The sequence below is a fragment of the Aristolochia californica genome, unplaced genomic scaffold, assembly GCF_029961685.1.
Source record: "Aristolochia californica isolate CCGP_79_NKW_82.1479 unplaced genomic scaffold, dmAriCali1.0.hap1 SCAF_15, whole genome shotgun sequence".
Classification (NCBI taxonomy): domain Eukaryota; kingdom Viridiplantae; phylum Streptophyta; class Magnoliopsida; order Piperales; family Aristolochiaceae; genus Aristolochia; species Aristolochia californica.
Window position 1 is genome coordinate 25,854,401 of NW_027181826.1, and position 71,533 is coordinate 25,925,933.

General features: G+C 37.6%; 2 protein-coding genes and 1 pseudogene across 3 annotated transcripts; 1 reads left to right on the top strand and 2 right to left on the bottom strand.

Annotated features, from left to right (window-relative positions):
- Positions 1–5,302: 5,302 nt before the first annotated feature.
- LOC137951317 (cytochrome P450 CYP82D47-like) lies at positions 5,303–6,946 on the top strand (annotated as a pseudogene).
- Positions 6,947–9,546: 2,600 nt separating this feature from the next.
- On the bottom strand, positions 9,547–26,833 carry LOC137951936 (DEAD-box ATP-dependent RNA helicase 10-like). 2 transcript variants are annotated; one of them, XM_068798933.1, is made up of 16 exons: positions 26,699–26,833; positions 26,439–26,509; positions 22,580–22,775; positions 22,340–22,463; positions 22,182–22,251; positions 14,793–14,855; positions 14,535–14,609; positions 12,964–13,083; positions 12,483–12,524; positions 12,311–12,385; positions 12,073–12,219; positions 10,696–10,833; positions 10,353–10,464; positions 10,166–10,254; positions 9,927–10,075; positions 9,547–9,841 (listed from the first exon to the last, which is right to left on the bottom strand). In XM_068798933.1, the coding sequence occupies exons 3-15, from the start codon at positions 22,710–22,712 to the stop codon at positions 9,956–9,958; spliced, it is 1,308 nt and encodes a 435-aa protein (XP_068655034.1). In that variant the 5' UTR covers positions 22,713–22,775; positions 26,439–26,509; positions 26,699–26,833; the 3' UTR covers positions 9,547–9,841; positions 9,927–9,955. The 2 variants fall into 2 exon arrangements, with proteins under 2 accessions (XP_068655034.1, XP_068655032.1); XM_068798931.1 differs by having other exon boundaries at positions 9,547–10,075.
- A 14,667-nt stretch (positions 26,834–41,500) lies between these two features.
- Positions 41,501–42,748, bottom strand: LOC137951599 (F-box protein GID2-like). The gene is made up of 2 exons (XM_068798370.1): positions 42,055–42,748; positions 41,501–41,920 (listed from the first exon to the last, which is right to left on the bottom strand). The coding sequence occupies exon 1, from the start codon at positions 42,645–42,647 to the stop codon at positions 42,081–42,083; it is 567 nt and encodes a 188-aa protein (XP_068654471.1). The 5' UTR covers positions 42,648–42,748; the 3' UTR covers positions 41,501–41,920; positions 42,055–42,080.
- Positions 42,749–71,533: the final 28,785 nt, after the last annotated feature.

Sequence of the window (71,533 nt, forward strand, 5' to 3'; positions counted from 1 at the left end):
AGAATTACATGCAGTAACTCGTTGTGTGGTTGCATCCCAACCAAACACACTAGTGTTGATACAGCTCGGTACCGTTTGATATGTTTTCTTCCATGCTCTTGTTCGATTCTTCACCTGCTCAACAGTTTTTTTCATGACTGTGTCTTCATTGAACTTATTTACACAGTCCATGTATACGTCATGCTTCCACACCCCGTTAGGCAACTTGTTCCCTAGATTGACCTACTCAACCAAGAGATCGAGCATTTTGCTATCATCGAATGTCCAAATATCATATGTTCGACCACTTGGTTGTCTTCTTGCAGCCATGTATAATCTAAATTCGAGACGGTCCTCACGGAAAAAAAACTTTATCACACAACCTTTACTCGTCACGGAAACACAAACCATAAAAAAAATACCATGTGGTGGATATATATAATACCCGAATCTTCTCACCACATGGGAAAAACATTCCATAGCACTTCGAAAATTCTCAACAACATTCTCACACATTTCAAAATTAATTAAATTAATTTCGCTAATGCATATGCACTAAACAATGAAAACACACACACATCAAGTCCAAATTCACTGAAGACCCCTGGTAGAACCCCATATAACTTCGCAGTCACTATGAACTGTACCTCGTCAGTGATGGGGGTCGGGTTTCAGTGGTTAATGAACGCCCGTGTAGGCGACTCAACCTTGTTTCAATTGGACTAAAAACCCCTAAACACTAATTCCAGAACTTAATACCTTAAAAGCCCAAAACCCTAAACCCTAATTCCTAACCGTAAACCTAAAAACCCTAGAGCTTAAAAACACAAAACCCCCAAAACCTTAAAAATCCTAATCCTTAAAATACCCTAAACCCTTAACCTAAACCCTAAACCCTAAACCCGAAACACAAACCATAAAAAAACCTAAACCATCAAACCCTAAACCCTATCACCTACTAAACTCTAAACCCTAAACACTAATTCCAGGACTTAATACATTAAAAGCCCTAAACCCTAGACCCTACAACCTAATTCCAAACCCTAAACCCAAAAAACCTTATAGCTTAATCCCCCTAAACCTTAAAAACCCTAATCCCTAAAATACCCTAAATCCTTAACCATAAACCCTAAACCCTAATTACTGGACCCTTAAATACCGAGCAGCAAACCCTAAAAATAATCCATACACGAATTAAGAATTTAGACTATAAACCGTAACCCTAAATCCCAAAATAATGCACAAATAACCCCCAATTACGCACTAAAAATAAATTTAAATCAAATAAAACACTAATTTAATGAAAAAAATTAGGCTTTAGGCATACCTTCTGAAATTTGGGGAAATTCGAAGCTGAAGGGTAAAATCGATGCCTAATCGAAGTAGATATTAAGCAATCGATGCCCAAATGTCCAAAATCGAAATGGAAATGGGGAAATCGAACGAAATCGGAAGGTATTTTCGAGGGAAAGGAGACTAGCCAGAGAGAGAAGGGAGTGGGAGGTCGAAAGGGAGAAGAGAGGGAGAAGACAGAGAAGAAAGGGAGGTCTGGAGGGAATAGAGAGAGAGAAGCGAGAGAGAGCGAGTCCGAGAGAAGCGAGGGAGTCACAGAGACGAGAGAGGGGTGCGAGAGAGAGGGCGAGGCCGAGAGAAGACTGAGAGATGAGGCCAGAGACGTGAGGGAATTGAGACGGTGGCCGGAGACGATGGACGAGATTGATTTTGGCAGCAACAACGTCGGGGGCGTAGGGAGACGAGAGAGGGAGTGCGGGAGAGAGGAAGAAAAAATGACAAATGACGACGCGCGATGGGGGGGTGCGAGGAGAGAGAGGGGAAAATGCAAGCGTCGCCCGTCCTTCAATTCAAAGAAGATCAAAAAGGGCCTTCATCCACATGATCGAAATTAAACCGTGGAGATGAAGGACCCCTTCATCTCCTGCATCGAGATGAAGCTTCATCTGCGCTCCACTGACGACTTCAAGTGTTGAAGGGCGTTATGTGGTTGAAGATCATCTCGTCCTTCAAGTTGACGACTTCATCTGCACTGGAAAACAGTTTCCAGTGTTAGTGCCCCAACATGAGAAAAACCTAAAAAGTAAGAGAATCCCTAAACCTTTACAATACACTTAATTACAACATAATCCTTAAACCCCAAATTAAGTAAAACAACCATTATTACTACACGAATAAGTTATTTAATGTATAATTAAATATATTAATATATTTATTAATTGAATTAGATATTTTATCGTGCATTAATATGGTAATTACATGAGCCAATGAAATACGTACATGATTAATTACAAATAATAAATAAATAACGTTATAAATAACAAAAACGAAAGTAATACGTTGAGTTATTGATTTATTAATAACATATGATATACTTTAACCTAAAAATGAATAATTTAAGAAAAAAATTGATCTAATCATAACTTTAACACACTATATATTTGTACATAATATATTTTATGTATTATTAATTAATAATATATTATCACAAAATTTAAAACCATAGGTTTAATTAACTATAGCAATTGGATAATTATGCCAAAATAATTTATCAAATATTTATTTTAACAATATTTTAATTATGACTATTAAACCACTATTTTAATATAGTAATTATAAAATAAATATAATTATTTTACAAATAAAATTTATAAATTAATGATTTTTATAACGATAGTTTAATTTTTCCTAACTTAGGAAAAATTAAACCATCATCGTCTTCCTCAGCGGTGAGCCAGTAGGCAACGGCGACGGCGGCGGGCAACACCGACAGAGACAGCACTCCGATGGTATGTTGAGAGGGAGAAGAGAGAGAGGCCGAGAAGCTCTGCAACAGATGCTCGACCTCCCTTTGCTCTGGGACGGAGGTCGAGAGGGAGAGGAGAGGGGGGATGGCTGTTAAACCGAAGCCGATGGCTAAAATCAAAGCCGAATGGGGAAATCGATGCCGAATTGAAGTAGAAATTAAAAAATCGAAGCCCAAATGTCAAAATCGAGCGGGAGGTTCAGAGGGAGAGCGAGTTCGAGATGGAGAGAAGGACGCTGAAAGGACGTTCACAGCGAGATGGACGCCGTAGAGAGGGAGACCGGAGAGGGATGGTGGAGATGAGAGAGGGAGCAGAGAACGAGAAAGGGCTGCGGGAATGAAATGGAGGGTGTGCAACAGAGAGAGCCCCGCGATAGTGTCATGTACATGATTCTCGAAATCGGGTGGAAAACACTTTCCGCCGTTTACTCTTGGGACATGAACTCATGAGTCATGGATGATCATGTACATGACATGAAGTTTGGCGCTCCCTAACGACTTTGGAACATGAACCGAGTAATGCGCATGAAGATCATGTCCTGAATCATGTTGACTAACCCCCTCTAAAATCTCCTAATTACATTCCAACTCTAACTTTTTAAGATAAGTCTATCATGAAAAGATAATACAATCTTCTAGAGGTCTAATATAAGTTGAACTATAACTTTTCTTCAATAACTAGAACATAAGAGAGGAGGCTAGCTCATGGTCTTATCTTTGCGGGTCCCATATGACCTTCCAGCTCATATTGATAAGATTACTAACTTGTGGTATCTTTGTGGGTCCCACTTGATCTTCAAGTCTTCTATCTCATTTCAGCTTGTGCTTCTTATCTCTTAACTCGTGCTAGCTTGGGTGAGGACTCTTCTTGGCATCCCATGTCCTCATAGTGGGTCCCACATTGTAACAGTATTGAAAAATAAATTTTTTGAAAACTAAAATATTTTTATATAATATTTTAAAATTATAAATATTTAAAATAGATAATAAAAAATCTTAATTACATTAAAAAATTATTTTTTAAATAATTAATATACACGTACCAATAAATAAGATTTTTATCTTGTGGTAATTACACGTATCGATAAATTAGATTTAAAAAACTAAAAAATAATTCAAATATTTTAATTTTTTAAAAAAAATATCTTAAATCTATAAAGAAAGGTGTTAAATAAATAAAATATAATTATTTAATTATTTAATATACATATTTTATATTTTATTACAATAAATAGAAGGTAATAAAACATGTACCTACAAATAAGATTTTAAAAGACTAAAATAATTTTTTTATAATACTTTTAAAATTTGAAAATACATTAAATGTGTTAACACCTTTCATTATAAGATTTTCATTATAGGTGTTAATGAGATTTCAAGATATTTTTAATAATTAATATACAAATTTTATTTCTTATTTTAATAAACAGAAGGTTATGAAATGAGTTCTAGCAAATATGATTTTTGAAAACTCAAATAAATTTTAAAATATGAAAATGTCTTAAATCGATAATGAAAAGATAATAAAAAATTTATTTAATATACTAATTTTAAATTTTATTATTTTAAATAAAAGGTTCGATATTGAAAACTAAAATAGATTTTTATAATAAAATTTTAATTAATTAATATACTATTTTTGTTTTATTATTGTAAATAGAAGGTAACAAAATATAAGATTTTTGAAGACTAAAAATATTTTTTATAATTAATTTTTTTATTAAATCAATAAAGGAAGTTTTTAATTACATTTTTTAAAACTAATTATTATTAAAATTGATAATTTATTACAATAAATAGAAAGTAATTAAACACGTAATGATAAATTAGATTTTTAAAAACTAAAATAATTTTTCAATTAGTTTTTGTTAAAAAAATATCGTATATCGATAATGAAAGGTATTAAATTGGTAAGAATATATTTTTTAATTAATTAATATATAAATTTTATATTTTGTAATTTAAAAAAAAAGGTTATAAAACATGTATAGACAAATAAGATTTTTTAAAACTAAAATAATTATGTAAAAAATATTGTATTAAATTAAAAAAATCTTAAATCAATTATGTAAGGTATTAATTATATTAAAAAATTAAACAATTAATTAAAATTTTGATGACGTTTCATGATGAGGGTGATGACGGCCCGATTTGATAATGTGGGAGGTGATATGACTGCTTGTTTGACTGTAAACGTTCACCAAAGTTAACAAACAAAGAAAAAATTAATGGAAGAAAAAGTTGGGGAATAAAGTCCAAGGTTTGACATCAATTCATGCAATTGCACCACATAATCGAGCAAGCCCTGATTGAAGAAAAAGCCAGGGGGTACGTGGTGAAGCAAGATCCACAAGATCAGAGGGGGTACCTGGAGAGAGGGTTGCGTGGGCAGAGGGGTACCGCCGCCCATGTGTGTCCCTGGGTTGCGAAGGGTTACTCTACAGGCACTCAAGCTTCTTGAATTACAGGACACTCGGCTGCACCATCCATTCATCGAGGTTAGCCATGGAAGTAGGAATGCCTTTGCTACAGCAAGCAGCGGTAGGGCTCTTGGTCGTTTTATTGGCTTTTGGTCTATGGAAATCTTTGTCCAGAGATGGGAGGACGGGAAGCAATTCCACACCACCGGAAGTCCCCGGACGGTGGCCAATAATAGGTCACCTCCTTAAGCTAATTGACGACCGGCAGCCTCTGGATCGAACGCTGGGAGACCTCGCTGACAAGTACGGTCCCCTGATCACAATCTGGATTGGTGTCTATCGATCTGTGGTGGTAAGCAGTTCCGAAATGGCGAAGGAGTGCTTGACTACCAATGATAGAGTTCTTGCAAGTCGCCCACTGACTGCTGCTGGCAAGTATTTGGGTTACAACTATGCCATCTTTGGGTTTTCACCCTATGGCACCTTCTGGCGTGAGATCCGTAAAATAGCCACACTTGAGCTTCTCTCACCCCGTCAGCTGGAGCTACTTAATCACGTTCGCGCCGCGGAGGTCGATTTGTCCATGAAAGATCTGTATAAACAGTGGAGGATAGGAAACCAAAAAGCTGCAATCAGAGTTGATATGAAAGAGTGGTTTGGAGACTTGGCCTTCAACATCGTGGTGATGTCAGTGGTGGGAAAGAGATATTTGGGCACGAACGTAACCGAAGATGAGAGCGAGGCGAGGAAGTTCCAGCAAGCGCTCGGCGATTTATTTCTCCAAGGTGGGAATCCTATTCCATCTGATGCGGTTCCTATACTTGAGTGGTTTGATATAGGGGGTCATATACGTGCCATGAGGAAGACTTTGAAAGAGTTGGACTCCTTAGCTTCCATCTGGTTGGAGGAACATCAACTCCGGAGGCTCTCCAACAACAATGGACCTGATCAAGATTTTCTTGACGTGATGTTGACTATAATGGAGAAATCTCACTTCCCCGAGTACGATCCTGATACAGTCATAAAGGCTACTTGTTTGGTAATTTCCGCTTCCTCAAATCCAAGAAATTCCATTTTCAGAAACTTGTGAATTCCTCGAGCATAAATTCCTTTCCATTTCTTCCATTTGCAGACAATGATTTTAGCTGGGACAGACACAACTTCCATTTCCCTCACTTGGGCTCTCTCCCTGCTATTGACTAATCGTCATGTTTTAAAGAAAGCGCAAGAGGAGTTGGATGCCCAAATTGGAAAACAGAGAAACGTTCATGAATCGGATATCACTAACCTGCCTTAGCTGTACCCTGCAGGTCCATTAACAGCACCACATCTGGCTATGGAAGACTGTTCTGTTGGTGGGTACACAATTCCAGCAGGCACCCGCGTATTTGTGAATTTGTGGAAGATACAGAGAGACCCACGAATCTGGACGGACCCCCTCAAGTTCCTGCCGGAGAGATTTCTCTCTGTAAACGCAGACGTAGATGTGAGAGGAAGCCATTTTGAACTCATCCCATTTTCGGCAGGTCGACGAAAGTGACCAGGAACCTCTTTTGCGCTCAAGGTTCTGCACTTGACACTTGCTCGTCTCCTTCATGAGTTTGACGTGGAGACGCCATTCGATGAACCAGTCGATATGACCGAGACCCCCGGACTAACAAGTCCAAAAGCTGCTCCTCTTCGACTTCTTTTGAGTCCGCGTCTTCCGGCTAATCTTCATATGCAGTGACGATCATAAATAACTTTCCTATTACTAAAGAAACTATGAGAAAAAAATAAACCAAAAACCACTAAAATGTATTTCTAGTATGAACACAAACACTATTACTGAATTTCCTGGTGTCTCCACTGACAGCATAAACACAAGAAAATCAGTTAAAAAGTAATTTTTTTCAAACAAAAAAAAAAAAAATCTCCAATGAGATAATAGATCTAAGGCTAAATGGAGTGTCTTGTCATTTTGTTCTCCTAGGCCATACAAATGGTCCCTTACTCATCTCCCTAAGTGTGAAGCTTATCATCTTCCTTTTATTACTCTTTTATAAACTAAACAAGCAATTTTAGTATAGCTAGAAGTGGGTTGTGCTACCTTTTATAATTTGCACCATTTATATTTTTATTTGCATGGACCATAATTTGTGTCTTTATGTGCAATAACTACTTAAAATAAAAAAGTAATTATGTTTTTATTAAATGTAGCATCGAATTTTGTGGGAAAACGCTACATGGAGGAAGAGTTTAAAGAGGAAAATGATTTAAAAAAAAATCTCATACTTGACCAAATTGTTGAAGAGCATATGTGGAATAGTCTTACATGACTCTTATAATAAGAAATCTTACACGACTCTCGTAGTAAGAAGTCTCACAGAGTTAGATTTAATATGGTTGAGTCTAAGAAGAGTCTCATGGAAGGAGGTCTCATAGAAGAGTCTCAATTAAATGAATTTAATTATCTTAGTATTCTATTTATGTTCAGTTGTTCAATTATTCTAGAACTTTTAGTGTTTAACTTGGGTGTAACTAGGGTAAGGGTAATTTAATTATAATTTAATTGTACTTGTGTCCTTTATTATAAATAAAAGCTTTATGTACTCAAATTACATCAAATTAGTGAAGTTTCTCTTTTTTCTAGAAATTCAACACAAATTAAAATGTTTAGGACATCAACATAGCTGTTGAGAGTTGAAGAGAACATATGGACGAGTCTCACATGACTCTCACAGTAAGAAGTCTCATAGAGCCATAACTAAAAAGCTTCATAGAAAGAGGTATCACATAAGAGTCTCAGCTAAAGGTATTTTAGTTATGTTAGTCTTCTATTTATGTTCAATTATTCAATTATTCTAAGACTTATCTTTTAGGCAATGATTGGAACACAAAAAGAAGAGAGAAAAGAATAGAGAGAAGATAAAGAGAAAGAGAAAAGAAAAGAGATTTCTTTTCTCTTGTTTATGCCCATGAAAAATGAGAGAGAAAATGAAAGAGAAATATAGTTTCTATTGTTTGGATACAAATGAAAAATAAAAAAGAAAAGAAAATAAGCAATATTTTAAAATTTTGATGATTAATATTTTCTTACAAGTTTTTATTTCTTTTCTTTTCTTCCCAAATTCCTTCATTTTATGAGATAAAATTTATTAATTGAGGAAGTGATTCTCTTATTTTCATTTCTCTCAATGATTCTCTACTGCCAAACAACATAAATTAACTTTTCCCATGTTTTTTTTTTCTTTATGTTGGTTCCAAACAAGTCCTTAATGTGTAACTTTGGGTATAACTAGAATAAAGATAGTTTAATTTTAATAAAATTTCACTTGTTTTCTCTATTATCAATAGAGGCACATTGTACTCCAATTGCAAACTGATAATGAAAATTTTCTCTTTTCCAAAAATTCAACATGTATCAAAACGGGTTATGTAAGTCGATTCAGTCAACCCACAGAGATAAAACGATCATTTTTTTTATCTATCATCTCTAGTAGTTTATTGTGGTGGACGCCACCAAATTATTGAATATCAAAAAGAATTAATTAGTTTGAATGTATCTCTCATATCAGACACGAACTTAAGGAACTGGATCCAAATATTTAACACAAATTATCCCAATCAAAGTTACTGAAGAACTCCAGAAAACAATAATGGACCTGCTCATATGCCAGAAGTAAAAGTGGTGAAAGCAACTAAAACACAAACAGAAATAAAGAAAAAATCTATAAAACTACTGCCACCTCCAATGGTCTAGAAAAGGAAACGTTGAATACATGAAATATGTACGACTTTCATAATAACACCATGCCTTATAACCAATATATGATGCTATGTTTGGACAAGTGGTTCTGTTTTATCAGATGATCCAACCTACACATGGGCATTAGATAGAATTAAAGAGTTAACAACAAACAAAAATTGAATAGCTATATCCGAAAATACATAAAAGGTATTGAGAAGGCTTTTGTGGAGCTTCGATGACGCTGATGGCAATGAGAATTAAACCCTGATTTTGGTAGATTAGTCGCCGTATCAATTCACTTGAAGGTTCAGGTACGATCTTGAAGTCTTCTTTTTGTCCACATCTCTACTAACTACATCAGACTTTAACTCCAGACATTTTCCAAGGATTCTTTCAGCTCTTCTAACTTAATATAGCCACTCCTATTCTGGTCCAAGTACAAGAACGCTCTGAGCAGGGGGTCACCACCGCCCATCTTTCTCAAATGAAATGATATCGTGACAGGTCATGCCCATGGGTATCACAGCCAAGTCGCCTAATCAACTGACCTCAAGAACTGAATTTCATACAAGTCCATGTCATTGAGACCCTGAATTCCATACTCCAAAAAAAACATCTACATTTCCAGGAAACCACTCTGCGCAATATACTACTGAACATTGCAAAGAGATCATGTACAAGCAAACCCATTCCAGGAAGCCACTCTGCACACTAGACTGCAGAGTATTTCAAAGAGATGATGTCCTAGCTGCTAATCTAAGCATATACTTCTGTTATAAATTACTTTCAAGGGCCTTTTGGCTCCACCATAAATCAAAAAACTCATAATTCTCAATTCCAACGACTATCCCCAACCCACAAATGAAAAACAGTCCTGTTATGAGCCGGAAGCTTCTGCATGAACCAATGAACATTTCAAATAGCACTACATTCGTCTTTGTATTTTAATTAAAAAAAAAAAAAACTCTCAATGACGCACCTCAAAGCAGAATCACTTTCCAAAGAACACTACCTGTTCTTTGAGTTTTTAAATGTCTTTCTTGACTTCCGTGTCAGCAGTTCTTCGATTTCCTTCTCTCCATCATCTTCTCCTCTTCTTCTCTTAAAATCAAAGCCTTCCTTCATTTTCTACACGTTTACGAAGACAATCTATTTAATATCCACATCAATAAAATCGAAATGTTTCAAAAGAGTTTTTTAACAAAGTAGTGATCATACCACAAGAGCCTTTCTTTTGGCTTCATTGACACTTTCCAACATAAAAAGAACTTCCTCTTCCTCGCATGGAAATTCGGGAAGTTTCTTCTCTGCAACCATTAATTAAACAAAACAAAAAAGATGAATTAGATCATTCGCAATTGTATTCATATACATGCACGTTCAACGGTTCAAGAGAGTTTTATACCAATCAGTCTCTCTATTAGTATGTACCACTCCACCTCATATTGGTTCACCAACGAAATGGCCACCCCAGAACGTCCAGCACGTGCAGTCCTACCCACCCGATGAATATAATCCTGCATCAAAATTTTAAAAAATACAATAAAACATTTTGGAATATCGAGTATGAGCATCCATGCTTCATTTTTTGTCAGTTTCTATAATGATAACTCAATTTGAAAACATCTACAAGAACCATGGAAAGATTCCCAGGTATCCAAGGCATCATTAGACTATTATGAAGCAATGCCGTATGTTTTCAACAAAAAAAAAAAAAAAAGGTAAAAAGTTGCCTCCGCCAAACTAACCTTAGAATTGCTAGGTATGTCATAATTGATGACCATATCCACAGAAGGAATATCTAACCCTCTGCTAGCTACATCAGTGCAGATAAGAATATTGCACTCTCCAGCTTTGAACTTGTTTAAGGCACCTAGTCTCTTTGCCTGTTACAGGAACCAAACGAAGTAAATAGAACATATCAAAATTTATTTATCAACTAAGGCACCATTCTTAGCAGTTAAGACTAACTACCCCAGTAACCGAACAACCAGGTGAAGCACAAGTGAAAAAAAAATAAAAATCTTGGAGATGGTTCAGATAGACCCAATAATGCCCACTTAGAAGGGGTTTCTTCTTGTCAATGTTACTTTGAGAGGAACGATACCCGGCAACCATCCCATATGTGTGGGACATACCTTTCTTCTGTTAAAAGGCTGGCTAGGTATTATTGATTATTAACTTTTCCTTTCTTAATAAAATCATGCACATAGTTGTCAACTTAAAGAAAATCTGTATGTTCATGTTTTCGACGAGATGGTTAAGGAAGCAAAAAGAAAACCCTCAACCCATAAGTAACTGTAGCTAGGCCTCTCCCTTGATATAATTGACAGTATTCGCAAGAACACCACCACGTCAAAAGTATCCCACTAGTCAAAGTAGGTAGAAGTTTAAATACCCAATACTACTCTACGAATCACAAAGTTGTTGACCCCGGGTGAAGCCTATATTTATGATGATGTGGGCATACCATCTCAATTCAGATGCTAGAAAACACTAGTTTAGCACCAAATGACTGCTACATATTTATATGCCACCTCTTCCAGTTCCGCATTAGTTCTGAAAAAAATTCCAGTGTTTTCTTCGCTTACATCAGAAGACAAGATTTTAATATCCATTTTCTACTTTTGGAGCTATACTTTTCTTATGAAACTATGTAGATGTAGCCTGGATCTGAAGCGTCAGCCAAGTCAAAACCAGATTTGGTCATACTCATTGAGCTCGCAAGTTTTATCCTGGTCCTCGAACCAGGATCAAACAGAAGACGGATTGAATCAAACTCCCCTGATGGGACCTAATTCTCACATAGTTTTTCTTTTCCATATATAATATTCAAAAATAGAAATCATTTACTATTTTTTTTTTAACTGCTTCAACATATAATAATATACTAATTTCAATCTCAAGAGTTCAATGTTAGATTATGGTGCTAAAAGTACTATTTGAAAAGTATAACAGTTCTCCATCCACTAAAGATTATCTTAATGTACAATGCAAAAGCACAAAATTGAAATCCAACTCATATCCACTGTAATCAGAAACCTCAACCTCTGTAAGTAAAAAAAATGCAAACAGCAGAAACAAGAGTCTACTTTATTAGTTATGGAGTATCAAACAATCAATACCTGAGTCATTTGACCACTTATTGGAATGGCATTCAATCCAAGCTGCCGCAGTAATAGTGACAGTAACCTTGTTGCCTCACAGGTACGGGTAAAGACCATTGATGTACTCCCAGACATCTCGCTAAGAATATATACAAGATAGCAATCCTGGGTATGCAGATATGGAAAGAAGACATAAACACCAAAGTGAAAACTAACGAGGAAAAACTTTTTTATAGTACAAAGGAAGGAAATTAACCTTATATTTTGCTGGGACCAACTTAAACTGCTGCTTAAGTGTATCAACAGTTGAATATTTTGTGGATGCCTCAAGCTGTAAGTATCAAAGAAAGTTGAAAATTATGGCCCCTACTCAAAGATATGTTACATTCTGTAAATGAAGAAGAACAAAAGATTGGTTTTAGATCTACCTTCACAGGGCTCTTGAGGCATGCACGTTGAAGCTTGCTTACCTGCAATATCACAACAACCACTTAGGCAGCTTCTTTCCCAAAATTATTTCTAAAGCAAAAGACCCCTCCTATGCTTCAAAGAATAAGTAAAATGAACCTTCCACTATATATATTTAATCTGATAGTAGGATCTTATTTCATTTTGAGCAGAAGTTATCTATAGTGTCATGATCAGATCAGTTACTCCACAGTAGTGACAGTATGCTAAGGTCAACTAATCCCAATCATCCTTTTTGGGTGCGGATATACTTTAATAATTGATGAGGATCGTCATGTATTCTCGAACTTTTACAAAAAAAAATTACTGCACATTTAGAATTGTCCTGCTAACTTTCATGGCCATAGCAGCAGCTCAAACACTAGGATTTAATATAAACTTGTGCTTTTTTACATTGAAATTAAAATCCTACAGTCAGCACCTCAGACAGAATTTATGTACCTTTTTGGTCATAGTAGCAGAGAATAAGTATGTTTTCCGCTCCCGGGGAATAACCCCCAAGATTATATCAATCTCTTTCGCAAAATCCATGTTTAATAACCTATCTGCCTCATCCAAAACCTGTAAATGTACAAGCATTCAATAGAATAAAACAAAAAAGCATGTTAGCAATAACTTCATTCGTGCAAGGATAGGAGAGAGTGAGTTTAGAGCTATGGAAGTAACATGCTACTAAAATGACACAAGGAATATAACTTGGAAAAGAAAAAAAAATCATCAATATTTACTTTCATGGAATCCTCTTTCTTACTGTCGTTTTAAATTAAAAAAAAATCCTTTTATGGTATATGACCCTTTATGAGAATGGGACACAGTAGTAATTTTGGAAATTAAGAATAATAAATAAATGATCTAGAGCACAACAGACAAGGGAGAAATCCTTTTTTTTTTCTTTTATGAAACAAAAGGAGAAAATTATGTCCAAATGACAAAAGACACCGGGAAGAGCGGGGCTCTACCTCCCCCAACCCTTTTTTTTTTTTTTTGCTACAGAAGAGGCCCTACCCTCCCATGTTGCGTGATGGTAAGGAAAGTGGGGGATTCCCCCCAACCCCCCCATGATAGAAGAGCTAGCAAACTGGACTCCGTCAGCCACTTCACTGACAGAAACAACAAACCAGGTCTGGACAATCGGGTTTTGGCCTGATTATAAGTCTTGCACAAGGGAAAAGGATTGGGTCCAGATGAACCTAGGTCGGTTGGTTCAGTCAGTGTTTTACAACACTGGTCCAAAAAAGCAAAGCACCATAAATAATTCATAACATAATTGTCAAACAAAAAACCATACACCAACCAGAAACGGCCAAAAAAGCACAGAATCTACCCAACTCCTTTTTCTTATTGGTCTTACTGCTTTCATCATTTCAAGGGTTGAAGAATGGACAGGTGGATGACCACATTATATCAGCACATAATGAAAATTCACCTTGGGCCACCCAACTCTTGCTAGAATGTATTATTTTCTCAGAGACACAACCAACACATCCACACTTCTCTTATTTTTATGTCTACTTTATGTCTACTTACTGAACAAGGAACCAGAATTCAGAGATTCTCTTAAATGCAACAGCATGACCAAAGTCGTGAAACACGAGAATTGCTTGAGGAACATAATTGCTTCTAAAGCTCAAGCTAATAAATGATAGCCCACTGGAGGCAAAAATGTAAAATTTCTGCTGAAATGAAGAACTTTACGAAGGATCTCTTCTAATGTGGATGGCCATTCCTTGGTAAAAACTCACAAATGGAAATCTTTGTGTTCAAGGTTTTTTGTTTTCCTTGACACAGAAATTTTCAATTCACCAACATTGCCTACCACTCTGGAATTTGAAAAAAAAAAAACTTGTATTTTGTGAGGATTGGAGAAAAAAGAATGACCTGAAAGAGAGTTTTTCTTTGAGCTCTATTTTTTTAACACCATATCTTTTACGCTCTAGGAATAAATACCAAACTTTGCATTTCAGAAACTTGACTTAATTAACAGAAAATTTATACTGAACAAAACTTCATACCAAGAATTTCAAAGACCGCAGGTTGAAACCCTTAGTATTAGAGAGGTGATCCAGAAGGCGTCCTGGAGTCCCAACCTGAGAACAAAATCGATAGAAAAAATGACTATCAAATTAAAGCACATGGCCATGAAGAAAAGTTTTCAAAAAGCAAAAAGCAGACCTTCACCAGAAAAATGTCTCAGAATTATCAGCAGACACTCATCACTGAAGTAAGATAGTATTAAAGTTAAGATAAATAGAGAAGCTCTGCAAGTTTACCACAATATGAGGCCTCTTCTCAATAGCCTTTTGCTGTGCTACATGTTCTACTCCTCCAACTAGCTGCATTTACGTACAAATTTTCACGATCAACAAAGTCAAATACGAAAGAATGAGAAATTGAAACAAACCACACACGATAAAATATAAAGTTCTTCCATTTTTGAATAGAGAATATAATTTATTTATTTATTTAAATAATGAGAATTTCATTAAGATGAAGCACATGAAAAAAGGAATAGGGAAAGGCCAAACAAGCAAAAGATAATAACTGGAAAAGAAAATCTAGGAAAAATTAAAGGATAGCTCTCTCCTACAACAAGTTGCTGAGAAGAGACACAGCATGGACCAAAGATCAGGCATAGAGTTAGTGCTTCATACAGAATGAGCCCTACAAATCTGGACTGATCCAACTAGATCATGAATCTTATCGTAATACTTAGAAAATGCCAGGGTCAAGTACAATCTCAAGAGAACCATCCAATGACCACTGATGAATCACCCTCCATGATCAACGAGGAAGAAAAATACTGCCAAGAGGATCACATCCTGTGTAGGAGAGAGAAAAGCTTCCAATAATGAATAGAACAGTGGATAACTGTGGATAACTAGAGATCAAATGATCAAAGATCCAGATTGACAATAAGAGATTTTTTTTCAGGTGATAGTAACAATTAGATTTTTTTATTTTTTTTTTTGAATGAAGATGTGTAAGTAACAATTAGATGTTGAAAAACAATGACAAGCCCAATTTCAAAAAAGAAGAAAAAAAAAGAAAGAAGAAGAAGACAAGCCAATCTGACAAAATGGCCATGGAAGTTCAACCAAAGGCCATTTAGCCAATTTCAGGGTCAGGATCCCCGTAGATGGGCATGCAGAAACCACATTCTATGTAACAAATATCTACTAAATCTTTACTATATCTGCCGCCACTATGTTCGGCCAAATCAGTGACGGGAACATATTAAATTTCCAGATCCACTTCATAAACAAAGCAGAATTTGTTATTGCAGTGTCCCGAATCCCAAGACCACCCTCAACAGAAAATAAGACAGTATACCATGAAGACAAGACTTAATAAGAGTAAGTTTACCAGCTTTGGACAAAAACTTTCCTCTCCAGGAGGCAAGTCTACCTTCAAGACGCTCAATGACTGGGTGTCAAGCAGATTTTGAAGGTAAGAGAAGGGAAAGAGGAAGTCCCAAATACGTGCCCGGATGGGAGTTTTACAACCCAAATAATTAGCCATGGAATTTAGAACCGAAGGATCAATATTGAAACCCAAAATAGATGATTTAGCCCAGCTTACCTTTTGTCCAAAAGACAGCTCAAAAGGGTTGAGCAGAGCTTTCAAATGGAAGACCTGACTCAAGGTACCTTCTCCAAAGAAACTAGTATCAACATATTGCAATAACGGAATATCTTGGCATGGGTCATTTGAGACAGAATTAAGCCAACTCGTTCTTTTGGCAAACTGGACCATAGAAGCAAGATGTTCCCCGATGAGAGTGAAGAAGAAAGGGGACAGTGGGTCACCTTGTCTAATTCCTCTTGTAGCTTTGAAGTAACCGCAAGGCTTCCCATTTACTAGGACATAATATGATGCAGTAGAGACAATTTCTCATCCAAAATTTCCACCGAGTCCCAAAACCCATTCTATCTAGAAGGTAATCAATTAGTTTCCAGTTTGCTCGGTCAAATGCCTTTTCAAAATCAATTTTTAGGACGAATCTAGGCCTATTTGATTTTTTGAAGGTGTCTAGGAGTGCATGGGCAGCCATGGAGGAATCTAGAATATTCCTATCCCAAATATAAACACTTTGGCAAGGACTTAAGATTTTGGAGAGGTGAATCCAAAGACATTTAGCAAACAGACGGGCAACGATTTTATAGTAACTAGTAGTGAGACTGATTGTTCTAAAGTCTTGTGGAAGGTTGGAGGAGGATTTTTTTGGGATCAGAGCAATAAAAGAAGCCCCTACAACCTTACAGGTGATGCCAACTTGGTGGAAATTTTGGACAAACGCATATACATCTGATTTTATGGTATCCCAAAATTTGTGGTAAAACTCACCATTAAAACCATCCGGCCCAGGAGCTTTATCTTTCGGCAGCCCCCAAGCTGCCGAATCTATTTCTTTTGTGCTGAAAGGCTTTTCCAGATCAGATGCCTCTAACGAAGAGACCATCGGATAGTCAAGTTGGGGCAGCTTTGGCCGATTAAAATGCCCTTCAGAATACAGCTCTGAGAAAAACTTCACAAAAATATTAGAGATGGAGGGGCTATCCGTAATGACTTGGTCTTCGTGACAGAGGGCAGTGATACGGTTAACCCTCCTTTTGGCCGAGGCAATAGCATGGAAAAACTTCGTATTTCCATCCCCCTCGGCCATCCAACGAAATCTTGCACACTGTTTCCAGCGGACAGTTTCACAGCAAAGCAGATAAGAAAGTTCTGAATTTAATTGACTTTTAAGAAGTAATTCAAAGGGAGAAATAGACCTTTGCTCTTCGAGTAGGTCGAGCTCCGAGATGCAACGACGAACCGAGTCCTTTCGAGAAGCAGCAGCAACACGATGAGAAAAGGACCACAAACGCATCTTCGACTTCAAAGCTTTCAATTTAAGGGGAAGCTCCCAGCCCGGGATAGGGTGATGCTCCAATTCTTGCCACTAGACAGGAACGAAAGAGTTGAAAACCTCCAGAAGGGTCCAAGAATTTTCGAAACGGAAAGGAGAGTGCCCCCAGGCAGGGGGGAGGGTGTTAATTTGAATAGGCCAATGATTAGAACCGACTTTATTGAGGACTTGTCTAGATGTGTTTGGGAAAAGATGGAGTCATTCATTGTTAGCAAAAAACGGTCCAACTTGGAAAAGATTGGAGAGGATTGGCTATTTGACCATGTGTATTTTTTCCCGAAAAGAGAAATTTCAGAAAGCTCGAGACTACCAATGAGATCAGATAAAGCTCTCATTGCAAAAATAGTTTTGGGCGCGGGAGGGCTTTTTTCAGAGCAAAGAAGAATGGAATTAAAATTACTGGCCAGAAGCCAAGGCAAATCCCAGAGATGGACTAGTTGAAATAATTCCTCCCAGAAAGAGGCACGATCTATAGGCCTAGCCGAACCATACACACCAACCAACGCCCACGAAATTCTCAAAGAGTAATCGTGGAAACAAATGCCAATGGAGTATTGTCCCAGCCGGCATAGATTAGCGTCTACTGCTTTTGGATCCCAGATGACAAGAATGCCACCCGAGTGCCCAATAGCATCGACCGTTGCCCACGCAGGGTCCAACCCATACCATAATTGACGAGCGATAGAGTAATCAAAATTTTGCAACTTTGTTTCAACAAGAATTACAATTTTTGGCTTACACTCCAAAAGGGCTGCTTTGATGATGGTTCGCTTAGACTGTGAGTCGATTCCTCTGACATTCCATGACATGATGATCATTTAGAAACGGGTAGGTTAAGATCCTTCTCCCGTTGGCGAGAAGCCTCGTGGTAGTAAGAGTTGAAGATCCACGCAAGTTGGGTAATTTCACTGTATTCTTCCGATGGAAGATCTAGGTCTTGTTCTTCCAGGAATTGGAGGAGAGCATCCTCAGGTTGGGGCTGGTGCTGGGGCTAGGGCTGGGGACCCGGATAATAAGTAGGCATAAAGTCTGTTGTTGGATGGGGGAGGTTAGGAGAGGGGACAGGGGGTGTACTGCTTTTCTGGGGGGAGGTAACTTTTGCTTTGCCCCTTCTCTTTTCCTGGAGTAAGTGTAAGTGAAAGGGGTGGCTAAAGATCTTTTCTCCATTTCAGGTCCAGCTATTTTGGAAAGGGGGGTGGAAGGAGTTTTAACTTTGGAACTTGATGCTTCCATGGTGGGGTTCAGGTTGAAGATTTGGAATGGGATGGGGCAAAGAAAGCGTCTAGGGGTGATATAGGCGTTGGGGGTAATGGGGGGAGAAAAAGGGGCCCCAGAGGGATTCTGAATTGGATGAGTTGACGGAAGGGGTTTTGAATGGGAGATTTACAAGAGATTTTTTGGGTAGCCGTAGTTTTTGGGTCATTGTACGGGCAGATTTCCCATCCTGATTTGTGACATGAGGCAGCCGTCGAAAAAAACTTTGTGGCAGTTCTGGGAAAAGTGAAGGATTTTTTCTGGATTATATTCGATGGTTGGTGATAAGAGGGTGGTGTTGGGTGGGGCTCGAAGAAGGTTTGGGGACTGACGGATGATTGCACACGAAACCGTCAACTGGGCATTTCTAATCAAGGTATCAGGGGTGGGTTTCAAGGTATTTAAACCCTGGGCAGAAAAGGTGGTTGATGGAAAGGGAGTTTCGTGGGAGGCTTGAGAATAGGTAGGGGGCTGACGCGTGTTGTTTTGGCTCAACGGTGGCAGAAACAGAAAGGCTGATGGGGTTTTACATGTATGGTGGATTTCAGTAGGTAGGATGAGAAAAGATGGGGGAGACTTGGTAGGGTACAAATGCAATTTTCGAGGTAGGTTGCCCTCGGGAAACGATGTTGCAGGATTTTGGGGAAGATGCATAATTTGATAGAGATGGGAGTTTCGGGTGGCTGGCCTGGGACAGTGATGTTTAAAGCAGTGATGGGGTCGCTAAAAAGATGGGGGTCGATATTGGAGCAGAGAAAAAGAAGTGGGGTTTGATGGGTTGGGGCTCGAGGCGAGGGATGGTCAAACAGATCAGGATCAGATCCGCCATGCCAGTCTGCATTCTGTACAAAGGCGGTGAAAAGGTTCGATTATCGAGGGAAACGGGATTATTACATGGTGGAGGGGGGAATGTCGATGGGCGGTGGTGAGATTTTTTTGTGGCAGGAAGGTGAAGTTCTGGTTGACATTCTGGATTTTGAAAAGGCATGGGAATATTGGGAGACAGTGATGGGATTTTGAGGGGCAGTGAGGTGATGTGTGGATTAGCATTTTGGGTATCCGGACTTACAGGATTTGGACATGGCAGAAGGGTGGAAAGTCAAGGGAAGGTAATGAAGTTTTTTGTGGGGGTGAAGTGAAATGGAAATTGAACTTTTGGATTATCGGGATTTTTGGATTTTCGAGAAAAAGATTTTCCTTCTAGAGGGTTCCTTGGGTGACTTTCGATGCTTTTCCCTGAGTTGGCCTGGTTTCCACTGAGCAAAACTCGGGGCAAACTCAGAACCGATTGGACTTAGGACTCGACGATTCAGAGTGCAGAGATTGGAACGACTTGGGAGCTTGCGAGTTAGGGTTCATGAAAGGGAGACAGGTCATCTCCCCGAACTCCATAATGACCCAAGCAGATAGTTCTCCAGAGTGGAGTTCAATGAGATATGAACCACTTACAGGAAATTTTGGCTTAATGAGAAAATTTTCAACAAACAGTTCCGTAGATTTTTCTTCAGCCCAAGCGAGCTCTCCATAGATGTTGGCCAGGCTTTCCAGTGTAAGGTGGCATCGGAGCTCTGTTGGAATGCCTCGAGCAATAACCCATTGTCCAGCCAAGGTGAGGCCAGTAGTCCAACAAGTCATACTCAAAATTGGGGATGCATTCTCATTTTTTAAACGGAACAGCTCATCTCTGTCTTCTTGCGTTTTGGAAACCAACAGCCAAAGTTTGGCTTGAATGTGCATGATGTCCAAAGGCCCCCAGAGTTTTTCTCTGATCCAGTCCTCAATCTGATTTGCATTGTTGAAATCTGGGTGTACTGTGATGATTACCGCCATTGATAGGCACTTCTATCTATCTTTTAGGGCTTGATCGAGAAGAGACAGAGAGAAGTGGTTCTTGTGATGACTAAATTTTGAGGTGGGTAAGGGCAAAAGCATTTCATTTGTTCCTAGGATATTTAGAGCTTTAGGGGATTGGGGAGGAGACAGCTCATTTTACTGTGAGGAACAATTGATTGGTATGGGAGCATTGTTTTTCTTGGGGGGGGTGTTGAGGCTGTAGGATTTTTTTTAGGAGCGCCTTTTCCTGGAGGGTGACATCAGCGGGGATGGTATCGGATTTTTTATGTTGAGGAAGAGCGGAAAGTTCGCTTATTTCCGTTTTATGAGATAGTTGAAAAATCACATTCTAGAAGTTCTTCCAACCAATACCAGATTGGGGACTTTGGGGGAGGAAGATCATCCCCATGATTGTATTTCCCCTTATTTGCGTGATGGAACATTCCAGCCTACCTCTGTGATGTGCGTGTGCATCTGGAATTCCAGCTTTTTGGTGAAGAGAGATCTTTCCATGGCTTCTTCCCATCTTGCCGCAACAAACACTGACCAGTAATATTCCGAACGCTTCCAGCGCTTGGCTGGGTATGAAGATGAAAGATATCTTTGATCCTGAACAAGAACTGATGTGGAAATAAGATCCGTTTCTATTCTTAGATTTTTGGATGGAAATAGATCCTTTTCCATTTTTTACCTGCATCTCCTCCGAATTCTCCATCCTGATCCTTCTTCTTATGGTTCGGCTGACGAACGTCGCCCATCTTGACTCGTCTTCCGAGGTCTTCGAGCGGGGGGGCCTTTGCTGTCGGTGCCGACTGCTTCTGCTGTTGCTGCTGCGGTGGATCGGTTCGCTCTGAGCTCCTCTCTACTCAGCGAGGTGGGCCAGAAAGGGGATTCGTGGGTTTCAAAAGGGTCTGAAGGGGGGGGGGGGGGGGGGGGGTCTCCTACCTCAGCAGTTTGCTAGATTGGGTCATATTCAGCAATATATTGTAATCACCAAAATATTGTAATTAACATTAGAGACATTAGCGACCTTGTGTTTCTTAACTCCCCTTGGTTTAGCTCCAGTTGGTGGGGCCTGCGAGCAGCTGTCTTCTAGGCTGCATCTGTTTCCACTTGTTTTCTTTTTAATAAATTGTGCACATTTAAAAAAATTCAAGTTATACCCTTCAAGATAAATTACTAAAATACTTGGATGGCATTTCTCGACTCTTTTTGAAAAGAAGACAATTTTAGTGGAAAATATGATAGCAAAGAGAATATAGGCATAAGGACATGAAAATGATAAAGGTAATTTTCAAATAAGGCCCTTTTGGATGTCATGTTTCGTCTATATGATCAGAATCTCATGGATACACATGGCCTTGCTATATCATTTCAAAAAAAATTAAAAGGATCCACTGATAGTATACTTAAACATAAAAATTCGGCAATCATATTTTTTTTAAAACAAAGTGTCGACAACAGGGCCCAATGGGAGAGAACAGGAAGCAGGGTGGGCCCCTTCCCCCACTAGTTGGTTGCAGGTGGTTGGAAGGGCCTCCTATCAGAGAGATTTTAACCCCAGACAGCAAGAGAGACAGAAAGAGTCAGAGACTTCTCATGCTTCTGACTGTGTTAAAAAATAAAAGAAAATAAAAAGAAGAAGAAGAAGAAGACGACTCACAACAGCACATTTTGCATTAATGCTAGAGCCTAGGGCTTCAAATTGTTCTGCTATTTGAATGGCCAGTTCCCTGAAGCAGAGAATGAGGTGAGACAACTAGAAGTAAATATGGAGGAACTAAGAATAGATGGTAAAAGAAAATGAGAAGATTAAAACACCTTGTTGGTGAAAGCACACATGCAATGAATGCCTGGGGCTTCTCTAAAAGTGCTTGAAGAATCGGCAATGCAAAAGCACCAGTCTTACCAGAGCCAGTTTGTGCAAGCCCAATTAAATCTTTTCCTGAAATATTCAACTCATTTATAAAACAAAGTTAAACAAAATGTATTGGTGATCGTAGTGAGACAGACTCAAAAATGAATAAATAAAAAGAAAAGGAGAAGATTGCAAGAATAAACCTTCTAGAGCATGAGGAATGGCTTTTGCTTGAATCTTAGATGGGGCCTTCCATCCTAGACTTTCACAGGCTTCAACGAGTGGGTCACAGAGGCCCAAGCTCTTGAACGTTTTATCTTCTTCAAAATCCGCCATCAATGTTTTCAAGGAGGCTAGAGTTTCACGGTTAAGTAATGAAGGCTCTTTATGTGATGTACACTGCATTTGTGAAGAACACAAGCTCTTAACATTACAAAACTACGAATCCAACTTCTGAAAAAAGTACACATTTAAGAAAAAAACCAATACAAGCTTAATTAAGTTAATAAAAGTAGCAATCATTTCTATCTTTTTCTTTTAAATAGTGGATTCAATACAAAAAGACAACGATCCCAAAAGGGGAAACATGCATAAGGCTCCAAAGAGGCATATAACTATTTGCACATTCATTCCAATTATACTAAACCCTAGACTCGTAGACAAAAAAAAATTAAGCATCCGAGTTCCGATATCATAATTCAATACAAAAAAGACAAATAAAATAATAAGCATATTTAACTAAAAATGAGCCATGAATATTGTTTTAAATATTATAAAACATTCAAAAATATTAAAAAAAAAGTGTCAAAAACCTCTTTTCTTCATACATTGAACTATAACCCCATGGCAAGTAAACCAACCCATAAAATAGTACAAAACAAATAGAACTTCGACTTTATTCTTAAGTAAAAAAATTTCCAGTAATCTATCACCTCTTTTAGATTGCCCTTATGCCTGACAAGCTGAGGATTTCTATAATTTCTTATGGCATATCCTTACCAGAAAACTCCTTGAATAGTGTGACACAAATCCCAACATATCCTTCCATATCCTTGCTAAGGGAACTAAACAAATAAAAGAAGGAAAAAGATGATACAAGAGAACATACCCACTGATTTCACAAGAGAGAACGGATTTGCTTCTTGGATTTGCAAGGGTTAAAGGAGGTGAATAGAGATTATTTGCTTCTCGATGTTTGTGCTTGAGAAAGAGAGTGATTCATTTCCCAACAGAAAATGAACCTGGATGAACACTTTCAAACAGACATTCTAGATGTTCCCAAAAATTTCCATGTACAAGTGGAAGAGGATTTAGGGTTTGTAGGACGCAAGTGGTAAACTTTGGAACGGATTTGGAAGAAAATCAAGGACAAAGAAGTGGTTAGGATACGACCAAAATTACAGCACACCAGAGTGAGGAGAAGCATAGTGCACAGGGCAAGGATCTTTGGTAAAAACTCAAGAGTGCCTCTAAGGTACAGAGAAGCCTTAGTAGAGTGGTTAGACATCAATGGTGAAGGAGTAGAAGGTAGAAAAAAGCACAGTACTCGAGTAAGGTATTTCATCAAAGTCCTTCAAACGGGAGATTTTGAAAAAAGAAACTTTTCAATAGTTGGAAAATTAAATTTTAATGCTGGAAACACTGTGTAACTTCCACCAAACAAGAAAAGAAAACAAGGGAGTAGGATGCAAACCGCACAAATGTTGACAAGGAAATTCAAGGATTACGTGTTGGAGCATATGGCAAAACAAGATGATAGGTTTATAAGACATATGGGCGAGCAAAAAGACAAATTTGTGTTTTTGGGAGGGCCAGAAGACTATACAAGAAATAAATGAGGAACAAGAGGTCTGTTAGTGCACAAGGCACGTCCAAATTGCAAAGGTAGAATTCAAGCAGGTGAAATAGCTGAAACCTAGAAATAGCCGTGCTGTCTGCACTGACATAGTTCAGAAAGCCAAGAGTCTCAGGAGAAGAGCAAGGATTTATCTCCTAGGACACCTTACCAGAAGCAGACTTTAAAGGAAATGGAGACCTGATGAACTAGACTACACTACAATTGTGACATACAGTTTGCACTGGATCACCAATTCAAGACAATGAAAGTCTACACCATGCAGGATGTAGCTCCATGAATGATGAGTCAACCAAAGCAACAGGATGGGGCCATGAATGATGAGATTATTTAATACAGCCATTCCATGCCATGAATCTACTCCTTATTTCTTCATTTTTGTGAATCCTTGAACAAGTGGTAGCTAGATGGGGCTTCGTATCATTTGATTTTGGATAATATGATAGTTTATTAGCATTATTCTGGATTATTTCTGTTTATGTTTATGTCAGCAGGAAGGGACAGTTGTAAGAACCTTGAGGCAAGCTTTATGACTAGAGGTGGTGGATGATAACATCCATTCATACGACAGTCTAATTCATAAATCAACTCCTAGTAGTAAATGGGTAAGGTGGCCAAGTGAATAAAATTGTGCATTAATAAGGAAGCAGGAGACAAAGAGGAGGTCATCCAGACATATAGATATGCCAGCAGTTATATATAACATTTCAATTTTTTCAAGATATCCATCTGATTCCTACTGAGCATAGTACATACAAAAATGCACCAACTTAAAGCAGACGCATCCTGGGAAAATTTTATGTTCATGTCCTATATTTGTTCTGTTAACCGGAAACAGAGAGGTGATTATAGACAGGACAAAAAACCAAATTCTCTACCTATAAACCCACAGAACATGCTCAATTTACATTGTCCAACTTTATGATTAGAAAGTCACACGACTAATGTGAGAGTTGCTCAGAATGACCCAAGCTAGTCATGCCTGTACCAGCCCAACATAAGATACCAAAAAGTATGGTATTTTCTCATTTAACAAACAAAACATGAGTGAAGAATGCATGATGACAATCTACCTATTGAAAAGTGTTGGTGGGTAAAAAGTTCCCAATTCAAAAGTTGTAAGTGCTCCACATGACAAAGGAGTGGTGGAAATTGCAAACAGCTATATGCGGGCGACAATCTCACATTAGTTTGGGATCACAGGAGAACTATCCTAATTAGTGGAAAAGACGCATTCTAACTTTAGCTACTCATTTTGGAAGGAACCAGCCCAACTTTAATATTAGATCAGAGGCAACAAGAGCCCGTAATTTGTGTTCCAAATGACCACCATGTCTGTTCATATGGGTCAAGTGTATACACCTTCCCATGTCTAGAGTCATGTTATCTGTTTAGGCCAGGAGGGGAGAAGGAGAACAGGTCAGTAAAAAGCCCCCCCCACCCCAATTCTGTAGCTGTACATACACGACATCAGAGGCAAGTAGAATGAAGTCAAAACCATTGTGTAGAGGAGAATTCAAGTGGGAAGAAGCCTCCTAACTTTGGCTGGTCATTTCGAAGGAATCAACCCAGCAGCCAACTTTTAATAAAAAAGAAAAAGAAAATTCAAATTACAAACATAAAAAAAAACTGCACGAACTACCATCAGCATAGTCAAGCATTATTTGAAGTAGCAAAGCAGTGTTTGTCTTGGACAACAAACCTAATAAACATGTTAACCTTTCAAAGAGAAAACACACAACTTCTAGACGGACTAGATCCAGATCAACCATTATTGACACCGAAATTAAGTCTGCAGTACACGTGAGCATTACTAATAGAAGTGACAGATAAAAATATACATATATATAGAGAATCAAAACCTTACATAAACCCCTGCCGACAACAACCCAGCAACTTTGGAAAACCTTTAAAATTTTCCAGCACAAATTCCACAGAATTTACGGACCTATTCAAACAGAAACCCAGAAAGTTCTCACCTCAAGAGATCATACCGATTGTTATTGCCCAAGCTGAAGATTACAAGACTCACAAAGAAAACACGGTAATTTGTCAAGCTGTACTGATACCAGTGCGAAGAATAATAGAAAAAAAAAGCAAACAAATAATAAGAACATCAAAAAACAAAAGAACAATTTCTTTTCAACAACAAAGAATAGATAGAGAAAGGCAGAGGAGACAATGAAGAAAATTGAAATATCCGTAACCTGATTTATTCCGAAGACGCCACTCTGGAAGTTCGTAACCCTAGAGATCACACCTCGGTTTCTTGCCCAAGCTGAACCAAACAAACATTGTACCTTGTGAAAGTGTATGAAGTTCGTCTTCGAACAAGTTCAGGAACAAAAAAGAGTAAAAAGAATAATAGGAACTTCGAGAAACAACATAATATAAAATAGAAACGGAAAAAAAAAAAGACAAGAATAGCGCAAAGAAGGAAAATATAGGAAAATTGAACATCAGTAACCTGATTTAATCCGTAGGCACCACTCCTTGATCGATGCTTCAATACAAGATAGAGACGAGAACGGCTGCGTCTGGCGGAGCTTAGCTTAGAGAAGCAAGTGGTGTTTTGAGGGTAATGTAATGTGTTGTGAAACCCTTGGTTTGCACGGGTGCCGTATTACGCGCCTCTGCCAATCTTTATTAGGGTCGATAACTCGGACCCCCGCGTCAAGGGGTGGCTTCGAACCGAGCCGGTTCGCGAGCCGGCTCGGTTCGGCTCGGTTCGATTCGTCATTTATCGAGCTCGAGCACTGAAATCGGCTCGTTTACGTTAACGAGCCGAGCTCGACCGAACCTAGGTTCGGTTCGTCGGCTCGCGAGCCGGCTCAAAATGAGTCGGATCGATATGACTCAGTAACAGGTCGCGAGCGAGCGGGGGAGCGGGAGCGGGAGCGAAAGCAAGGGGGGGAAAAAATTTCCTCCCCCCTCGTCACCGCCGATCCCTCCCATCGGTTATTGTCGCCGCCTCTACCGCCGTCGTAGCTGTTCGCCGGCGTTTATACCGCCGTCGCAGCTACTCGTCGGCCGCCTCTGTGGTCGTCCGTTCGATTTCTTCCTCTCCTCACCGTCGCCTCTGTTTCCGTCGCCGCCGCTTCCGTCGTGGCCGTCCTCCCCAGCGCCGTAACCCCCTTCCCTCCGCGTCGTAACCCCGGCGTCGTCTCGGCGCCGTAACCCCCTTCCCTCTGCGTCGTCTCGGCGGAAAACCAGAACAGGGGAGAAAAAAAAAATTCCTCTTGAAAAAATTAAAAATAAATTTTATAGAAATAATTTTCTATAAACTATTAGCGTCTCATGTTTGTTTTTCTAATTGAATTTTTTTATTAAAAATTATATAATTTTCTAAGTAAGATTTTTCGTACCAAGATGGGGTAAAAAACTGTATAGAAAATTTTTGAATAAGTATTTAACAGTTGATGTTGTAATACTTTTAGCATGAAGCAATTTTCATTGTAATTTTGTGTTTGATATTTTATTTAATTAAAAAATTATCGATAAGTATAATAATATATTAGATTGATTATTAATTTTTATTTATTTCCCTAGAAGAGACAATAAAAGGTCCATTTAACTTTCCTAAGAAAATTTTAAAATATTTCTTGTAATTTTCTAATAAGTCACTAATAGTAATAAGATTTTATTTAAAGGTTTTTTTGGGAATATGTATCATAGGAAAAATATTTTTAGTTTTTCCTATAATATAAATTTTTATCTAGGGACACTAAGGACGCCATAATAAATTATGGCCAGATTCAAAAATTACACTAGACAACAATTGGAGTAAAAAATATTAATATTGGTGCATTTTAATCCATTATTAAAATTCAATCCTGAACCGCCCCTATCATTATATTTTTTAAAAATGTATGCATAATTTTATATATAATTTATTCAAAGCCACCCCTACGTGCGAGATCATAAACAAGGAAAAAAATAACTCTTTGTCCCTTCCTCATGGCTCTTAAATAAATTGAAAAGATATTTTAGTAGAAATACGTTTCTAGAGACTATTAGTGGTTTTTTCAATAAATGTTGAAAAGACATTTTTAATAGAAATATAGGGACCATTAGTGCCTCATATTTTTTCAAAATATTTTTCTAATTATAAATTCTTTTTAAAAAATCATATAATTTTCCAAGTAAGATTTTCTTGCCAAGATGGGTTAGAAAACCATATAGAAAAATTTTGAATAAGTATTTGACAATTGATGATATAATACTTTGAGCATGAGGCAATTTTCATAACAATTTTGTGTTTGACATTTTATGTGATTAAAAATTTATCGATAAGTATAATAATATATTAGATTAATTATTAATTTTTATTTATTTCCTTAGAAAAGGCAATAAGAGGTCCATTTAACTTTCCTAATAAAAATTTAAAATATTTCTTGTAATTTTCTAGTAAGTCTGTAATAGTAATAGGATTTTATTTAAAGGATTTATAGTTTTTATTTGGGTAATTGTAAATTGATAGTGATATTTTATTTTATTTTGTTGTGTTTGATTATTGTATGGAGTTTATTTCTAATGTTATGCAGTGTATGGAGTGTTTAGATTATTTTATGGAGTGTATAAACAATTTCATGAAGTGTTTATGGAATGTATAGACAATTATATGGAGTGTTTATGCAGGTATTATGTATATTGATTATGCCCAATTTTAAATAGTATATATATATATATATATATATTATGCTCAATTTTAAATAGAGGTTATGCCCAATTTTATGTAAAGGTCATGCCCAATTTTATGTAAAATGTATGCATAATTTTATATACATTTTATTCGATATATATTTTTTGAAAAGTTTTAAATATATGTTGAGGCTCGAGCTCGGCTCGAACTCGTTGGGCTCGAGCTCGATAACAATTTTAGGCTCGAGACGAGGCTCGGCTCGAAGCTCGGCTCGAAATATTTAAATCAAGCTCGATACGAACATAAGCAGGTTCGGGCTCGGCTCGGCTCGATGCCACCCCTACCCGTGTGACCACGGCCCCCGAAGTCTAAGTGATCCACTAATTGAACTTTTTTTATATAATAATCACTTTGTTACTGTAAAATTGTCGCCATTAGTCGGTGTTAGACTTGGTTGGACCCATTGGTTCAGCAAAATATGCAGTGCGTCAGGCTTGGCCCACAAACAGCGTAAGTGGACCCGTGGGTGACCTGATGGCAGAAAGAAGGCGAACTCGATGCTTCTCGCCTTCGGTTCAAGGGTTCGGTTAAAAAATATCAAAAATTTTGTGGTTGGAAATCCGTGATGAAGGAACTTCATCGTCGTCCAAAATATCAAAATTTTGTGGTTGGAAGTCCATGACGAAGGAACTTATTATTATATTTATGTTACTTTCCTCCATTAATAACATATATTACTCTACCACATGAGGGTCGTTGTCCTGTGGAGGGATATAGTGGTGGAGGTAAACACTTCAGAGCAATATCTTAGCAGCTAGGAGTGATTTACTATCACTAATATTATACCGGGTCGGCCTCATGAACGAGAGCACCAGCATGAGGGGGAGTATTAGAAGATGAAGGCATATTATAAAAAAAAAAAAAAGATTTTACATATCATTTGCAGCAAGTTGGGAGTTCATGTTGTTCTCTCACCCCTAGTTTGAGGGGGAATGTTGGAAAACAGGGCTCAAACCCACACGATTAAGGAAGGCTTACATATCCAAGTGTATTAGAAGATGGGCCCAAGCCCATAAGACCAAGGAAGACTCATGCATCTAATAGACATAGAATATGGACTCAAGGCCCACATATCAAGGATAAGGCCCATAGGCCCACATACATTAATGGCAGGATGGTAAATAAAGGGTATCATAGAGATGGCATAGATGTAATTAAATTAAAGTTTCAAGGTTAAAACCCTAACCCCTAAGTTCAGGGGTATTATTGTAATACAGTAGTTTCATAAATCTATAAATAGAGATTTAGGGGGAGGGTTAGGAAGAATCAATTCCATAACCCTTCTTCCTCCAGTTTTCTCTCAATGGGTTTCTTTCCCTTTTTCTCTATGAGCTAAATTCATGGAGTCCTAAAAATCAACAAAGTTGGAGGTGGAGTTCCACGTACCTACTGATTTGGGCCAAGCAATGAATTTAGCTAGACCACTGCAAGCAAAACAGACAATTCAAATTTGGAGGACAGGTTGGCAGGGGGGAGGAACATTTCACCTCAAGTATCTTTCCCAATAGTACCGCCGCAAAAAATACTTCGATTACTAGTTTGGCAAGAGATACAAAACCCAACAGTACAACATCCCAATATATACGAAAATTAAACAAATTTGAGATGGTTGATCGAAGGGCAAGGAACTTATGTTATAACTGTGTTGAATCTTACACGGTAGGACACCAATGTAAAAAAATGTTATGGTTGGAGTTAGATATATTGGAAGAAGGGAACACAACTGAAGAACCTCAAGAGGAGACCAAACCAGCAATTTCATTGAATGCAGTTACTGGACAACAGTCAGCCAAAACAAGCAAGTGTGGGTAATGGTTCAAGCACAACCTCTGGTGGGGTTAGTAGACTCGAGAAGCACCCACAATTTTTTATGCATGACGGCTGCTAAACATCTTCAACTTGAGATCCAGCCTCATCCAATTGCCTCGGTTTCAATTGCAAATGGAGACAAAGTCCCTAGCTATGGGGTCAAAAAGGTAGTAAAGTTTTCTATTGGTACCACTAATTTTACTACTGAATTTTTTGTCATACCATTAGCTGGATTTGATATGGTACTGGAATCAAATGGTTGCAAACCTTGGGCCTAATTTTGTGGGATTTTGCTGCTTTAAATATGAATTTTGTGTCTGGGGGGCGCTAAGTAATGTTATAGGGTTAACAAGCTGAAATGGCACAACAACTCCACCTACTCCGCAAGTAGACCCCACCGGGCAGCACTTTAGAAAAATTATTGGAAGAGTTTCTAGACTTGTTTCAGGAGCCTTTCGGGTTGCCTCCTTAGCTGCACTATGATCATAAAATTTGTTTGAAAACCGGATCAAATGTAGTGGTGGTCAGACCCTATAGGTATACACACCTCCAAAAGGATGAAGTTGAACACCAATGCAAACTAATGTTGAAACAAGGCTTCATCCGACCCAATCGGTCACCATTCTCCTCTTTAGTCCTCCTAGTTAAGAAACATGATGGCACATGGAGATTTTGTTTGGATTATAAAGAATTGAACGAAAAAACCGTAAAGGATAAGTTTCCTATATTAGTGGTGGATGAACTCCTGGTTGAATTGCATGGCTCACGAGTTTTCACAAAATTAGACTGACGATCTGAGTACCATCAAATTAGAATGCATCTGACAGACATTGAGAAAACAATCTTCCGCACTCATCACAGGCATTTTGAGTTTGTGGTAATGTCGTTTGGGTTGTCCAACGCCTCATCTACCTTCCAGGCATTAATGAACGAGGTATTCTGCGACTATCTCCAAAAATTTGTGCTTGTATTCTTTGATGATATATTAATTTACAGAAAGTTATGTGACCGTCATTTAGAGGATTTACGGGTTGTATTTTAATTACTCCGAGCACACCAGCTTTATTTAAAACACTCAAAATAATCATTTTCCAAGCCACAAGTGGCTTATCTACGCCATATTATTTTAGATGAAGGGGTAACCGTGGATTTAGAAACGATTCAAGCAATTTCGGAGTGGCCACAACCTCAAACTATTTAAGCTTTGAGAGGGTTCCTGGGGTTAGCAGGATACTACCAAAAATTCATCAAGAATTACGGACAGCTGGCAGCACCATTGATCAGCCTCCTAAAGAAAAATGCCTTTAATTAGAGTGAAGCGGCATCACTATCCTTTCAAGCTCTCAAACAAGCACTCGTGTTCGCCCCAATTTTGCAAATACCTAATTTCAATGAATTATTTGTGGTGGAGTGTGACGCATCCATTGGGGGCATTGGGGGCGTCCTTCAACAAAATAACCACCCATTGCTTTTTTCAACAGACAATTAACAGAAAGGCATCATAAACTGGGAGCATAAGAAAGGGAACTGATCAGTTTGGCTAAGGCGGTTCAACATTGGGGACTTTATTTGTGGAGACGTGCATTTCTCATAGGCACAAATCACTATAGTCTAAATGTTTTGATTGAACAACGCCTTACTACTTCTCCACAACAACACTGGATCAGTAAGTTGATGGGGTTTGATTTTTTTGTGGAATATCAAGCTGGTAAGTTAAACAGGGTGGCCAATACGTTGTCTAGGCACCTGGAGGACCAGCAGCTCATTTATGCAGTGAGATAACCTCGTTCTCTCCTGTTAGAATTAGTTAGAGAGGAAATTCAAAATACTTCCATCCTCCAAGAGTTGCGCAAATAGATTACTGAAGGGGCTATGGACTCGAACTGGTCCATCCAGGATAATCTCATCCTCTACAAAAAATGTATTTACTTACCTCACACTTCCTCCTTGATTGCAGTAATTCTCTTTGCCTACCATGACAACGCCCATGAGGGAATCTAGAAAACGTTGCATCGCATTTGGGATGACTTTTATTGGAAGGCCATGAAGACAACCATTGCTAAATACGTGACAGCCTGCCAAGTTTGTCAACGCAACAAGGGTGAACACTTGAGTCCGGTAGGTGTACTCCAACCACTCGCCTTCCCTACACAAGTTTGGGTTGATATTTCTATGGATTTTGTGGATGGTCTTCCCAAGACGTCCGGAAAGTCAATGTTATTTGTGGTGGTTGATCGATTCTCCAAGTATGCTCACTTTATTCCAATGGCACACCCATATACGGCCTCTAGAGTGGCACAGGTATTCCTCATGAACAATGTATGGTTAGATTGGCTCTTGAAGATGGAGTATTAGCACTTGAGAAGATTCAAGAGAGTTAGAATCCGGTTGATATGTTGACAAAGACTATTACAATTGAGAAACTAAAGTTGTGTGCAACTTTAGTTGAATTTTTCTCTGAGGATTGAGAAGTTGTTGTCGTTGCAAAGGAGATATTAATGATGGATTAGTCTCCAAGTGGCAATCAACGCCCTACGCTGAGTCGGTACGCGGATCGACATTCATAGTAAGGTTATCGTGGGGGTTGGAAGGGGGTGAGAAGCCCCCCTCTCGGGGAGTGGGGGCGGAGCCCCGCCAGATCCATGATATATTGACTACTGTTTCATTAAGGGTAGTTTGGGGATTTCACACTTTTAATCTTTTTGCCCTAATTTTTCTCTTTATATTTGGGGGCGCCGATATTGGGGTTTTATCATATGAGGAACATTAGTTGCTGCCAAGAGAGGTTAGAGAAAAAATAACACATATAAATGTGTGTGATCTCTCTTGTAAACTATTTCATCTTCATAGTGGATTACTACAGTGGCGGAAAACATAGTCTCACCTTGAAGCGAACCTATGTAAATCTTGTTAGAATTCTCGTGTTTGCTTTTCTCTTGATTTGCGATTATTATTATTGTTCTCATTAGTTTGGAATTAAGGCATCTAATTCCTAACAATTCAAATATAAACTTCCAAAAATAACAAAGATAAGATTTCCATAAATAAGATGGATGATCAGATTGCTAGTTGTTGATTCCAGAAATATGGTCTCAATCTTGGGTGATTTTCTTCCATCAATGTGCGGGATGACAACAGTGACAATGACGATAAACTTCCAGAAATAATGGGGATAAGATGTCTGAAGGTTTAGGATGCAGCAGCAGTGATGATATCTAGTTCTCGTAGACGGAGATAATAGAGAATCGATTATTTCAAATTTTTAGTGCAATATGGACTCACTGACGGGAAACAATGCCAGGGAAGACCAACAGTGCTGCCATTCTTTCAAAGGCAGAGAGCAATGGCGATGATGTTCAGCCATGAGATGTCCGTGAGATTTCAACAACCTTTCTTCTGAAGGTTGTTGTAATTCGTTAAGAAGGGATCAATGGTGACCGTGAGCTCCCCCTTGCGAAGAGGCCTTACAATCACCTCCTCTAAGATGACCAAACCATTCAACATTGGCACTTCAATTTCACCTTGGGTCTTGCATTTGAGACTCTTCGCAAAACATCCCTAATTGAACTCTCTCAGGGATAACCGAACTTGATGTAGAATTTTCCTTTTCTCTGAAAACCAGACTCAAACTAAGCAGAGGACTCCCTTTTCTCTGTCCTGTATATAAAAAAATTATAGACTAGCAATCCGAAAAAAAAAAACCATGTGAAGTTGGGTCCAAGGCCCATCCCAAAATTACTAGCTATCTTTGGAAACCTCTTTCTCAACTAATAAACTCAACATATTTTTCTCACTAATCCATGTGGGACTATTTCTTAATACTCCCCCTCACGTGTAGGCCCTCTGGACTCTTACATGCGGATAATTTGGGTGGAGTCTCACATATGAGTACCTGCTCTGATACCATGTTGATTTTTAGGACTCCATGGATTTAGTTCACTGAGAAAGAAGAAGAGACACCCATTGGGAGAAAATTGGAGGAAGAAGAGGTTATGGACTTGTGTCCTAACCCTCCCCCCTGAAGCTCAATTTATAGATTGACAAAAGTGCAATATTATAATAATACCCCTAGAACTTAAACTAATTACATCAATGTCATCTATATGAGATGACTCTTTATTTACCATCCTGCCATCACTATGTGGGCTTATGGGCCTTCTCCTTGGTCTACGAGTCTTGAACCCATCTTCCACGTCTCTTGGATGTGTGGACCTTCCTTGGTCTTATAGGATTGTGCCCATCTTCAAACATACTTGGATGTGTGAGCCTTTCTTGGTTGTGTGAACTGAGACCCGTCTTCCAACACACCTTCCTACAACTATAAATACAACCTCAAGGCATGAGGTAGAGTATTCAAGCCTCTTCCTCTTCGATCAAAATTTTCCTTACAACTCTCTCTTTTTCCTCTTCTTTCTCTCCTTTGGTTTCTTCTCTCTTCTCTCCCAAGAGCTAGAGTTCTTATCTTCTCTCCTTCCCTTGAAATCTCTTGTGTTTATGTGTTTTCCCTAGAAATCAACATGGTATCAGAGTGGGAAAATATCTGAAATAGAAAAGAAGAAGAAGATGGAGAAAAAATGGAGGAAGAAGAAGAAGAAAAAGAAAAAAAAAAAAGAAGTTTCTAGTTTTTCCTTAAAACTTCTTTCCCAGTTCTTTTTTTCATTAGATTTTTCACTCTCTTACCTTATGTTTCATATATAAAATTATATACTATTGTAAAGATCATCAAGTCTAGTTTCTAACTCCAAAAAAAACCTCACCTTCCTAAATATTTTGTACCAACATTACTAAGGATTCATATTGAGAAATATATCTCAAAAAAAATCTATGTGAATCTGCTTTCTATCCCAATACATCGTTTCTCAATTTGATATTTCTAGAGAGAGACATCCACATTGGAGGAATCAAAGGTCATGTTGGTATCCTATTGCATGCGAATATCCGAATGTTATGGCTTTACTTTTTGAGTTGCTAATGTCTGTTAAATTTCCTATTTGATTTCAAAATCTAGTCAAAATATTACCTACTTGAGTATCTTTTCTTCCTTAAAAAATTTATTTTGTTTGATCTCACTTCACATTAGTTTCCTTAAGAGAAGTCTTTCCTATTATGAGTTTATTTTCCTTTTCGACAAAGTCTAAAAGTTTTTATTTAGAAAGTTTTGTTTCCTAATTCTAGATTCCAAATAAGTGTCCTAAATCTCCCTTATTCTCGAATAATCGCTTGAATATTTTCTTTAAAAATTGGTCAAATTGTGTTAAAAAGTAATTGCCTTATGAGAAGTTTATTTTTGGAAAGTTTTCATTATTATGTTCCATTTCAAAAAAAAATTATTGGGGATTTTTTTTTAAGTTTTCGTTATCATCAGGTTCATAGAGGTTTTACCTCCCTCTTAAGTAAAACCCGATAACTTTTCATCCATCTATAGGTCTAAAAGCTCATCCTTACTTGGAAGTAAGAAGAATTGCCTAGTGTACCTCCTTCCTTTTGAAGTATGAGAGCTACTATCTTTTTATTCACACCTTTAAATCCTCAAAAGTACTTCCTTCAATTTGTGTTTCATAAAATCACTTCAGAGAAATACCTATAGACCCACAACCTAAAAGGATAAGTGTGTGTCCAATATCCAAGTTGAATCATGTCTTCTATTCTTCACCCAAGAGGTGATTTGTGCTTGAGCTACTCTTAAAAAGTGAGTGGTCTCTTTATCGTGCCTTAATGTGGGGATTTTTTTCTGCCATATAAATTGAGCGGAGTCTGTTTTAGACTATGACCATTTTGACTGGTGTATAGCTTTGTCGTGTGGCTAAGTATGATTCTTCTTCTCTCACCATGAAGTTGAACAAGTTGGCTCTCTTTGTAAAGAACAAAGAGATCCCCAACTTGAGGGGGAGAAGTAGAAGAAGAAGTACAAGAAAGAGGCAATCGACAATGAAGAATTCCATGTGTTGTCGTAATGGAGTTTTATGTTGCTCTAATATCCAAGTAAGGGGGAGACAAGATGATAACAAGATGAAGACTGCACGCAAGATGTGAACAAGAAGAAGATGAATAAATCAAGGCAATCAAAATATCTTTTTCAAGAATACAAGTTTCTTGACCAAGATTATTTGCAAAGTGATGTTATAAACACCATCTTGAGGGGCAGTGTTAAGAGACACCCACATATGTAGGGATGACATGGTGAGGAGAACTTTCATAGAAATGGCATAGAATAATTATGCAAGCTAGTGTACATCCTCTTATGTCATTTTCCTTTTGAAGCACGTGGCCTAAGGGCATTGTAGTAATTGTAAGTAACTTCCTACAACTATAAATATAACCTCAAGGCATGGGGTATAGCATTCAAGCCTCTTCCTCTTAGCTCAAATTCGCTCTTACTCCTTTCTTTCTCTTTTACTCTTCTTTCTCTCCCTTGGTTTCTTCTCTCTTTTCTCCCAAGGGCTAGAGTTCCTCTCTTCTCTCCTTCCCTTGATATTTCTTGTGTTTATGTGTTTTCCCTAAAAATCAATAGCTGAATTGGTCACGTGCCATATGTCCTAATCCATGGATTGGAGGAAGAATTCAATTTTTACCTTCTAGTATCCATAATTTGCTCCATTGAATATTGGGGAATGGTTGGCTGATTGTCCTTCGTGAAGAAGCAATTTGTCTTGAGATGCCATTTAATCGATTTTAAAATCAAGTGGATTTTAACTCAAGTAAAATGCTTGGCTTGCTTTGATGCCATTTGTTGGTCCAAGTGGCTTCTCAAGAGGGGGGTGAAATCAGGTTTACAAATTAAAATTTAAGTAAGGACATGGAAATTTAAAACATGCATTCATGCAATTTCAAAAGTAAAACATTCACAAACCATACGGATAACCCAAAATTTTTTGTTATCTATGTTCCCCTATGGGTATTCATTGACCAAGAATTTGTGCTGGGGAAATTCTACTATTTTAGCTCTAATAGATGGAATTTATATCAAAGAGATTCTACCTCTCTTGAAGCCACATGTAGCTCAAGTAAACGCTTCTACAATCAATCTGACGTTCCCTAAGGATAGGAGCTTGTCTAATGCAAATGCAAAGGAGAGGAATTGAAAAAAGAGTATGGGAAATTTCAAAGGATATGCTCACTCTTTCTCTCAAAAGTACTTTGAGAAGTTTTTCAAAATTTGAGAATGATGGCTTATGAATGTGCCAATAAATTCTCATTTACCTCTCTATGGGAGGTTTGATAGGGTATTTATAAGTTTTCAAAGCCAAACTAACCATTTTTTACACGTTTGCAAAAGTCAGTGGTTGGATTGATCGATCACCATAAAGTGATTAATCAATCAACGAGTGTAATGACTATTTTCTGTCATGATGTGTCTTATTGATCAATTGCACCATGATCAATATCTGCTCATTGGGTCTGACATTTTAAGTTAATTGATCATTCCAAAGGTACGATCAATCAATCAGAATTCGATGTGGCAGTGCATTGCACGTATGATCAATCAAGGTTATGTATGATCAATCAATCTTATAGGTTGATGAGTCAATCAGTGTTAAATTTACTAGCTTGAACAATATTGATCAATCAGTCCAAGTGGGATGACTGATAATGGTTTATAGCACGATTTGGCCATATTCTGGATGATCGATCAATCAATATAGGTTGATCGATCGTGCTTTATAATCTTGGCCTATACACTACTGGATGATCAATCATTGTCATATGTTGATCGATCATTCTAGTGTTAGTTCAACTAAATTGACTTTTAAAGCATGGGATGAATGATCCTAGGTACTTCTAACATGTCTGAAAAGTGTATTTGATAGTTTTAAAACATGTATGAATGTAATATATGTCCTAAAGCTCCAATTATGCATTGTACCTTAGACTGAGTTTTAACATTTCTCAGTAAATCCTAAACTCTAGTCTTCACTTTGTCTTCATCTTCCAATGGTGTTTCTTCAATATTGACTTTCGATGATGCTTGAGTTCTTTGATAGGTTTGATTCATTTTGAAACTTTAGACCTTGAAATACATGTATCTTAAAGGAAAAATATATGAAATACTTAATTATTATCAGCTATATTAATTATCATCAAAATCAAGAAGGGAGTCAACATACAGTCAACAGAAGGGGTTCTTGGGTAGAGATTACCAATAGGGAAACATTGATAATAAAATATTTGGTGTTATTTATGGTGTGTGCTTATTTTTCAATTACTTGCATTAATTTCAATTTGTGCACACTTAAATTTTTTAATTGTAAAACTCAACCCACCACCCCCGGAGAAGCCACTCGGGCCAACATCTTCCTCTTCTTTTCTTTCTCCTTGTCACCTCCTCTTCCTCTCTCTCTCTCTCTCTCTCTCTCTCTCTCTCTCTCTCTCTCTCTCTCTCACTTTCTCTCTTCTTCTTCCTATTTTCTTCCTCCTCATATCCTCCTCTCTTTTTTCCCACTCTCACTTTCTCTCTTGATTTTTTACCCTCTCGAATCTTCTCATTTCTCTTCCTTGCCCTCTTTTCACTCTCACTTTTTTTCATCCTCTCGAATCTTCTCCTATCTTTAAGATTTTTTAAATTACTAAAATGTCCTTTTTAGTTTTATTATCCCTCTTATGTTTTGTAAGTTATAAAATTTAAGCTTTGATTTGGTTCACTTTTGCTTGAGGAAAAAGAGTCATTTCTAAGGAAATAACTAGTTTTTTTTATCATTTAATTGACTTGTATATGAACAATTTCATGCCTCAAACAAATTACCAAGCTTTGCTTCAATGAATTGAAGTGATTCCAAACTCCAACAAGCCTTCAAACAAATTTGTGACACTTGATTTCAAGAGAAAAAGACCAAAGTCGAGTTTTTAAGAAAGCTAAGTACAAAGTTCATTAATTTTGAAATTAGTTGTTTGTACTTAGGAATTTCTCTGTTGGTCCTTGCTTGCTACACTTTAAAATCATGTATCTGAGTTAAGCTTCATCATTTTTCCTATGAATCTTTTGATTTTAGATTCTATGATTTTAGGAATCATAGTTGAGATTATCTTAGAGTTGTTATTATTGTGGTAGAATAAACTAGAATTATGGTGTATTCTTTTATGATCTTATTACTGTAAAATATGCCTAATTAGGGGCTTTTTGTGCTATGAGTATAAAGCAAGTAATTTTATTGTAAATTCAATCAATTAAGCTTGGATAAGTTGATTGAAAGCTGAAAATCCTTTTGTGGTCGGGTGTGCATACCTAGTTGTAAACTATAATCCCAGGTCTAGGCAGGTGTTGTAGTTTAATCCTTAGAGCTTTTTTGCTATAGATATTGTTTGATTGTTGAACATATTGAATGAATTCTAAGGTGTAAATACCTTCAAAGTGGATGAGCAATCCATGATAGAATGATGAACCACAATAAAATTATTGTGTAATTGTGGTTGGATGATTTGAGTGCTTGATTAATACATATTTGTGTATTTAGAGAATTTTTAAGAGCCAAAATAAAAAAGTTAGTCATTACTCTTGATAAACCTATTCACCCTCCAATAGGTTTATCTTTGTAGAATCTAACACATATATTTAGTAAGATGGATCTATTTTAACTCCCAAGAAACATGATTGTTAAACTATTCCATATTTGATTTAAAAAAGAAAAGAAAGAGAGAGACATAGAGAAAGATAGAATGACAGTCAGTATTAACCTATTAAAATCTAAAAATTAAAATTAAGGAAAAAGAAAACTTGAATATAACCGGTAGTAATGATAGAATGTTTACCATTAGAAACTACCTATTCCAACCAGACTTGCGTGAGTCTTACTTTCTTTTCTTCATGTAGAACACAAGTAAAAACAACACAAGATATAGAAAACAAACAGATAATAAAAATCTATGGAACAAGACAATATTACTAAAGTGAAGATCATTAATAGAGGAGATAGAAAAGAAAGAACTTAAAAAAAGGAAATAAAATAAATAATTCATGGTTGGATTTTGGAAACCAAAAACAGTAGGAATTGTTTTATAAAATATCCGTGTTTAATAGAATGGCTTAGAAGAAAGATAAACTTCATCAAGCTTATCATAATATTATTTGTTGTAAAATCATCCAAAGAACTACTTCCTGAAAAATGATTATACTGTTGAAGTTAAAAATCAATTTTCTAAATTTATATTTAAAATGTGATATAAATACTTACATATATGGTTTTCAATTTAGTATAAATAAAGTATTTACCTTTTTGTACTAACAAAAATGGTAAGACCATTTCTCTGCTCTCTTTGCACAAGGAGCAATTAATTGAGCAATAATCAAACTCAATAGAAGCACTTGATCCAGTTGAACCTAATTCAAGCAGATGATATTAATTTTAAAGTCAACGAAAATATAAATATTTTATGCCATATTTCTTTGGGCCGTATATTGTTCACCATCCTTTTCCCACCGACATTTCCCCTAAAAAGTAAACATTATCTTCATTTGGTGAGATTTTGACGCCCAAAAATCGAGACAAGAACTAAAAGAACGCCACACCGAGTCCCCCCCCTAAACTCAACTGCACACCACCCTAGACGAGAGAAAACACTCCCATTTCCCATTCCACAGTACAGTGCAGTCGGAACCCCAAGTGGGGTCCGAACGCCACACCGAGTCCCCCCCCCCCCCCCCCCCGCCCCCTAAACTCAACTGCACACCACCCTAGACGAGAGAAAACACTCCCATTTCCCATTCCACAGTACAGTGCAGTCGGAACCCCAAGTGGGGTCCTGGATTTAGATGCTAACAGCGTTAAAGCCAAGGCAGAAGAATCCATTGATAAAGCAGAAGAATCCATTGATAAAACAGAAAAAATACAGGAAGCGGCCATCACCCAGAAGATGCCTTGGCAGTCGTTCTTCTTTTTACAGCTCCCCCCAGAGAAAACGACGAAGGATTTGTTTCAACCTCTTAAGCAAACAAACAGAGAGCACACCAAATGTTGTAAAGATGGGTCGATTGATAACTTAAAGAGGAAGTGGGTGGAGGTGAGGGCTCCAAGTTCCGACTGCTACTGTCTGGTTGAACTCTACTTTTACTCAACTTTTTGCTTTCTTCTTCTTCGAAACAGACTCAAATTCGTGACAGACGAAGCGGAGGTCGCATGTGCAGGCTTAAGCGAGATTTTGCCACACAGTTGCAACGGAGATCTAGAAGCGAAATTTTCTCTCCGACTCCGAAATAGGATCGGAAAAATATAAAAAAAAAGTAAGAATTATCCATGGTGAGATAGTACTTGATAGTACATACCATCACAAATTCGAGAAATTCTGTTAAAAAAAAAAAAAAAAAAAAAAAAAAGCCTTACACTAGGGAAGATGTCAGATTTCAGATTCATCTTCCTCTTTTGTTGAGATCCATCCTCTCGTAGTAGCGAATGGAGAGAAGCGACAAGGACAGGTGCATCTCGTCCTTGCCCCAATGGGCGGAGCTCTTCGGTGGCACCAACGAAGCCGCAAACGGCATCGACGGGGCGGCGGGTAGGGCGGCCGCGGCCGGCATAGAGTTACCCATAGAAGAGGGTTTAAGAAAGGGCCACAAGCAGTGTGTATGAAGCCGGCGAAATCCCCCAAGCGCGAGCACAACAGACCGAAGCTGCTGGTTCCCGCAGCCGATGTTGGCCCAGTGGCGCGTACACACCATCTCCCACAGCCGCTCGTCCTGCGCCGTTCCGTACCATTGCTTGCACACGCACGCTGCCGTCGCCAGCGACTTGGCGTCCGCATGCTTCAGCACCTCGAACAGCAGATCCTCGTCGAGCTGAAACCCAGAAGCCTCCCTCGCTTCCTCTCCTCCGGCTGGCTTCTCCTCCCCTACGTCGACGCCGCACAGCATCCGCTTCTTCGACATCCTCCCCGCTACCGCCGCGTCTTCCTCCTCCTCCACCATCATTCTCTTCATCTGATTGGATCCGACTGGATCTTCCCTTGGGAGCAGCCGGAGCGTCGAATCGGAAGAAGAGAAACTCTGGGTCAAGTTTCAGGCAAAGCTGCTTTTCTGATCAACGGAGCTACCTAATAAGCCCACGGGCTACGGCCTTTGCGATAATTCCAAACGATGAGTAGGTGGCAAGTATTTCAGGCACTGTGCCGCAAATAATTACTCTAATGCCACTCCAGTTGGATTTTAGGTACCCGACAAGCCGGGGAAATGAATGCGGTTTAGTCTTTTATGGAATGACAGAAATGGCCAGAATCTTTTTTTTATGCTTTTCGGTGTTCAAAATGCGGGATGCGGCCGACTCCTATTTCTCCTTTCTCATTTCCGGAGGGGGTGGTGTAGGGGGTTTCCGGTTCTTTATTTTTTCCACATTTCATGTTTTGTCTTTTGTTTGGTGCTATCAAGAAAGAACGAAGGCTCTTCTGTCGTCTCCTCCATTTCCGGCTTGAATTTGTGAAATTTTTAAACCGTTCAATGGACCATGTGTTTGTTGTACAAGTTAAGAAAAAAGTCTCAAATGGTTGGCACTTTTGTGTTCATATGACACAAATTCCATTTAAAATTATATGAAATTCTTTTCCTAAACTTTACACGTACGTTGAAATAAAATGTTTACAATTTAATTTTTAACTATTTTTTAATTATCTATTTCTGGCGTGGGGTCTGGACCAGGTGAGTAGACCATTGAAAGAGATATTTAAAATTCAAGTAATCTATTTTACCTAAAATATATGTTCTTTAGAGAAACTACAAATTTATATTTTTGGTCCTAAGTACTATTTAAAATAGTAATTAAAAGGGCAAGGAGATCCTCTCTATGTGAAAGGGTCTTGCTATTTTGGTAGTATAAAAATATAATAGAGTGTTTGTACCAATAGGAAACTTTACGATAAAATAAAATAAAATAAAATAATTTTTATTTGACTAAAATGTTTTTAAATTTATGCCAGTCTTGAGGGTGGAGGAAGTTTTTACTCTCATTCACCTTGTCCTACAAAAAGTTAGAGTGGATAAAAATTGATTTTTCTAGGGTTTAGTAAGACATTGTGGGAAAAATAAACTAAAATGTATTAAGTTGGTCTACTACTCATGTCTCTAACCTCCTTATTTTTTTATTTATAAATTATTTCTTTTATTATTGTACCACAAATGCAAGAAAAATGATTGATCAAAACATTTTTCAATAGAAAAATTGGGCAAAGAGAATAATTCCATAACATATTTATTTCGATGAAACTTCAAGTGTATAACAATGAAAACACCAATTCGATGTATCAATTCACCACTAAAATTTGTCGGTATTAGATTGCACAATCCTTACTTGAAGAGTTAAGACTCATGGGATCTCTTATAAACCTAAAGAGGAGGAGACAACTTGACTCTTTACCCATTACTTCACTTATTGTACCATTTCCTCTTTTAACTTCTAAGTTCTCTCGTTTCTCTCATCCTTTCAATCTTATATGTCTTTATGTCAAAGTCCTGCTCTAATTGAAAATTTTGGGATGCAACATTTGGAAGATAAGAAAGTGAAGTGGCTATATTAGAAAATAAAAGTAAAAATAAAAACCATTATGTAGTATGAAATTATAGGTAGCATGTATGAAAAGGCCATAAAAGATAATGCTAATAGAAAAAAAATATTTTTGCACAAAGCAAAATCATGCAACTATTGATGTAAATCATTTTTTAATGAAATAAATCAAAGGATAACCAAAACGAAAAAATTTAGATGGGGAAGTACCTCAATGTGAAAATAGATCGATTTAGAATAAATTTGATGTTGAATGTTTAACATAGTCATTTGAATTGTTGATTTTTTTGGGAAGAAAAATAATTTATTGATTAACATAAATAAAGTATAGAGAGTATTTGTTTATAAAAGATAAAATACATAGAATTTTAATTAAATTTAACTACCCACATCCCAATTATACGTAAAGTATAACTCTTAAAAGATAAATCTTACAAAAATTGAACAACTCTAACAAAACAGAAGTCTAATAATACTAAAATTCCTCATTGGCCGAACCTTATGTCTATGAGACTCATTTTCTATAAGAGTCATATAAGACTCTTCCATATTTTTTTTCTTCAATACTCTCCCTCAAACTAGAGTTTGTAACTTTCAAATTTGGCCTTCAAACTTCTTTGGTTGAAAACTTCTTTCGTTTTGTTCTCCCCTTACTTAAATACCTATTCTTTGTACTTCTTTTTCTATTTCTCTCCCATGGGCTAAAGATAAAAAAAGACATAAAAATCCAACTTGGACAAAATAAATATAAGAGAAGGACGATCACTCCTAATTGAGTGACAAAACTTCATACACTACTAAAAAAATGTCAAAGTCTAAAAACAATTATGCTCAATTTCAATGGCAGAAAAAAAGCTCAATTTTAATGCACAAAAAAAAGAGACTCGCAAGGGTAGCTCAAGAAAAATCACTACTTGGGTGAATAAAAAACTTTACTCACACTCTTTTTATTTGCATGTAAAGGGTCTATAGGCATTGTTCTAATAAAAAAATATTTAAATATAAAAGAAATACTAAAGGTTATACATGAACTTGAGAATGTAAGAAAAAAATGGTAGAAGTCATACTTCTAAATAAGAATGAGACACCCATCAGATCACAACAAATAAATGGGCTTTGGCCAACGAATGTTTTTGTTGCCAGAAGTCCAAATTTCACTAGGAGAAGTTCTTCCAACAAAAAAATCACTAACATAATCCGCTTGCATGTTCCCACTGGGAGAATTTCTGGTAGTGAATTTTCAAATTCGTTGGCAAAGTGTCAACCTCGACCTAGATAGAGGAACCATCTGCCTATGAATTTCTTAATTTTGCTAGCAGAGGATCACTTCTGCTCGCGAATTGGAGAAATTCATTGACAGAGATGCAACCTCTACTATAAAACTTGTGAAATTCGATGGCAAAAATGCAACCTCTGTTAGCAAATTTCTCAAATTCGCTAGCAAAGATGCTACCTCTACCACCAAATTATTCACCAACAAGGGAAATTCATATTTAATATAATTCAAAATAAAAAATAAAAAATAACGGATTTATACAAATGTATAATAAAATCCAAAAAAGATTTATAAATTGTAAAAAAATTACAAATTATAACAAAATAATAAGCTATTCACTATCTATGGGAGGATCTAAAGGAGGCTGGCTTTGAGTTTGTATCTGCTGAAAGAACCAATGCATCTTCTCCTCTATATTCTTCATATTTTTGTTCTCATTTTGTAGAGTACTCAACTGCTTTTGAGTTTGGGGCAACGCCTCTGTAGCTTCCCACAATTCCTCCTCTATACACGTAGTCGACTGAGACGAAGATGGTTGGCCCATCTCGACTACAAGCAATTGAGCTAAACTAAACCTCTTAATGTACCTAGACCTAAATCCACGAACCCGATGCATAATGGCACACTCATCAACCTACTCACTCGTCTCTTGTGCCTCTTGTAACTACCACTACATCTCCTCTTGTTAAAAATAACATAAGCCAATTATAATTATTTTTCTTAAAATAAATATATTACTTGTAAAAAAATTTAAAATCATAAATATACTTATATATTGTTGTGTAAATCCGATAGTCTACCTGTACCGGGGCTAATGAGTAATCCAAAATTTCTCAATATCAGAGTATTTTGTACCCTACACATTTATAAGGCATGTATTTAAATTTATTACATTTGTAGTAAATCAAAAGAAAATATACTCCAAATTAAATACATACCATCTCCTATTTGATACACATAAAAGACTTTGACCTCGTGGTATGTCGACATTTTGTTTGTTAACGTTTTTTATATTTACTTGGGAGTGTCTTTGTAAATGAAAATTAGAAATGAGTAAAATAAAAAATAATTGAGACTTTAAAATACAATCCCTAGAAATCCAATCACCTGAACCTCTCCCCCTAAGACCCATTCATGCATAGCCACTGCCAGTCCTTGAGGGAAACCCCTCTATAAGGAGCAGACAATGTCGTGGGGTAACCTCCATGCTCTCTATACCAAGCGTGCATAACAGTCCAGTGTTGTCAAAATGCAACTCTAACCTCCACCCTCTCCATACCAGGCGTGCATAGCAGTCCGATGTTGTCGAAATGCAACACCCAATATAGAATGCACAACAACTCGTGTTGCACTTCACTATGCATATTGATGTAGGCGAAAAATATTTGATGCGGGTACATATTCGGATCCTTAATCGGATCGGTGTAAGTAGTCGGATCCTTAATCAGATATTTCGTCGGAGTCGGTTCTTTAGTCGGATTCTTAATCGGATCTGTTGTTTTGAACCCGGGTTAGGGTTTGCTTTAGTTTGAGCTGTAGCCCGGGCTTGTCAGGGGCGCTGAGTTCGGTTAAAAGACTGTTTAGGTTTTAGAGAGGGAGAAGAGTTGAATGATATTTTGAATCTGAGTTAGAGAATTTCTCTACGATTTCAGGGCAGATTTCGTCTATTCCTCCCATCATTCTCAATTTGATCTTCCTACAGGATAATCGCTATCCTGTCCGGCGTCAGTTGGTATCAGAGCTTCAGGCTCGGGACGAAGCTGATCTAGCCAGAGTCACTGCAGCGAGCAGAAGGGTCGACGAAGATGACACCGTCGCCATCGCCGTCACCGGTGAGCTACCACTCAACACTGCTGTTGTCGCCGTTGAGCTACCGTTCAACGTTGCTGCCGGAAACACTCGGGATTCGACCGAGCAAGTTACAGAAACAGAGCAGAGGCTTTGGCTTTGCCGTAAAGAGGGAATCGGCAGGGAAAGGATTCGACAGCGACGTCGTCACCATCGGAACTATCATACGACGTTGCCATTGCCGGCCGGAACAACCGTCAACGGAGTTGGCCGAACGGAACGAGTTCGGGACTGACCGAACACAGGGGTGCCGAAACAGAGATTTCGTGGTGCCGCAACAGGGGTTCGGCTGAGAGAGAACCTCACGCGAGGTAGGCGCACCTCGAGCTGCCGGAGACGACGGCCGGAGAGGGCCGCTGGAGAGGTCTTGATTTAGAAAAAAAAGGGGCTCCAAAATCCCGATTTCAGGAGGAAATTTCCATCGGCATCGGGACTGTTTCCAGCGTTGAGATATTTTTCGATTTGGGGACAAACCTAAGTTATCTTATTTTATTTTTTTATTATTTTTTTATCAAAAAAAAAGTGGACAAATATTGTCTTCCATGGCTGGTGGTCGTGGTCGTCGCCGTAATGCTCAGGCGGTGATATCGGAAGATTTGCAGAGGCAAGTTGTGGAGTTAACCCAGCGTCTAACGACACAGGATTTCGGTTCTTGTGAGATGGAAGATCACGATTCCGATGCCAAGGTTGAAAACCCAGATCACACTCATGCTCGATTCGGGGAACACCGTGGGGATCGACCTGTAGACCTCGATTTCCGTGTGACGCTACCCGCATTTTCTGGTTCGTTACAGGCCGACGGATTCATTGACTGGTTGCAGGAGATAGAGCGTATCTTTGCGTATAAGGACATCCTAGATAACGTCAAAGCGAAATTGGTTGCCATGAAACTCAAGGGCAGAGCATCTGCGTGGTGGGAGCAGTTGCGGCGATTACGAGACCAGCAGGGCAAGGCCAAACTCACTGATTGGGAGCAGATGAAGAAGAAGATGAAGGGTCAATTCCTTCCTTTCGGTTACACTCAAACCTTGTTTCAGCGACTTCATTTGTTGCGGCAAGGCTCGAGATCAGTGGATGATTACACGGAGGAGTTCTATCAGTTGCTTGCCCGGAATGACTTATCTGAGACAGAAGAGCAGCTGGTGGCATGGTATTTGGGGGGGTTACGACAGCCCCTGAAGGATGTCCTTTGTCTTCACTTGCTGTGGACCGTTTCTGAAGCCTTCCAGCGTGCATTGGTTGTGGAACAACAGCTGCACCGGCGGCCCATGATCAGAAGCGATCAACGCAGCCCACCAGCTCGTCCTACAGACTCAGTTTCTGCTCCGCCACCTACACAAGGTACGTTTACTTCACGTATTCATTGTTTTCGATGTGGTGAACAGGGCCATAAGGCCACTGAGTGTAGGAACCCTGCGAGTCAGAAGGACAAAAATCTTCTGATTGAAGAAGAAGTGGTAGATGAAAATGGGGAGCTTGGGGAGCCTGTGTATGACGATGATGACGATGGAGATGTGTTGTATGGTGATGGCCATGCGACTCTGGTTGTTCGTCCGAGTCTGTTGACTCCTAAGGTGGATTTAGGGGATGATTGGTTGTGGACCACTATTTTCCACACGACATGCACAGTCGCCGATAAAGTGTGCACAATGATCATTGACGGTGGCAGTTGTGAGAATGTCGTGTCTGAAGAGGTTGTCCAAAAATTACAGTTGAAGACGGATCGTCATCCCAAATCGTACAAGTTGACATGGCTGACTAATGGCATTGAGGTACCAGTCGATCAACGATGTCTCGTATCTTTTTCCATCGACATGAAATATTTCGATACTGTTTGGTGTGATGTTGCCTCTATGGAAGCATGTCATGTGTTGTTAGGCCGCCCTTGGCAGTATGATCGCCGTGTTCTTCATGATGGGCGGAAGAATACCTTTTCCTTTAGCATCAACGGGAAGAAGATTGTGTTGGCACCACGTTCGGCACGACCCACTCCTCCTCCGATGGCTGGTATTACTAACCTGGTTTCACTGTCCAGGGTTTTCGTCGAGCATGGAGACGTCGTGGAGGATCCTCCTCCTGGACTACCGCCTGAGCAGGCGCAACTGGCCATTCCCGCGTGTCATTTCCGGCCTTCTGATGTTTTTCCTGTCCCCCCTTTATTTCCTTATTTTCTGTGTTCCGCTAACGCTATATGACCTCGAGGGCGAGTTCTTTCCAACCCGCGGCGACCGATGCAGGCGAAAATATTTGATGCGGGTACATATTCGGTTCCTTAATCGGATCCTGTGTAAGTAGTCGGATCCTTAATCGGATCTTCATCAGAGTCGGATCCTTAATCAGATCTGTTGTTTTGAACCCAGGTTAGGGTTTGCTTTATTTTGAGCTGCAGCCCGGGCCCTTCGGGGGCGTTGAGTTCGGTTAAAAGACTGTTTAGGTTTTAGAGAGGGAGAGGAGTTGAATGATATTTTGAATCTGAGTTAGAGAATTTCTCTACGATTTCAGGGCAGATTTCGTCTATTCCTCCCGTGATTCTCAATTTGATCTGCCTACAGGATAATCGCTATCCTTTCCGGTGTCACATATCAACATCAAACATCTCCTATAAAACAAAACATTATCATACTTAACATTGTAAGATAGAAAAATTATTATAAAATTTTATTTGAGTAATTTTATAATATTTACCTCAATATAAGGATATGCTCTAGCTAATTGATCATTAGTGTAGGCGTTGAACTTTTCCACCTTCACCTCCATCCTATCGAGCTCTCTCATCACATCATCAACTCTGGTGCCCTTGCTTAGGCCTCATGATCTCCTCATCAGTGAGGAAACAAATGGAGATGATGTGGAAGGCAATTGTGTGGATGGATCTACATATACAAAATATAAATTACTGTATGTGAAATATAATTTAACATAAATGAGTAATAATAATTAGGTGACTTTCATACTATGTGTCTCTGGGACAGAATTGTCCCCCCAAGTAACTCACTGTCATGCATCTTAGATGGTGGCTCCATCTGTTGAGCAGGAGATATGGAAGTCTTTTACATGACTCTCACAGTAAGCAGTCTCATAGAGCCAGAATTAATATGGTGGAGTCTTACAAAAGTCTCAAAGGAGACTCTTAGTTTAAAGGTGTTTTAGTTATGTTAGTCTTCTATTTATGTTAAGTTATTTAATTATGCTAGGACTTATCTTTAAGTGTTAGAGTTTGGGTGTAACTGGGACAAGGGTAGTTTAATTGGACTCTACTACTTTCCTCTATTATAAATAGGGGTTCGTGTACTCTGATTACATCAATTCAATGAAGTATTTCTCTTTTCCATAAATTCAACATGGTATCATAGTAAGTTTTGTGAATTAACTCGATCAACCCACATAGATAATGTGATCATTTTATGATTTATTATCTCTAGTAGTTTAAGTTCGTATTTATCTTTTTTTTTTTTCTCTTTTCAGTCCCTATATTTGTTGTTTTATTTGTGTTATCACTTCTATACAGAGCTTTTCATATTGTATATTATATATTGACGGAAAGATATTCGAGTCTATTTAATTTTTTTTTTTTGTAATCGGAGTTATCTATAAAGAGAAATCGATATTTGAAGCAGCAAAAGACATATTGCAAAAGAGGTTCGAGTAGCAGTAGAAAGCTTCAACTTCCGAGCTATTTTATGATATCAAGAACGAGACTGTATATAGAGAATTATATATCAAAAGAAAGATATGTAAGCATATTTTCTTACCTATTAAGCCAATTCTCTGTCTGAGTATGGAGATATTGATCTTAGAAGAGTCAATGGTTATGTTGGCAAAAGGGGATTAGTTCTGCTAGATTATAGAGATATAAATCTATTAGATTATATATCTCAATAGAAGTATATTTTATGAATAGAAGTTATACTTGGATGAAAGGAATTTATGTCTAGTTTCAAAAGGAGAAAGTTTCATGTCAATCTGATCTATATTTAAAAACATATTCGCATTGGAAGAATCAAAGGTCATGTTAGTAACCTATTGCATTGAAAAATCCGAATTTAAGCCGGATTTTTTGTGTCACTGTTTGAGTACTATTATTGATAAAAAAATATAAGGAAAATATCCCACTTACCTCTTTTTTGGTTTCTTTTCTCCTACCATCATTTTTTGACTCTCACATACCCCTTTGGGCCAACTTCTTGTGTGTTGCTTCGGTTGGTTTATATTTTTATATAGATATGGGTGTTTTTAAGTCCATTGAGATTTTTTATATGTATCTGTGTGTCTTTTATCACTGTCTTGTCAATGACAGGCATTACCTACTTATCTCCCTTTTCTACCTTTTAGAGTCGGTGTCCGAGTTTGGACACCGTGATGGAGGAGCTTATTACTACATCTATGTTATTTGGTTCTAACTGGGATCACTGCCTTACCTCCCAGCTTGAGGGAGTGAAGTAGATGAAAAAGTACAAAAAAGAGGTATTTTATTATAATATTACAGTAATTTTAATGTGCCAAAAATACTCAAGAAAGAGGGAGCACAAAATATGCAGTTCTTGCATCTATGAAGAATTTTTTGCAGGAAAAAAAATCGAAGACCAAGAATCCTTTTCATTGCAAGCTGAAGTTATAAACTCCAGTTTAAGGGCGAGTGTTGAAGAGAAGATATGGAAGCCTCTTACTTACTCTCACAGTAAGCAATCTCATAGAGCCAAAATTAATATGGTAGAGTCTTACAAAAGTCTCACAGATGGTGGAGTCACAGAAGAGTCTCAGTTTAAGGTGTTTTAGTCATGTTTGTCTTCTATTTATGTTGAGTTATTTAATTATGCTAGGACTTATCTTTAAGTGTTAGAGTTTGGGTGTAATTGAGAAAATGGTAGTTTAATTGTAATTGGACTCTACTATCCTTTATTATAAATAGTGGTTCATGTAGTTTGATTACATCAAGTCAATGAAGTATTTATCTTTTCCATAAATTCAACACCATCAAATCCATTTCCTCAAATGATGCATACATGAGATTGGTGATAACCATGTTGGACAAGGAGACGATATCAAATGAACCTGCATAGGGAGTATGTATATAATATCAATAGTATTATTTCTAAAAAATAATAACACTAGCAATGTTTGAAATAAATAATTTTTTAGAAACTAACGTTGTAGACACTTGAAAAATTATTCAGATTCATTGTCATCTAACAATATTATATCTCTTCATCATTTTCTTCTCCCTCTTCTTTTTCTTCTACTTCATCATGTTCTTTATCGTGCTTGTCCTCTACCTCAACTTCATCTTTTCATTTTCTTCTTCATTGTCTTCATCCTCAACCATTGGTACACTAATATGATCTGGAGGAACATCTGACCTTGTCAATGGGTTAACATCATCATCCACTTGGCCAACATGGAGATTAGCATGCTATACTCGCACTTTGTCTTAGTTTCAAATTGAAAAAATAAAAATTCACACTATGCTCGTATTTTTTACACATTATGTTTATCTTCTGACTCTATATTGAATTATCTTCTAATATTAATCTTATGTTGGCCCCAATCAAACTTATGATCCTATGACTCTTCCTTGGACTACCCAATCTAGCAACATTGAGACTTGTTCTTCAACATAGAAAAGTGAACACTAAATTACATGCAATGGTCCAATTCTCCAAACGAATTTCCAAATTCATTGGGAAATTTATTTCTAGTTTTTAAATAAAGGAAATTATCTTTTGAATTCTTTTTAACATTATTATTTTGACTTATTTTGAATTCTTTTCGATTTTCCTTTTGTCCCCCTTTACCTGTAAAATTGTGAGAAAGTCTCTTCTCCCAGCGAATTTGAGTAATTTGCTAGAAAAACTTCTTTTGAATTTTTAAATAAAAGAAATTATCTTTTGAATTCTTTCTCTCCAATAAAAGAAATTATCTTTTGAATTTACAGGAAATATATAAATCAAATAATCATTCAAGATCATTGAAGAGAGACTTAGACAGTGGGTCAATATTGAATGGAGGTCTCAAATTCCAATATCCTTGGCTGAACAGATAACCCATATTAATACAAATAATTAAATAAAGAAAGGTTTATTGAGGATACTGATTTTTAGTCACGTAGATGGTAGATATCTATTGACATTAACAATTTCGTCATATTAGTCACATTCCAAATCATAAGTCATGGGTATGGACGGGCTCAAATTAAGTATGTGTACATTAGAAGTGATATAAATAGACAAGTTAATAAACACATGCTAGAGTATCATGTTAGCTATTGAAATTCTATCCATTTATCCTATTACCAATTTTTGTTTATTCACTTTCAAATAAATATGGAATGGAAATTTTACCCGTTCAATTGTTTACCACTTATTCAACCAAACAAATAAAGATTATGGTTACTTCATACACAATTGCCTACAATTTACTAAAAATTGTTTAGAGGTTATATAGATTTAATGAATCTTATTCTTTTTCTTCTCTACAACACAGAAAATTTTAGATATAAAGTATTAATTAATTGGGTAAAAGTATTTTTAATATCTAAAATTATTTTTTCAAAATTAAGTTAAAGAATTTTTTTTTGAGAAATTCATTGAGAGAAGGGACTTCTCCAAAATTTGTTGGAAAAAATTATTTGGTGTATTTTTGTCGTTTTTATTTTATATGTCATATTTATCGGGCAAAAGTATTTTTAATATAAAAAATTATTTTTCAAAATTAAGTTAAAGAATTTTTTTTTAAAATCATTGAGAGAAGGGACTTCTCCCAAATTTGTTGGAAAAAATTCTTTTGTGTATTTTTGTTGTTTTTATTTTATTTTATATCTAATATTTATTTATATTATTGGATCTAAAAGAGCCTTTTGAGTGAAAACCCATCCTTAGTTTGGATAGTAGGCTACAACTCGCCTACATTATACTGGAATCGCTAGTAATCACCGATCAACCATACAATGGTGAATTCGTTCTCGAGCCTTGTACATACCACCCATCACACTATGGGAGTTGGCTAGGGTTTAGGCTTTAACGCTTGTCACACTATGCCCGAAATCTTAACGAAAAAAATAAAAAATAGAAAATATTATATTAAACAAAATATGCAATAAAACAAATATAAAATAAAAATATACATAAATATGATAATATAATTATTATTTTAAAAAAATAAATACATATTAAACACCTAAAATAGAATAGAGAAGAAATATCGAGAACTTTTCCTAATGAATTTTGGAAATTTTCTACGAAAGACAACTTCTCCCAACGAATCTCCCAAATGTGCAAAGAAAAGTCTCTTCTCCTAGTGAATTTACTAATTTCGACGGGAAGGTTGTTTTACCTACTTTGTGTAATTTTATTTTTATTCAATATCAAATTCAATTGATACAATTGTATCTAAAACAACTTCTCTAGCGAATTTATCATTTTGTTGGAAAAGTTCCCTAAAAAACCATCCTCAATTTGCTATTAATCATCGGTCAGCTATATAATAGTGAATTTTTTCCTAGCCGTTGTACGCACCGTGCGTCACAATGTGTAAGCTGGCCATACCTAAACCCTAAACCCTAAACCCTAAGGTCTCTCCCAACAAATTTTAAAATTTGCTGGCATAACTATATCTCTGCTAGCAAAATTGAAATTCTTTGGGAGAAATTTTGCTTCTTCAAGCAAATTTTCTTTCTGCTAATTAATTTAAATTTGTTGGTGGGTTTTTTAGTTGGCAGAGACCAATGAATTAATAATGTGATTAGTTTTGACACAGAAAGGGATAAAACAACTTTGAAGACCCGTAAAAAAGGACTCATCTTAGTAAAGTCTTATACTAGAGTTTGAAAACAAATTGATGACTTGTGCAAAATAAAATTAGCAGCTCCAAAATAAAGAAGGAAAGTATTGGCTTAAAATTCAAATTTTTAGATGCAACAAGCCTACACCCCCTTTGGTTTTTTCTATATTAATATCTCTCTCTTGAAATATCAGATTAAGAAATGATTTGTTGGGTTAGAGAATAAACTCACGAGCTTTCGTTTGAGATAAAATTCTCACTCTTGATGGTACAAAATGCCTTGAAAAATTTAGCTTTCTAATACCTGACCTATGCTGCTTCAGACGCCTATTTCTTTTTGTTGAAAACTCCAATTGACAATTTTTTTTTTAGATTTATAGATATTTTTAAAAATCTATAAAATGTGTAAACACCAAGGAAAAATTGGGTGTTGGAAAATAAAACTAAACTAAATTAATAGAGGTGATTAATGATATAAATTAAGTACATTGGATTTCTATATATATTATAGAGAAAACATAAAATCTTAGTTAAATTTAACTACCCATATCCAAGTTACACCTAATGTACAACTCTTAAAAGGTAAATCCCACGACAATTAAAATACTTTAATAAATTAGAAGTCTAATAATACTAAAATCCTCCTTGGCTGAGCCTTTTTTATGTGGGACTTCTTTTCATGAGAGGCATGTAAGACTCTTTGACATTTGTTCTTCAACATGAATTAATCACTTTAATTTATTTCTATATGCATTCTCATAAGAGTTTAACTTCTTTCTTGACGTTCTATCTCCTCATTTTCTGCCTTTAAATTTGGCATAAATTAATAAAAATAGATAATATTAATAAAAATATCCATCTGATTTTAATATTTTTTCTTTTTCCATGTTATGGACACTCGTTTGATACAACACTATAATGAAAAAAATGTAATGATGTATCATATCAGATTTTAGGGGAGGGGCACCCCTTAGATAAGTTGACAAATACTCTTACTATGTTGATAGTAACTACAGGAAGTCCTCTAAATGACCTCCAAGTTTTTGGTTCTATGTGTCATTTTGCTATAACCAAATGTAAATTCTCTTTTCTCTTCATGAAGTTGTTAATAGTACCAAGTATAAGTTGATATTTATACCAAATGTTTTATACTTGGAAACACTAATTATTATTTAGATATTTGAGACGAAGCCAAGAATGGTGAAAATTAAAAAATATAAATTACTCAATTACTTCTTTTAGTGAGGATCGTTAAGGGGGGGTTAGTCAACAAAATGAAAATTTGATCTTCATCTTCATCTTCATCTTATGCATCTACATGATCTTCATCTTCGAAATGGGAGTTTGTGTGGACAACTTTATCTTCGAAATCTTTGAAATAGGGTGTTAGTGTGGATAACTTCATCTTAGAAATTTAAAATCATTGATGTTATTAATTATAAAAATAAGCTAATTAAACCAAGTGTTTGAGTTAACAATATTTAATTACCACTATTAAATCACTAATACAATAGAGTAAATAAAAAAATTTATGATTATGAATAAAAAGTATTATATTAATAACATAAGATAGATTTGCATTGTATTAATTAATAATATATTTTGACAAAATTAAAAGTAATTAATTAATCAAATGCATACTTTAATTATATTTTATTTACTAGAGACTTAAATATGAAGTTTAATATAGTAATAAAATTAAAAAAAATAATAAATAAAAACATATACAACTTTGAAAATAACCTAAAAAATTTTATTCAAATAACGAGTTCGTGCCTTTAATATTACAATCAACGAGTTACAAGTTTAGTACATATAAATTACGCATGTTCAAAAGTAATAAGAGTAAACCATCATTTATCGTTCCACCTAGAAGTCGATATGGCCTCTCGAAATTGTGCGGCTATTCTGGATTCTAATGCACTCTGCCTCCGAATGCTTGTTACTTGGCTACCCACATCCTCAAGATCATCACAATCGTCACTGTCTGTATCATCCATTGCACCTAATTGGACCGCATCACCTCCTCCACCGAGCTCGCCACCCGAATCATCATTTTCATCTTCAAATATATCATCAAAATCTTCTGCACGTATATAATTGTGCAATATGCAACAAGCATGTACAATTTTCACCTGGATCTTAAAAGAAAATGGAGGAGTGCCTTTTAACATTTGAAATCGAGCTTTTAAAGCACCAAAAGTTCGCTCAATAATATTCCGTAAAGATGAATGTCTTCGGTTGAATAATTCTTTTTCATTTTTAGGAATATTATCTTCAAATTCTTGTAGATGATATCAGGTTCCTCGATATGGAGCCAAAAATCTCGGAAGATTTGCATAACCAGCATCGACTAGATAATATTTTCCTATAATAAAAATTATATATGACATAAAATAATTGAAGATAAAATAGATAAAAAATTACTGCATAAAAATATATTACTTACCTTTAGGTACAAAGATTTTATCTCGACGAGTCAATGCATCCTTCAGTACACGGGACTCGACTGCTGACCCCTCCCATCCAACAAGTACATAAGTGAATTGCATATCAAATGAGCATGCTGCTATCACATTTTGTGAGAGATAACCTTTTCTATTCCAAAACCTCGGTTGATCTTCAAGTGGAATGTTGGCTTTGATATGAGTTCCATCAATAGCTCCAATACAATCCTAATTATATATTTTCAATTAATATTTACTAACTTTGTATATTAATCTAAAATTATTTAGTTATAGGAAGTGATGTTACCTTGAAGTAGGGATATAACATTGAATTTGTTAAAATCTTCGAGTGTGTGCATTCCGAAGGCCGTTTGACGTAATCACAGTGAAGTTTGAGGATTGCATCCAACACCTTGTTGAAATACTTACTTATCGTCTAGTTTGATCTATCAAACATCTTTGCTGTGAAACTATACACTTGTCCTTGACCAACAGTTAGGAGGAAATATGCAACTTGTTCTTCAACTGAGATGGTCTTTGTGGCTGATAAAAACCCTTTACTTGTAAGTATATCTGCGAATTTGTGAAATACCAGTTGGTTCATCCTGTAAACATTCCGAAATTTAACTAGAGATTTGTCTAGTGCCTTTTACAAATACAATAGACCATTCATCCCACAAGAACGTGGTATACGTCTGTTGCAATGGTACAGATAGTATCTTTCCATGGCGATCAACAATGTTGTGAATGCAACCATAGTTGCAACCTTTTCATCGTCTGTCCTAGTATCCATGGAAATCCACAAATTCAATCTCCTAAAATTTATAAACACAAGTAAACATCAATCTTCAATCATAACCTATTTGCAATCACACCTATAAACAACCATATTCATCCACATTCCCACATCTTACATTCAATCACATCCTACATTCATCCACATCCTACATTCATCCACATTCCCACATCCTACATTCAATCACATCCTACATTCATCCACATTCTACATCCTACATTCAATCACATCCTACATTCATCCACATTCCACATCCTATATTCAATCACATCCTACATTCATCCACATTCCCACATCCTACATTCAATCACTTCCTACATTTATCCACATTCCACATCCTACATTCAATCACATCCTACATTCATCCACATTCCACATCCTACATTCAATCACATCCTACATTCATCCACACTCCACATCCATACTCAAAACACCATATTCATCTATGCAAGATATAAACACAACAACATATCAAATTTAAATACAAAACATACTAATAAGTCTTGCAACGTCATAATTCAAATATCATGCATACTATATAATAATATTCCAAAAAAATAGTGTATTTATAACGCATTACAATTAGTTTTCAAAACAAAATTTAAGCCACTCGACCCGCTCTTCCACTGTCATTTCCGTAAACATGACCTTCTTAGTTGGTGTATCCAACCATGAAGGAGCGCGATACTTCAATTCTGTAGGCAAGTCCGGGATTTCCCTGAGGGCTTTTACCCAATCTCTTACAATATCGTCTTTCATCATGAAATTCTCAAATGTCTTAGCAATTCGATCTATTGCATCAAAGATTCTTCTACTAGTGTCATTATCGGGCATTTCAGTTCTCTTTCTATGACGACTTGAAGATGACCGTTTACTTCTTTTAGATTGATTACCTAGAGACTCATCCATGCTTAATAATGGTGATGAAGCATTCCTAACTATATCAACATCTTCTAGCTCATCCATCGGGACATGTTCCGATTCACGGATCACCTCATTGCCTTGATCTACAAAGGTTGCAGCTCCTGACCCTACCGCTATTGTGTTTCCCACCACAACAGGTAATTTGTCGTACATGGGGAAACCTTCACGTCTGTACTTCTCAGCATCTTTATGGTCCTACAAGAATAAAACATCATTTAGACGTCTTGGAATAGAGTTATACTAATGCGGAAAACATAAAGAATATTTTGTAGTACATCATGTAGTCGAGCCATACGAATTTACTGACCTTAATGTAATCAAGCCATACAGAATTATATACTGTAACTCGTTGTGTGGTTGCATCCCAACCAAACCCACTAGTGTTGATACAACTCGTTACTGTTTGGTATGTTTTCTTCCATGCTCTTGTTCGATTCTTCACCTGCTCAACAGTTTTTTTCATGACTGTGTCTTCATTGAACTTATTTACACAGTCCATGTATACCTCATGCTTCCACACCCCGTTAGACAACTTCTTCCCTAGATTGACCTGCTCGACCAAGAGATCGAACATTTTGCTATCATCATCGAATGTCCAAATATCATATGTTCGACCACTTGGTTGTCTTCTTGTAGCCATGTATAATCTAAATCCGAGACGGTCCTCACGGAAAAAACTTCATCAAACAAGCTTTACTCATCATGGAAACAAAAACCATAAAAAAAATACCAACACAAACCATAAAAAAAATAGCATGTGGTGGATATGTATAATACCCGAATATCCTCACCACATGGCAAAAATATTCCATAGCACTTCAAAAATTCTCAACAACATTCTCACACATTTCAAAATTAATTAAATTATTTTCACTAATGCATATGCACTAAACAATGAAAAAACACACACATCAAGTCCAAATTCAACGAAGACCCCAGGTAGAGCCCCATATAACTTTGCAGTCACTATGAACTGTACCATGTAAGTGATGGGGGTCGGGTTTCGTTGGCTAATGGACGCCCGTGTAGGAGACTCCACCTTGTTTCAATTGGACTAAAAACTCCTAAACACTAATTTCAGAACTTAATACCTTAAAAGCCCAAAACCCAAAATCCTATTTCCAAACCCTAAACCGAAAAAACCCTAGAGCTTAAAAACACAAAACCCCCAAAACCTTAAAAACCATAAACCCCATAAACCTTAAAAATCCTAATCCCTAAAATACCATAAACCCTTAACCTAAACCATCAACCCTAAACCCTAAACCTGAAACACAAACCATAAAAAAAACCTATACCATCAAACCCAAAACCCTATCACCTACTAAACTCACAAACCATAAAAAAAACCTATACCATCAAACCCAAAACCCTATCACCTACTAAACTCTAAACCCTAAATACTAATTCCAGGACTTAATACATTAAAAGCCCTAAGCCCTAAACCCTACACCCTAATTCCAAACCCTAAACCCAAAAAACCTTATAGCTTAAAAACCCTAAACCCCCTAAACCTTAAAAACCCTAATCCCTAAAATACCCTAAATCCTTAACCATAAACCCTAAACCCTAATTACTAGACCCTTAAATATAGATCAGCAAACCCCAAAAATAATCCATACACGAATCAAGAATTTAGACCATAAATCGTAACCCTAAATCTCAAAATAATGCACAAATAACCCCCAATTACGCACTGAAAATAAATTTAAATAAAATAAAACACTAATTTAATGAAAAAAATTAGGGTTTAGGCATACCTTCTGAAATTTGGGGAAATCCGAAGCCGAAGGGTGAAATCGATGCCTAATTGAAGTAGATATTAAGCAATCGATGCCCAAATGTCCAAAATCGAAGAAAATCGAAATGGAAATGGGGAAATCGAATGAAATCGGAAGGTATTTTTGGGGGAAAGGAGACTAGCCAGAGAGAGAAGGGAGTGGGAGGCCAAAAGGGAGAAGAGAGGGAGAAGACAGAGAAGAAAGGGAGGTCGGGAGGGAATAGAGAGAGAGAGAAGCGAGAGACAGCGAGTCCGAGAGAAGAGAGGGAGTCATGGAGACGAGAGAGGGCGTGCGAGAGAGAGGGCGAGGCCGAGAGAACACCGAGAGATGAGGCTGGTGACGAGAGGGAACTGAGACGGTGGCCGGAGACGAAGGACGAGATCGATTTTGGCAGCAGCGATGTCGGGGGCGCAGGGAGACGAGAGAGGGAGTGTGGGAGAGAGGAAGAAAAAATGACAAATGACGACGTGCGATGGGGGGGTGCGAGGAGAGAGAGGGGAAAATGCGATCGTCGCCCGTCCTTCAATTCAAAGAAGATCAAAAAGGGCCTTCTTCCACATGATTGAAATTAAATTGTGGAGATGAAGGACCCCTTCATCCCCTGCATCGAGATGAAACTTCATGTGCGCTCCACTAACGACTTCAAGTGTTGATGCACGTTATGCAGTTGAAGATCATCTCGTCCTTCAAGTTGACTAACCCCCCCTAATGTATTTAAAGAAATGGCATAATCTTGGTAACATTGTAGACAACTTTTGGCTAATATGTTCTTCCGTCTTCGGATACATATAATGTTTGGCTCCTTGAATCCTCGCTAACGACAAAATGACCCATTGAGACTATTCTACGACTGTATAGGTTAGGGGCGGTTTTGTCCGGTGAAAATTATTAAAGTAGGGGTTTTTCGTCGTCTTTTCATATGTAGAGAATTGGATAATAACTCCAAAAGGCAAACTCGGGGTTGGCTTTTGATATTCGCACGTGTATGGAGCGGCTTATCCAGATGCCCGGTCAGTTTTAAGATTGGGTGGTAACATGTAGAAATTGACATTCAAAATTATATTTAAAGAAAAAGTAAATAAATGAATGCTCTTGGAAATGTTTCAAGAATGGTTCTAATGAATAAAAAATAAGCGGATAGTTTTCAGATTATGGCTAAGATCGAAATATAATCAATAGAATTTAACAATTGGAATAATTAGGAGGGATCGACTCTCTCTCTCTCTTTCTTTCTCTCATTTGTGGGAGAGGTGGAGATAATGAGGGAGATGTTGACCATATGTTAACTCGCTTATTGCTTTTGATGATAACAAAACTTAATAGAGTTAACAAATTATAAAACTAAGTATTTTAGATACTTTACTTCCAAGAGTTAATGCATCTTAAGGTCTAAAGCTTCAAAATGATCAAGCCTACTCAAGACCTGAAGGAACATTGAAAAATGTCTCTTGAAAGAGAACCCACTAGGAAGAAGACAATGAGAAGACTAAAGTTTAAGTGTAAAAGTCATATGTCAAAACTCACTCACAAATGTAAGAGAAAATTCTTAACTCCTTTCTTTAAGTACATTGGTGTAGTATATACAGTGTATATAAACATGTTTAAGAACATCATAAACATCCCTTAGAACATGTTAAAGCAATTAGACAAAATCATTGCCATGCTTTTGAAGTCAACTTAGTTGAACTGACACTAGAATGATCGATCATCGAAGGGTGTACAGGCCAAGACTATAAAGCATGATCAATCAACCATTGTCGATTGATTGTTTATCCAGAACATGGTCATATCATGCTACATCGCATGATCGATCATGCTATGTGGATTGATCGATCAATACTGTCTAGGCAAGTAAATTTCACAAGTAATGATCGATTATCTCACATGATTGATCGATTAGACAAAATCTTGCCAATCAGGGACATAAAACATGATCAATCATAAGAAGTTCACTAATCGATCAAACTTGCATTGCACAACTAGAAGAAATTTTGTGTGATCGATCAACCCCTGACAATGATCGATCAACTTAAATTTTCAAGACCAATGGTAACATATTGATAGATGAATCCCATGAATCAATAAGTCACATCCTTGCACACAAAGAGCTATTATGATTGATCGATTGATACACCACTTTACAGTGATCGATCAATCAATGGACTGATTTTTAAGAAAGGGCAAAACACGACGAGTTTGGCTTGGGGAAGTTATAAATACCCCACCAAACCATACATATAGAAGTTAATGAGCATTTATTGGCAAAACCTTTGAGCTTTTATCCTCAAACTTGAAGTGCTTTAGAGTGAAAGAGTGAACATTAGACTTGAAAAATTTACTGCTCCTTCCATTTCTTTCCTTTCATTGCATACTATACAAACTCCCTCAATCCACATTGTGCTGCTAAAGAAGTGGAAGCTTGAATCTCTCAAGGAGAAGAGACTCTCCAAGTCAAGGGTGTATGTTTTCATTTATTTAATTTTACTTTGTGAAATGTTCATTTAGAACCTATTCAATCTAGATAGAAAAAATAAGCTAGAGTTAGAATCTAGCCAATCTCTTGGAGAAATTGTGATTGTAAAAAGAGAGTATGGAGCAACATGTGGCTTAAAGAGAGCCAAAATCTCTTTGTGCAAATTCTAGTTATTAGAGCTTAAAAATAATGGAATTTCTCAAGCAAGGGTTCTTGGGCGATGAAAACCATTAGGGAAACATCGATAAAAAAATCTCCTTGTGCTATGGTGTGTGAATGTTTATTTTCCATCGAAATTACGAATTTGCATAACACTTTATTTACACGCCTTACATAGGTTTTAATTTGAAATACTTAATGCATCCCCTTTTGAGAAGCTATCTGGGTCAACAATTGGTTTCAGAGCTGGCCAAGCATTTGATTGAAATCAAAATCTACTTGATTTTGAAAAATAAATAAATGACATCTCAAGACAAATTGCTCCTTCCGGAAGGATAATTCACTGTCCTCCTTTTTTCAATGGAGCAAATTATGGATATTGGAAGTTAAGAATGAAATTCTTCCTTCAATCTACGGATCAAGACATAAGGGATGTAACCAAGAATAACCCATTTGAGCCTCAAAATTTTGAAAATGGCATTCCAATTACAAAAGAATTTAATTAATTGTGATAATCAAACTGCCATTTTTATTACCAACAACTTTGTATTCCTTGAGATAATGAAACATATAAAGGTTAACTACCTCTTAATTTGAGATGCAGTTATGCAGGATAAGGTGGTAACTCCTTATGTAAAGGATTAAGACCAAGTGGGAGATATATTTACCAAGCCTTTGGGAAGACGTGAATATGTACCTATTAGCGATAAGCTAAGATTGTTTGATATCTACTCTCTAGCTTGAGGGGGAGGGTTAAAATACAATTCCAAAGGTATTTATTTATTTATTATATTTTCCTCATTAACATTTTCTCTTATAGTATGGCTATTAGATATAGAATGTCTTATTTTATCTCTAGTTAAATTTTCATTCAATTTAGACATATATTTTAGAAGATATATAATTTTGAGTATTGAGGGAAAGTTTTGTCCGTTTGTAAATTTTCACTTAAGCCCTGGTTATAAAGAAGCTGGACTATTAGATAGAGAATGTCTTATTTTATCTCTAGTTAATTTTTCATTCAATTTAGACATGTATTGAAGGAGATATGTAATTTTAAGTATTGAGGGACATTTTTGTCCGTTTATAAATTTTTACTTAAACCCTGATTATAAAGAAGCTAGATGGGCCTTTTTTGGTTCGGATTCCAAGGCAACAAAGCTGCTCCTCTTCCAGAGTTTTTTTTCCTCTTCTATTTTCTCCCCAAATCATATATTTTTCAAGTGTAATTGATATTAAAATGTTAGGACAAATTTATGAAATAACAAAAATATACCCAATCACAGTTGCCGCTGAAATAAACTTGTGCTAGTACATAGGCTGAGTTGCCATATGGCTCTGCCTAATCTCATTTATACTTAATTTCAAGCCTTTCAATTGGAACATATTTCATGGCAAAAAAAAAAAAAAGAGTCTAAGAGCACTTTACTGATTTGTTCTCCCACTTCTGAGCTGAATCTGAGGTTATATTGGTTGCTGCTATATGTAGGTGCGCTCAAACACTTTAGGAGTTGTTGGATTCTTGGGTGATAGCAGAAGAATGAAAGTAGCTATAACTAGAGCAAGGACAACACATTGTTGTGGGAACTTTTTTGAACTAGAAGTGATATGAGTAATGACTTGAATAGCTTGTTGTTGAACCTGCATTCATTCAAGTAAACAATTGTCTGACCAAACATTTAGAAAAAGGAATAACAGAGACCAAGCTTTCCTAGACGAGACTGAATTACCTGAACATTTTACTCATTGCATCTAGGTATTCCGTTGTAACTCCCATTCTACAACAGTGTTAAAAACTGGTCAAATAAATGTCTATCCAATAATAGGCTATCCACATGGATGGCATTGGCGAATTAATAAAAAACTTAAGCAGATGAAGCAAAAATCAAAAAGCCGAATAATCAGACAAAGCAATGGGAATGAGGCTAGGCGAGTGATTAAGCGTCATTCACACCTTGTGATGGAATGGCAACTAGACGGCGGCAACATCACTAAAGACGGTGGAAGAGGGAAAACATAATGAAAGAAGGGATAAACGATGAGGCGCTGTTGGAAATAAAAGGTGATGGCGAGGAAGAGGAAGAGGAAGAGGATGACGAGGAGGAGAGGCAAAAGGGAATGAGGCGAGGCTACAAGGCTAGGCGATGGCGTTGGCGTCGGCAGCTAAATGGGTTAGGCGAGCTATTGGGTGAGCGGGGCTAAATGAGAAGAGGTAAAGAATGGGGAAAGAGCGGCAAGTGACAGAGTCGAGCGCAACACTCTCTAACTTTTTAGCGATCAAACAAGGTTTCGAGATAGGTGGTGCCACCTCAGTTTCGAAGTGTGAGGAAGAAGAAAATGGCGGTTGTAGGGATCAAAATCACCAATGGAGTAGCCGATCTGGTCGTTGTCTCCGGCGATGTCTAAGCAGAAAGGGGGAGAGCCGGAGATTGTGAGCCATTTATGTAGAGGTATAGACTGGGCTAACTCAATCATGATTCGATCAGGTTAGTTGTTGTACCATGGCCGATTGACCGATTGACCGATAGAGCCCGGTATTGTTATTTATTGTCGCTACCTCCCCATGTCAGGATTGGGTAATTTGCGCACCTGTTGCTTTCCTTGGATGTGGTAGCCGTTTCTCAGGCTCCCTCTCCGAAATCGAACGCTAATTCTCTGTCACCCGTCACCACCATGGTAGGCCCCTATTCTATCATCGAAAGTTGATAGGGCAGAAATTTGAATGATGCGTTGCCGCCATAAGAGCCATGCGATCCGTCAAGTTATCATGTATCATTAAAAAAACAAGGTAAAGCTCACGTTGACCTTTTATGTAATAACTACATCCCTTCCAAAAGTTGGGGTTTGGTGCACGTATTAGCTCTAGAATTACTATAATTATCCAAGTAGCAAGTACCATAAAAAAAACTATATCTAATTTAATGAGCCATTTGTAATTTCACATTCTGAAATAGTTTATACTTACTCACGCATAGCTTAGAGACAAGCATATGACTATTGGCAGGATCAACTAGGTAGCATCCATCCGCAACCGCGATGTCTGCGCAATGAAGGGCCACAAGGCGTCAAAGATCGAGTGCTAGGCATCGAAGCAAGAGGGGGGCATCGCAATCAACCTAGGTCCAAAGCACACTGAAGTCTGACTCTCTGAGCCAAGCGGCGCAGAAGGCTGGGGCAAGGAACCAACAAGATAGGCTAGTGCCCGCCTCGAACCTGTCGAGCAGGTCCAAAGGCAGGTTCCTAACCGAATTCCACGACCAAAATACCATGTCAAGGTAGCAGAGAAGTAATTGAAAGTCCCTCTAAATATGCAAACAACAAACTAGGGGATCACCATTCGGCGGGTGGAGGGTGGAGCGCATGTGGTTGGCTTCGAATGGTTAGGAACACCACACGGGCAAATCCAACATTCACCACTCACACGTGTCCTGATTCACACCCACAAAGCACTAAGCCATACATGATCTGTAAGCACGGAGTAAAAGCACACCGGGCAAGCATGCCAATGATAGGAGACGTTGCATCGTATAGAACACGAACAGAAGGAACATGAGTTCAAGGAGGGCAGTAAACAGTCGGGGCCTACACATACACAACTGGGGCAAAGAGCGGGGTACATGTTTGGGAAAATGGGCACGAAGTTATGACTCGCCAACACAAAGGAGGTCCGCAAAACCCTCGTGCCCACGAGATTTCGCTAAAGTGCCCATAAACACAGATGACACAGGGGCATCAACGGGCTGAAGGCGAGCAAGACGCACAGATTGAGGTAGTAGCAAGAGCTAGACAACCTGGAGCCCTTGGGGGCAACGGTGCTAAGGGACTGGAAACTCAATTCGAGGAGGGGACTCGGTGCTTGGAAACAAAATGAACACGAAAGGGGATGAGGGAGAGTAGTCGATCGTTGTTGTAAGCATTCTACCGCAAAATGTTGTTAATTTTGAAGTGGGCGACTTGCTGGAAGGAGAAATTTTACAGGTTTTTTACGCTAGTTCATCAAAGTTTTTTTTTCTTTTCTTTTCCATAACCTTAGAGTTACTAGTTTTCATTAAACATTGGGATCTGCATATTTTATACAATATGTGCACAAACTATAGGGTTTAGGGGTTAGGGTTTAGGGTTTAGGGTTGAGGGTTTAGGGTATTAGGGTATTAGGGTATAGGGTTTAGGGGTTTAGGGGTTAGGGGTTAGGGTTTAGGGTTGAGGGTTGAGGGTTTAGGATATTAGGGAATAGGGTATTAGGGTTTTTGGATTTTAGGATTTAGGGTTTTAGGGTTTTAGGGTTTTAGGGTATTAGGGTATTAGGGTATTAGGGTTTTAGGGTATTAGGGTATTAGGGTTTAGGGTATTAGGGTATTAGGGTTTAGGGTATTAGGGTATTAGGGTATTAGGGTATTAGGGTATTAGGGTTTAGGGTTTAGGGTTTAGGGGTTTAGGGTTTAGGGTATTAGGGTTTTAGGGTTTTAGGGTTTTAGGGTTTAGGGTTTTAGGGTTTGGGGTTTAGGGTTTTAGGGTTTAGGGGTTAGGGTTTAGGGTTTAGGGGTTAGGGTTTAGGGTTTAGGGGTTAGGGTTTAGGGTTTTAGGGTTTTAGGGTTTTAGGGTTTTGGGTTTTTAAGGGTTTTTAAGGGTTTGTTAGGGTTTAGGGGTTTAGGGTTTAGGGTTTTAGGGTTTAGGGTTTAGGGTTTAGGGTTTTAGGGTTTAGGGTTTAGGGTTTTAGGGTTTAGGGTTTAGGGTTTAGGGTTTAGGGTTTAGGGTTTAGGGTTTAGGGTTTAGGGTTTAGGGTTTAGGGTTTAGGGTTTAGGGTTTAGGGTTTAGGGTTTAGGGTTTAGGGTTTAGGGTTTAGGGTTTAGGGTTTAGGGTTTAGGGTTTAGGGTTTAGGGTTTAGGGTTTAGGGTTTAGGGTTTAGGGTTTAGGGTTTAGGGTTTAGGGTTTAGGGTTTAGGGTTTAGGGTTTAGGGTTTAGGGTTTAGGGTTTAGGGTTTAGGGTTTAGGGTTTAGGGTTTAGGGTTTAGGGTTTAGGGTTTAGGGTTTAGGGTTTAGGGTTTAGGGTTTAGGGTTTAGGGTTTAGGGTTTAGGGTTTAGGGTTTAGGGTTTAGGGTTTAGGGTTTAGGGTTTAGGGTTTAGGGTTTAGGGTTTAGGGTTTAGGGTTTAGGGTTTAGGGTTTAGGGTTTAGGGTTTAGGGTTTAGGGTTTAGGGTTTAGGGTTTAGGGTTTAGGGTTTAGGGTTTAGGGTTTAGGGTTTAGGGTTTAGGGTTTAGGGTTTAGGGTTTAGGGTTTAGGGTTTAGGGTTTAGGGTTTAGGGTTTAGGGTTTAGGGTTTAGGGTTTAGGGTTTAGGGTTTAGGGTTTAGGGTTTAGGGTTTAGGGTTTAGGGTTTAGGGTTTAGGGTTTAGGGTTTAGGGTTTAGGGTTTAGGGTTTAGGGTTTAGGGTTTAGGGTTTAGGGTTTAGGGTTTAGGGTTTAGGGTTTAGGGTTTAGGGTTTAGGGTTTAGGGTTTAGGGTTTAGGGTTTAGGGTTTAGGGTTTAGGGTTTAGGGTTTAGGGTTTAGGGTTTAGGGTTTAGGGTTTAGGGTTTAGGGTTTAGGGTTTAGGGTTTAGGGTTTAGGGTTTAGGGTTTAGGGTTTAGGGTTTAGGGTTTAGGGTTTAGGGTTTAGGGTTTAGGGTTTAGGGTTTAGGGTTTAGGGTTTAGGGTTTAGGGTTTAGGGTTTAGGGTTTAGGGTTTAGGGTTTAGGGTTTAGGGTTTAGGGTTTAGGGTTTAGGGTTTAGGGTTTAGGGTTTAGGGTTTAGGGTTTAGGGTTTAGGGTTTAGGGTTTAGGGTTTAGGGTTTAGGGTTTAGGGTTTAGGGTTTAGGGTTTAGGGTTTAGGGTTTAGGGTTTAGGGTTTAGGGTTTAGGGTTTAGGGTTTAGGGTTTAGGGTTTAGGGTTTAGGGTTTAGGGTTTAGGGTTTAGGGTTTAGGGTTTAGGGTTTAGGGTTTAGGGTTTAGGGTTTAGGGTTTAGGGTTTAGGGTTTAGGGTTTAGGGTTTAGGGTTTAGGGTTTAGGGTTTAGGGTTTAGGGTTTAGGGTTTAGGGTTTAGGGTTTAGGGTTTAGGGTTTAGGGTTTAGGGTTTAGGGTTTAGGGTTTAGGGTTTAGGGTTTAGGGTTTAGGGTTTAGGGTTTAGGGTTTAGGGTTTAGGGTTTAGGGTTTAGGGTTTAGGGTTTAGGGTTTAGGGTTTAGGGTTTAGGGTTTAGGGTTTAGGGTTTAGGGTTTAGGGTTTAGGGTTTAGGGTTTAGGGTTTAGGGTTTAGGGTTTAGGGTTTAGGGTTTAGGGTTTAGGGTTTAGGGTTTAGGGTTTAGGGTTTAGGGTTTAGGGTTTAGGGTTTAGGGTTTAGGGTTTAGGGTTTAGGGTTTAGGGTTTAGGGTTTAGGGTTTAGGGTTTAGGGTTTAGGGTTTAGGGTTTAGGGTTTAGGGTTTAGGGTTTAGGGTTTAGGGTTTAGGGTTTAGGGTTTAGGGTTTAGGGTTTAGGGTTTAGGGTTTAGGGTTTAGGGTTTAGGGTTTAGGGTTTAGGGTTTAGGGTTTAGGGTTTAGGGTTTAGGGTTTAGGGTTTAGGGTTTAGGGTTTAGGGTTTAGGGTTTAGGGTTTAGGGTTTAGGGTTTAGGGTTTAGGGTTTAGGGTTTAGGGTTTAGGGTTTAGGGTTTAGGGTTTAGGGTTTAGGGTTTAGGGTTTAGGGTTTAGGGTTTAGGGTTTAGGGTTTAGGGTTTAGGGTTTAGGGTTTAGGGTTTAGGGTTTAGGGTTTAGGGTTTAGGGTTTAGGGTTTAGGGTTTAGGGTTTAGGGTTTAGGGTTTAGGGTTTAGGGTTTAGGGTTTAGGGTTTAGGGTTTAGGGTTTAGGGTTTAGGGTTTAGGGTTTAGGGTTTAGGGTTTAGGGTTTAGGGTTTAGGGTTTAGGGTTTAGGGTTTAGGGTTTAGGGTTTAGGGTTTAGGGTTTAGGGTTTAGGGTTTAGGGTTTAGGGTTTAGGGTTTAGGGTTTAGGGTTTAGGGTTTAGGGTTTAGGGTTTAGGGTTTAGGGTTTAGGGTTTAGGGTTTAGGGTTTAGGGTTTAGGGTTTAGGGTTTAGGGTTTAGGGTTTAGGGTTTAGGGTTTAGGGTTTAGGGTTTAGGGTTTAGGGTTTAGGGTTTAGGGTTTAGGGTTTAGGGTTTAGGGTTTAGGGTTTAGGGTTTAGGGTTTAGGGTTTAGGGTTTAGGGTTTAGGGTTTAGGGTTTAGGGTTTAGGGTTTAGGGTTTAGGGTTTAGGGTTTAGGGTTTAGGGTTTAGGGTTTAGGGTTTAGGGTTTAGGGTTTAGGGTTTAGGGTTTAGGGTTTAGGGTTTAGGGTTTAGGGTTTAGGGTTTAGGGTTTAGGGTTTAGGGTTTAGGGTTTAGGGTTTAGGGTTTAGGGTTTAGGGTTTAGGGTTTAGGGTTTAGGGTTTAGGGTTTAGGGTTTAGGGTTTAGGGTTTAGGGTTTAGGGTTTAGGGTTTAGGGTTTAGGGTTTAGGGTTTAGGGTTTAGGGTTTAGGGTTTAGGGTTTAGGGTTTAGGGTTTAGGGTTTAGGGTTTAGGGTTTAGGGTTTAGGGTTTAGGGTTTAGGGTTTAGGGTTTAGGGTTTAGGGTTTAGGGTTTAGGGTTTAGGGTTTAGGGTTTAGGGTTTAGGGTTTAGGGTTTAGGGTTTAGGGTTTAGGGTTTAGGGTTTAGGGTTTAGGGTTTAGGGTTTAGGGTTTAGGGTTTAGGGTTTAGGGTTTAGGGTTTAGGGTTTAGGGTTTAGGGTTTAGGGTTTAGGGTTTAGGGTTTAGGGTTTAGGGTTTAGGGTTTAGGGTTTAGGGTTTAGGGTTTAGG

Coding starts and splice junctions, on each gene's coding strand:
- LOC137951936 (XM_068798933.1), bottom strand. CDS start 22,712: ATGGCGGATTTTGAAGAAGATAAAACGTTCAAGAGCTTGGGCCTCTGT. Junction 22,464..22,579: donor CATTCCTCATGCTCTAGAAG/GTTTATTCTTGC, acceptor TGAATATTTCAG/GAAAAGATTTAATTGGGCTT. Junction 12,220..12,310: donor TGGTCCCAGCAAAATATAAG/GTTAATTTCCTT, acceptor CTGCATACCCAG/GATTGCTATCTTGTATATAT.
- LOC137951599 (XM_068798370.1), bottom strand. CDS start 42,647: ATGAAGAGAATGATGGTGGAGGAGGAGGAAGACGCGGCGGTAGCGGGG.